Here is a 72,089-nt window from a genome sequence, read left to right as displayed (position 1 = left end):
AGGGCACTTTGAGGAGGAAGTTAAGGGTGGCGAAGAGACAACGAGGGTTAGAGCTGAGGGAATTAGTTAATTGGGTGTAATAGTCCTGTTTGGCAAGGAATAGGGAGCACTGGAAGGAGGATAGCATGAATTTGTAATGAATGAAATCAGTATGGGTGCGAGATTTTCTCCAGAGGCGTTCAGCCGATCGGGTGCAGGAGCGAATGTAACGGGTGCAAGGGGTCAGCCAGGGCTGGGGATTAGTGCACCTTGTGGGATGGGAGATGGATGGTGCAAGGGTGTCCAGAGCAGAGGAGAGAGTGGCATTGTAAGTGGAGACAGCCTTGTCGACAGACTCGGAGGACATGATGGAAGAGAGGAGATTAGAGATACTAGAGGATAAGGTGGGAGGGTCGACAGCCTGGAGATTCCTGGAAGTAGTGGTTAGTGTTGGGTGGGACTGAGGGGGAGGGTGATGAAGTGTGAAGGTGATCAGGTGATGGTCGGAGAGGGGAGGAGCTGAGGTGCAGAAATTGGAGGGTGAGCAGGTAGAGGAGAGGACGAGGTCGAGGCAGTGGCCAGATTGGTGAGTAGGGGTGGTGGAGCTCAGTTGGAGGTTGAAGGAAGAGGCTAAGGTGAGGAACTGGGAAGCGTATGAGTCAGATGGAAAAACGTATACATACAACTATCATCAGCACGATAAGAGGAGAAGGAGGAATTGCACTACCTGTTGCATCAACAGGAATTGCTGCAAATCTACTTTCAGGAGGACGAACTTATCAATCACAATTTAAATTACCAGTACATCTCCTGGAAATGTCAACATCAACTATGAGATTAACATCAAACGATGCTTCCATCATTAGAAATGCAAAAAATCATTATCTGCGATGAATCAACTATGGCACCCAGTATGGCTCTCGATGCTGTAGATAGACTACTCAAAGACATAATGAACAACCAAAGACCATTTGGTGGCAAAGTTCTACTGCTTGGTGGAGATTTTCAACAAACTTTACCAGTGGTACCTCATGGTCATCCAGCAGACATTATTGAAGCAAGCATTAAAGTTTCATAAACTTTGAAAAACATTTAAAATCCTGAAACTGGAAAAAAATGTCCGCTCTGTAGACTCCGAGTATAACGAATGGCTTATTACTTTAGCACAAGGAAATCTTCCATGTCCACAAGATTACAAAGATGTTATTGAAATACCAGAAAAACACATTTGTGAGGGCAATATAGTTAACGCCATTTATGGAGAGAAAATTACCCCAGATTCTGTGGCAAACTTTGCAAAAAAGGCTATTCTATGCCCAAACAATTCACAAGTTGACAACATAAATGAGTCTGTTTTAAATATTTTAGAAGGCAAAACAATTACTTATTTAAGTTCAGACTCTATTCAAGATTCAAATGATGAGGAGCATCACTTATATCCTGTAGAGTTCCTTCATGAACAAACACCAAGTGGCATGCCTACCCATAAACTGCATTTAAAAATTGGAGCCATAATTATCCTACTCAGGAACTTAAATACAAAGCAAGGTTTATGCAATGGGACTCGCTTAATAGTGAAAGAGTTGAAACAGAACCTCATTATTAGCCAAATAATCACTGGATCTACTGCAGGGACAATTTTCTTTATCCCACGCATAGAACTAGCACCATCTACCAGTGACCTGCCTTTTACATTACTTAGAAAACAATTTCCAGTAAAATTGGCTTTTGCGATGACTATAAACAAAGCACAAGGACAAACGTTTGGAAAAAGTCGGAATTTTTCTACCAGAACCTGTGTTTACACATGGACAACCACATGTAACATTTTCAAGAGTTAAAACCTCTGCAGATGCAATTGTAAAAGTCATAGATGGACCTGAACAAGGAAAGCTTTTCTCAAATTGTAACAAAGTTTACACTAAAAATATTGTACATGAAGAAATTTTGAAAATGTAAATAAACATTATATGTTATGTAATAATAATTTGAATATTTAAGAAATATAATTTAAAAATTATAAATAAAAAATATCTTAAATATAAACCCTTCTCAATTATTCATTATCAGGACAACACATTTATCAAAACAGTTTAGTTAACAACACATAACATTACATAATAACCTTGCTAGCGCCCGTTTCATTTCTTAAAGAAACAGACTTTTTATACTAGTTGAATTGATATTTTTACTTCAGATAATGTGGGATATAAATACCAGTAAATAAATAATGAATGTTAAACTGTCAGTGAAATCCCCAACTCAAGCTTGGGATTTAAATTTAGTTCTCAAACAACTCCTTTTTGCCTCCCTTTGAGCCTCTAGAAAGGGCATCTGATAAACACCTCTCCTGGAAAATGGTATTTTTAATCACTATTATTACAGTACGCTACATTAGCAAAATCCAAGCACTAGTGTTTTATCCACCTTACCACAGATACTGGACAATAAAGTTCTTTTAAGAACCCATCCCAAATTTCTCCTGAAGGTGGTTTCTCCTTTTTACTTAAGCCAACCGTTAGTTCTACCAGTTTACTTCCCACCTCCTCAGCAGTCATTAGAAGAGGAAAGGTTAAATGCTTTAGATGGTAAAAGAACTTTGGAAGTTTATTTACAAAGGACACAATGTGATGATTGTCCTTCTCAGTTTTTTCTTTCCTTAGACTCTAGATGTTCAAAGTTTCCAGTTTCAATAAGAACTCTGCCCTCATGGATTGCAGATTGCATTTCTTTTTGTTTTGAGCAAGCAGATGTGCATCCAGTTCCTCATGTTACTGCACATAACCTAAGAGCCGTGGCAGCAACTAGAACATATCTTAGAAGACCTTCAGCCAGGGCCGCCGAGAGACTATGCCGGGCCCGGGGCAAGGACGCCCCGATTCCACCCCCGTCACTCCCCCCGCTGCTGCCGCCCCCTGTCGCTCCCTTCGCTGCTGTAGTCCCCGATCTCACCTGCCTGCCTCCACGGCTCCGGGCCCCCTGCATTCAAAGCGGCAGTTGCAGATCACCTCTCTTCTGGCCTTCCCTCCCTGTGTCCCACCCTGGTGGAAACCAGAAGTTACATCAGACGAGGGCGGGACACAGGGAGGGAAGGCCAAAAGAGAGGCGATCTGCGACTGCCGCTTCGAATGCAGGGGGCCTGGAGCCGAGGAGCCAGGCAGTTGAGACTGGGGACTGCAGCACCGGCAGCCTGACCCTGGGCCCGGGCCTCCTCCCTGTGTCCCACCCTGGTGGAAACCAGAAGTTACATCAGACGAGGGCGGGACACAGGGAGGGAAGGCCAAAAGAGAGGCGATCTGCGACTGCCGCTTCGAATGCAGGGGGCCCGGAGCCGAGGAGCCAGGCAGTTGAGACCGGGAACTGCAGCACCGGCAGCCTGACCCTGGCACCGGGCCCCCCTTGGAGGCCCGGGCCCAGGGAATTTTGTCCCCCCCCTGCCCCCTCCTCTCGGCAGCCCTGCCTTCAGCTCAGGACATTTGTAAAGTGGCCAAAGGGTCCACAATACATACATTCAGATACTGTGGGGCCCTTTTACTAAGCAGCATAGGTGCCTATCCAGCTCATTTTCAAAAGAGAAGGGCGCCCATCTTCCGACACAAATCAGGAGATGGGCGTCCTTCTCTCAGGGGCGCCAGAATCGGTATAATCGAAAGCCGATTTTGGGCGTCCCCAACTGCTTTCTGTCACCGGGATGGCTGAAGTTCCCAGGGGCGTGTCGGGCGTGGTTAAGAGATTGGCGCCCTCGGCCGATAATGGAAAAAAGAAGGGCGTACGTGGAGAGAATTTGGTCCGCTTTATGTGGTCCCTTTTTTTTCAGGTCCAAGTCCCAAAAAAGTGCCCGCACTGACCAGATGACCACCGGAGGGAATCGGGAATCACCTCCTCTGACTCCCCCAGTGGTCATTAACCCCCCCTCAAAAAAAAACACTTTAAAAACTTTTTTGCCAGCCTCTATGCCAGCCTCAAATGTCATACTCAGATCCATCGCAGCAGTATGCAGGTCCCTGGAGCAGTATTTAGTGGGTGCAGTGGACTTCAGGCAGGCAGGCAGACCCAGGCCCATCCCCCCCACCTGTTATACTTGTTGTAGAAAATGTGAGCCCTTCAAAACCCACCCGAAACCCACTGTACCCACATGTAGGTGCCCCCCTTCATCCCTTAGGGTTATGGTAGTGGTGTACTGTTGTGGGGAGTGGGTTTTGGGGGGGCTTTGGGGGGCTCAGCACCCAAGGTAAGGGAGGTATGCACCTGGGATCAATTTCCAAAGTCCATTGTAGTGCCCCCTAGGGTGCCCGGTTGGTGTCCTGGCATGTGAGGGGAACCAGTGCACTACAAATCCTGGCCCCTTCCACGACCAAATGCCTTGGATTGGTTCGTTTTTAAGATGGGCGCCATCAGTTTCCTTTATGGCTGAAAACCGATGGGGCCCATCTCTAATGTTGACCCAAATGTTGAGATTTGGGCGCCCCGAACCGTATTATTGAAACAAAAGGTGGACGCCCATCTCGTTTTGAAAATACGGTTGGCCCTGCCCCTTCGCGGCGCCGTGCTCGGAGATGGGCGCCCTTAGAGATGGGCATCCCCGTTCGATTATGCCCCTCCACATGTGCCCAATGCATGCCAAATTGGAGTTAGCACCCGGTTACCACACGGCCCTTGCAGTAATTTCAATTTTGGTGTGTGTCCGCTACGTGCATCAAGTGGCATTTGACACACGTAGACCATTACTGCCAAGTTACTGCATGAGACCTTACTGCTAGGTCAAGGGCTTGTGGTAAGGTCTCAGACCCAAAATGGACGCACGGCAATTTTCATTTTGCCGCACGTCCATTTTCGGCAAAAATACAAAAAAAGGCATTTTTTTGTAGGTGCGCTGAAAAATAATTCTGCGTGCGCCCAAAACATGCGTCTACACTACCGCAGGCCATTTTTCAGCGCACCTTAGTAAAAGGACCCCTGTCTTTGTTTATTCTGTAGTAAATACTGTTATTTGATGCTTCGACTCGTCTCCTCCTCTTTTATTTACTAGGTTGTTCTATTTGTCGTGGTGACTTGATTTTTGTCCACATGCTTAACTTACACATATGTGCAAAGATCTATGTTCTCTCTATTTATCTTTTTGTTATGAAATAATCTAGAGATTGAGAGGCACCACTTGCGTAGCTGAAATATCCAACACTATCCATGGAGAAGTTGCATACCTGTAATGGTTGTTCTCCATGGATAGTTGGATATTTCAACCACACAATCCCACCCACCCAGACCTAAGTTGAAGCTAGCTCAGGTATGAACTAGAGAAAAGTGCTTTACAGTAATGTTATACATATTCATATAGTGTCGGGAACTCCTGTGAATGCGTTGTCTTTTCTACAGATGTGGCAGCAGCTCTGGGAGTCAGGAGGACCATCAGATCTGCAGGGAAGAGGGCAGGACAGCAGCAGGCATGAGCCTTAAAGAACTGGAGAGGTGGGTAGGATCTCCGGCTAAATGGGAGGAGCTAGCATTATGACATCAGCAAGGTGTCAGCAACCTTCAGGAGGGAGATGGGGCTGCTCTTATTGCATCCCTGGATGCAATAAAAAAATTGTTTTTAACAGCAAAGACAATGGGGATGACCAAAAAATTGTGTTTGCTGTGTTGTGGTGTATTGTGGTTTTTTTTTTTATGTTCTTCTTTTTTGCTGTTTATAGTATATTTTTTTTTTACTCAGGACTTTGGAAAAAAACAGACTGGAAATTGCTGCTTCACAGAAAAGGAAGAGGAGAGAAAGGAGGAGGGGCGGAGGAGGAATGCATCAGTTTTGGGAGTGAGGTGGACCATCAGAGTTATAATGAACATCTTCAGGAGAGGCCTGGAGGAACTGGAGGGGTGGAGATTCCTGCGGGTCTGGAAAGCGCCAGATGGTAAGAAAGAGAACCTGCTTCTTGAAGTTAAGGAAATAGACCCTATGAGATTCTTAGAATGTACCAATGTTCTCTTTTTTATCACATTGCATTTGTCTCTTCTCTTTATACAGAGCAGCCGCTTCCCGATCTAAGAGTAGTGAGAAAATATTTTACACCTTACCCACATTCTTATGCACCCCATTTGCAGACCATCTTGGAAGAAGATGAGGAGGAAGAGAAAATGATGAAAGGCCTGGAGATGATGGAATTTGGTGTTTGAAGGAGACACCTTTGAGCTTGTTCTCAGAGTCTTCTTCTTTGGTCTGCACCCTAGTACTACCATTGATCAGGGTCATTAATCATCAGGTGATTCCACTTCCATCTCCTCCTGGACCTCCCTATCCTTTTCTTTTCCTACAGGTCCACGTTGGAGGCAGCCTGAAGATCGGCTAAGCCTCCCATCCACAGCCATACCATCACTGGGGAGAGAACATCAAGAAACTGCCGTGATTGTCTCTGCCAGCCTTATCCTACATCTCCCCAAAACACCTGACATGTTGCAAGAAAATGTTTGTCTTTTCCAGTTCCCCCCCCCTCACCACTCCATATTGTTAATCCAACACAGCTTTCTGAAAAGATAAATGAAATACATATCTCCAGAAAAGGTGCAGGTGTCGAAATGTAGGACTGCATTAAGTCATTTTTTCATTGCTCTTCAAAGTTGATTGACTGTTGATAAACAACCCTGTGTTGGAACGTCATTGGTCTACCCCTATTTTTTGGATGTTTACATCAAGCAGCATAACATCAAGGAGTAGAACAATGATGTCATCACTGGCCGAGTGGGAGGGGCAAGCATTGTGACATCAGCAGAGTATTATCACCCTTAGAAGCAAGGAGGGGGCTGCTCTTAGTAGCTGCTGAGTGCCAGGAGGCAACAGCTGTTGTTTTCAGAATGGCTAATTGCATATGCTTAAAGACAACATAAATCGTTATGCTTGATGGAGGTGAACGATGGGAGAGAGGCCTGCACTTCCTCAGGAGAAGAAGAAAAATAAGGCCGAGAGACAGAACTGGAGCTCACCCTGATGCTTCTGCCACAGGAGTAGAGGGATGCGGCAGCTCTGGGAGTCAAAAAGACCTTTGGAGTTGCAGTGAAGAGGACAGGATAGCAGTAGGCATGGCTCTTGAGGAACAGGAGAGGTGGGTAGGATCTTTGGTCAAATGGGAGGAGCTAGCATTATGATAGCAAGGTGTCAATAACCTTCTGGAGGGGGAGCGGACTGCTCTTAGTTGTTAATCCAGGATGCAACATTATTATTATTATTTACAGAAAATACAATGGGGATGACAAAAATTGTATTTACTGTGCTTTGCCATATTGGGGGGGGGGGGGGGGATTGGTTCTTCTTTTTCACTATAGTATTTAGTATTTTTTTCCTTGGGACTTTAATTGCTGCTTTGCAGTGAAGGAAGAGAAGAGAAAGGAGAAGAGGTGGAGGAGGAATGTGGCAATTCTGGGAGTACGGAGAACCACCAGAGCTGCAGTGAACATCTTCAGGAGAGGACAGCAGCATGTGTAGGCCTAGATGAACTGGAGGGGTGGAGATTCCTGCAGGACAGGAAAGCGCCAGAAAGTAAGAAAGAAATCCTGTTTCTTGAAGTTGAGGAAATAGAACTTATGAGGCTCTTAGAATATACCAATGTTCTCTTTTTTTATCACATTGCATTTGTCTCTTCTGTTTATACAGAGCAGCCGCTTCTTAACCTGAGAGCACTGATAAAATATTTTAAACCTGACCGCAATCTTGTCCACCCTGGAAGCAGATAATCCTGGAAGAAGAGGAGAAGGAAGAGAAAACGATGAAGGGCCTGGAGGTGATGAAAATTGGTGTTTGAAGGAGACACCTTCAAGCTTGTTCTTAGAGTCTTCTTCTTTGACCTGCACCCTAGCACTACCATTGCTAGGGGTCATTAATCATCAGGCGATGCCACTTCCATCTCCTCCTGGCCCTCCCTGTCCATTTCTCTTCCTACAGGTCCATGCTGGAGTCAGTTCCCATCCCCAGCCATACCATCACTGGGGAGAAAACATCAAGAAGCTGCCGTGATTGTCTCTGCCAGCCTTATTCTACACCTCCCCCAAATACCTGATACATTGCATGAAAGTTTTTGTCTTTTCCAGGCCCCCCCACCACCCTCACCACTTTGTATTATGAATCCAATACAGCTTTCTTTAAAGATAAATGAAAAACATATCTCCAGAAATGGTTCAGGTGTAAAACGCAGGACTGCGTTGAGCCATTTTTTCACCAATTAGGAGCAAGGAGGGGGCTGCTCTTAGTAGCTGCTGTATACCAGAAGGCAACAGCTGTTATTTTTAGAATGGGTAATTGCATGTGCTTAAAGGCAACATAAACAGTTATGCCTGATGGAGGTGAACGACAGAGAGAGGCCTGCTCTTCTTCAGCAGAAGAAGAAAAATAAGGCCAAGGGACAGAACTGCAGCTCACCCTGATGCTCCTGCCAAAGGAGTGGAGGAGGGATAAGGAAACCCTGGGAGTCAGGAGGACATTGGAGTTCTAGTGAATATCTTTAGGGGAAGATGGCAGCAGATGTGGGCCTAGAAATTCCTGCAGATCTGGAAAGTGCCAGAAGGTAAGAAAGAGATTCTGTTTCTTGAAGTTTAGGGAATAGACCATATGACCACACATTTACACCTAGAAACATCCTACCTAGGAGGTGATGGAAGTTGGTGTTTGAAGGAGACACCTTTGAGCTTATTCTTAGAGTCTTCTTCTTTCCTGTTTCTGCAAGGGCGGAACCAGAGCTGAGAGAGAGAGAAGGGAAAACTGAACTAAGGGCCGAGCCTGCACGCTTTTTACCACTGCTGCCGGCCACCGTAACCCCGACGAGGTAAGTCAAGATGACTTAAAATTTGGAGGGAGGGGCCTGGAACTTGAAGGGAGGGAGGGAGAAAGGGAGAGACGATGACCCTGGAACTCGGAGGGAGGGAACGAACTTCCGGTGAGTGAAATATTGGGGGTGCTCAAGCACCCACAGAGTCGGCGCCTATGTCAGCAGAGTTTCATCACCCTTTAGGAACAAGGAGGGGACTGTTCTTAGTTGCTGACTTGAATGCCAGGAGGCAATACTTATTTTAAAAACGGGAAACTGTGTGCCTAAAGGCCATATGTAAAGTTACACCAGAGGGAGGATCTCCCCCAAAAGAAAACAGATAAGACTTAGGGACAGCACTGCAGCTCGCCCTGAAGCTCCTACTGCAGAGGTGGGGGAGGGATACGGCAGCTCCAGGACTCAGAAGCACTGTTGGAGCTACCGTAGGGTAGGTTGGGATACTGGCTGACTGTCAGAGGCTGCTCTTAGTTGCTGAGCAGAGTCTTGTGAAGTAAGAGGCTTGTTTTTATTTGATCAAAAATGAGGAATTGGTGTTGCCCTTTGAAAAAGGGGTGAGTAGTGCCCATTGAGGTTCAACGGAATGCCAAAACATCGCCTCTTCTTGAGGAAGCCTCAAATCAGGTCGAGGAAGAGCAGAGACGTCACTGCAACTCATCCTGAAGCTCTTGTCACAGGGATGTAAGAGGGACACGGCTGCAACTCAGGGAGCTAGGAGGACCATCAGACCTGCAGTGAAGAGGACATGAGGGCAGCAGACATGAGCAAATCCAAGAAGACAGGAGGAGCCTCCACGGAAAGTCAAAGCAAAACAGCAAAAGAGGCTGACAAATGCGCAAACCAATAGGGAGATAGTATCAAAAAACAGTTTATTCAGAATATTCATATCAATATCAATTATAATATAGTAACATTTTTTTACATAATTTATCATTATACATTTGCAAATGTGCAATACTATTATGAATGTCCGTATATGTTTGGCTACATATTTTATTAAGGCGGATATATTTTATTTGAAATCTCTTAATATTATGTTTTTAATTTGTCCTGTTTTTTTGTAGAAAGTTGATTGTGACCCCTGAGGCAGGTGCTTTGGCGCCGAAACACGGACCGTGTCGGGTCCTTGATATTGATATGAATATTCTGAATAAACTGTTTTTTGATACTATCTCCCTATTGGTTTGCGCATTTGTCGGCAGCAGACATGAGCCTAGAGGAGCTGGAGGGGTGGACATTTCTGTAGATCAGGAAAGCACCAGAAGGTAAGAAATAAATCCTTTTTCTTGTAGTTAGGAAATAGACCATTTGAGGCTCTTACAATATACTAATATTCTATTCTTTCTATTACATTGCATTTGTCTCTTCTTTATACAGATCATGCACTTTGTGGCCCATGAGCAATGTGGGTATCTGTTTCATCACACCCCTGCTCCTGCCCACCCTGACTAGAGACTATCCTGGAAGAACAGGAAGAGGAAACGATTAAGGGCCCAGAGGTGATGGAAGCCAGCATTTGAAGGAGACACCTTTGGGCCTACTCTTAGGGTCTCCTTTTATGGTCTGCCCCCTAGCATTACAATCACTAGGGGACATTTTTTATCAGGCAATATCATTTCCATCTTCTCTTGGCCCTCCCCAGCCATTTCACTGTTCTGTATTGTTTTTTACTTTCTCTTTCTGTTGCAATGTAGAGGGATGTGGTAGCCGGGTTAGTCCACTCTTAAAGGTTATCAATAGAAATCAAACAAAATAAAACATGGAAAAGAAAATAAGATGATACCTTTTTTATTGGACATACCTTAATACATTTCTTGATTAGCTTTCGAAGGTTGCCCTTCTTCGTCAGATCGGAAATAAGCAAATGTGGTAGCAGATAGTATATATAAGAGAAACATCAAAGCATTACTTTGACAGTCTGACAGAGTGGGAGGGTGGAGGTATGCATGGGGACATCAAAGCATTTCATTGATATTCTAACAGGATGGGTGTTGGTAGGTGAGAGGAGGGTAATAAACAGAGAAATAAACAGAGAAATACAACTTTATGGTTTATAATGGGTTAGAAAACCCAGATCCTTGTTAAGTCCTGTCAGTTGGGTGTTAAAATATTAAATCATTCTTATTTCAAAGGTCTTACGTTCCTGTATTGTTTTAAAATTACCTTTCAGTATTCTTACTGTGAAATCACTGGTGCAGTGTTCTTGTCTTGTAAAGTGTTGGCCCACAGGGGTGGGGGCTTGCTAGCACCGGCTATTTTCATGTGATGTCTGTGCAGATTGAAACAGGCCAATATGTCCAGTAAAAAAGGTATCATCTTATTTTCTTTTCCATGTTTTATTTTGTTTGATTTCTATTGATAACCGATTGCAATGTACTATGTATTATAGTCTAGTAGTATGTTCACTTTGTGTTCTGAATGATGTGATTTCACTGTATTGTTAGCCACATTGAACTCAGGTTGCTGGGATAATGTGGGATATAAATGTCACAAATAAAAAAATGTCAGCTGGAGTGGAGAGAGAGAGAGAGAGAGAGAGAGAGAGGCTCTCCTTAAGAAGGAAGGGCAGAGGCATCACTGCAGCTAATCCTGATGCTCCCATTGCAGAGGTAGAAGGGGGATGTGGCAGCCCTGGGAGTCAGGAGGACCATCAGAGCTGCAGTGAACTTCTTCAACACAGGTTGGCAGGAGGCATAGCTCTTCCTGGAGGGGTGGGCCTTCCTGCAGCTCTGGAAAGCATTAGAAGGTAGGAAAGAGATTCTATTTCTGAAGAATGGCTAATAAACCATGTGAAGCTTTTACAATGTGATAGAAAAACTAAGGTTCTATTTTCATTTGCAGATCAGATTCTTTCAGCATGGTGGGCGGTGTGGACAACCATTCCACCGCATCCCTGCTCCTGCCCACTCCAATTGGAGACCATCTTAGAAGAAGAGGAGGAGGAAGAGAAAACAATGAAGGGCCTGGAGGTAATGGAAGCTGGCGTTTGATGGAGATACCTTTGAGATTATTCTCAGGGTCTCCTTCTTTGTCCTGCCCCCTAGCACGTCCATCGCTAGGGGACAGTTTTCATCAGGTGATGACACTTCCACCTCCTCCTGGCCCTCCCCATCCTTTTCTCTTCCTACAGGCCCATGTTGGAGGTAGCCTGGACATCAGCCAAACATCCCATCCCCAGCCATACCATCATTCCCTAAACATATGAGATGTTGTAAGAAAATTAAAGCAGCTTAATGGAAAGAAGCCAGAGTGCCAGTACCTTGGACTATAAAGCCTCAAGATGTGACAGCAGAAGAATCTACAGCAGTATTTCCCAACTTCTTCAAGCCAAGTACCACCTAAGCTGAACACATTTTAACCGAGTACTCCCAAGCTCTGATCAGCTGTGGCAGATGTACATTCCAAAAACTGACATATTCTAATCACAAAATAGAAAATAAAATTACTTTTTTCTACCTTTGTGTGGTCATTTTATTTTTCTAATCATGTTTCCGCTTTCCTCTCTCTTCTCTTAGCCCTCTTGCCTGGTCTCCTGTGGAGGAGTGGCCTAGTGGTTAGGGTGGTGGACTCTGGTCCTGAGGAACTGAGTTCAATTCCCACTTCAGGCACAGCTCCTTGTGACTCTGGGCAAGTCACTTAACCCTCCATTGCCCCAGGTATAAATAAGTACCTGTATATGTAAACTGCATTGAGCCTGCCATGAGTGGGAAAAACGTGGGGTACAAATGTAACTAATAAAAAATTTGACATTTCTTCTCTCCCCTTGGCATGCAGCCATATCCTCTCTGACCTTCTTTCTCCCTCCTGAGTAGCATCCAACTTACTCTGTTCTCCCTCCCCCACCCTGTCTCCCATCCTATATAATAATTCTCACCTCCAACGTTCTATGCTTGGGACCGTGGCTCCCTGGCTGCAAGTGGTCTGCGAGGCAGACACGCATGGACGTCACTGACGTCAACACAGCTGATTCCAAGGCAAGGGGAGGAGTAGGGAAACACGCTGCGTGTTTCCCTACTCCTCCTACTGCCTCGGAATCAGCTGTCACCCCCCCCCCCCCCGCGCCTGGGACCGTGCCGCATTGAAAAGTGGACCGGTAGGCTGTGTAGATAACCTGACGTCAACGGCTGCTAAAAAGAACAAGTGCCATGGCCCACGCTCGAATAAACAAACAAAAAAAAAAGAGGCTCGAGACTGGCTGCCATGCACAAAGGCTCCACAGTGCCTGCAGCCCGCCCAAACGTGCCGCGCTCGGTAATCGACAGTACAAAACTGATCAGCTGGGAACACTGCCAACATCGCGAACCGCACTCTCGAAACTGACAGCTCAGCTGACAACACTGCCGGACTACAGAAGCCCTGTACAGAAAGTGCCACCCAACACGTAGCCTGCAAGCCACCGGCCGACCCAACAACACTGCTGGCCTCCCGAAGCACCGTCACTAAAGTGCTGCCCACCCTCACAAAACCACAAAGATTGCGAGCCAGCGGGCGTCCCGACACTAACGCGCTCACAGAACTCCCTGCAGAAACAACAGTAATAAAACAGGGAACTCCTACTGACATGACAGAGGCAACTGACAGGCAGCACAGAAATGAAAATGAAACTACTCTGAGTAAGTGTGCTATGTACGGACGAAAAGAAGGAGGGGAGGGGAAGGGAAATAGGGCCAAATTCACAGGTCTACAATGGAAAAACAATACTTCAAAGGGAACCAGCCCTTCTACAGGGTATTAAGTGCAGCTAAAAAACGGCAGGAGGGGGGGGGGGGGGGAAGGAAAAACTGCACCAAACACACAGACACTCGCTCTCTCTCTCTCTCACACAGACAGTCTTTCACTCTCTGTCACTGTCACACACACACTAGAAAACACACACACTCTATGTCTCTGTCACACACACACACATACACTCTGAGACAGTGCCTACCCCTGTGCTCCTGCAAGGGCATGCTGCAAGGAGGAGGATATGGAGAGAGACACACACACATACTCTGTGACACACTATCTCTGTGTCAGACACACACACACACATGCTCTCTCTCACACACAACCAGTCTTGCACTCTCTGTGTCTCACTGCGGAAGGAGGGGAGGGGAGGGTAAGTAGGGGCGAATTCACACAGGTAAACAATGGAAAAACACACACACACTACCAGCAAAAACTTAATGGTGTTCATTTCAAGAATGAAGTTACACACACAGGAATGCATCCAACAATTTGAACATGCAAAAAAAAAAAAAAAAACAGCACCACAACACATGAGTTCATGCACAAGCACAAAGACAAACATGTTGGCAGAATTACAAATTTAGGGAAAGAAAAAAGATAAAAAAAACAAGGACACACAGATATTCCTTCGGATTATAACACTTTTATAACAATTGTTAGGTTACAAAAAAAAACATTCATATAAAACCTTGCTAGCGCCCGTTTCCTTTAAAACAGAAACGGGCCTTTTCTACTAGTTACTAATAACCAGCTGAGCTGTGAAGGCTTTGTGGGTGGACTACCTTTTCTTGGACCCACTGGCACAATGGCAAAGCCAGACATGACATTATGAGCCTTGCTGAAGTGGAAAGATAGGCCCTTCTTACTAGACCCAAGAAAAGCTAAATGAAAAACATATCTTCAGAAAAGGTGCAGGCAGGAAAGCGTAAACTAGGCAGTATGACATCAGAGACCAGCATTATGACATCACTGGCTGAGTGAGAAGGGCTAGCATTGTGACATCAGGGTGTCAGCACCCTTCAGAAGTAAGGAATGGACCTACTCTTAGGGGCCCTTTTACTAAGCTGCGTAGGCGCCTAAGCGCGCCCAACGCATGCCAAATTGGAGATACCATGTGGCCCTTGCGGTAATTTCAATTTTGGTGCGTGTCCGCTACATGCGTCCGAAAAATATTTTTTATTTTCTGACACGTGGCAGCTACATGCATCAAGTGGCATTTGATGTGTGTAGACTATTACCGCGTGAGACCTTACCGCTAGGTCAATGGCTTGCGTTAAGGTCTCAGACCCAAAATTAATGTACGGCAATTTTCATATTGCCGCATGTCCATTTTCGCCAAAAATTTTTAAAAAGGCATTTATGTAGGTGCGCTGAAAAATAATTCTGCGCGCACCCAAAACACACGTCTACACTACCGCAGGCCATTTTTCAGCACACCTTAGTAAAAGGACCCCTTAGTTGCTAACCGGATCCATGGATGCAGTAAGATTTTTTTCCCTCAGAGGTTAGAAAAGAGTTGGATAAAACACAGTCCATCGCAGTATGGTAAAAGCCATTTGAATAAAAGTGATTTTTACTATACTGCACTGGACTGTGTGTTTTTTTGTTTGGATCATGCCTCTATTTTTTGTATGTTTTTTCCTCAGGACTTCGGAAAAACAAAACAATGGGTTTGTCTCATCAGGGTGGAGGTGGAGAAATGGCATCTCATGGCTTGAGAGCCAGCAGAGAAGGAGCACTGATTTCAATGGATAGAACCAGGGACTACAAATCCCACACTGGCCTATAATGTCCCCACTGGAACTGGTAACGGCTATGTATACACCTGCTCTGTCCTAAATTCTTGCCAACCATCAAGAATGACCCCACCAAGAAACGCTAGATTAAACTGTGGTCATTTTTTAAACTAGATTTAAAAAATCAAGATGTGTGTTGACCTAAATGTCTTTTGGAATTATGGGAGTGTCACATCTGTGCTTATTAACCCCTGACATATACTCACCTTGACAGGGAGACTCCCTGATAGTTGTCATTAGGAGCTTATCAGAACGGAAGTAACAGGTGAAGCAGGAATGCAGGGAGCATGTTCCTACTGCCTATCAAAAATCTGCCCTGCCATGTCCAGGACTCATTCCGTCAGCCTCATTTATTTAAAGAGAGTGTTACACACCAGCTATCTCACTGTAAGATAGTGCTATACAACTATTGCAATGTGATCTATGCAAGATTGAAAACCTCGTTAATAAGGAAATTACAAACTGACCAGAACATGGCGGCTCGCCTAGTACTAAGAGCTACTCGATACTCCAAAGCAACCCCACTTCTTCTTAATTTGCATTGGCTCCCAATACATGCTTACATCACATTCAAATTGTGTATACTCATTTATTAAATAATACATGGTCAAGCTCTATCCTATATGCAGAACCTCATAGAGTTGCTGATACGTAACAATAAGAAAACTTCCAGAGACCTTCTCATCTTATTCTTTCCTCAATACAACAAAATTAAATATAAAGCAATTCATATTGCTGGATTCTCCTATCGATGCACTAAGAGATGGAACTCCCTACCCAAAAAACCTTGCATTTCTCAAACAACCCAACTGATAGGATCAATCACTAGCAAAAGAGGCAACCACTCCAATATCTAATCTTTAGGTTGCTACATCCATGAACACTTACACTATATCCTGATCAACACAATACTTTCCATTTATCTTGACGGTATAATTGATGTTATTCAAGTTTGTCATAAATGTTCTATGTAACTTCAGTTAGTTTGTGTTACAACGTGAGCCACATTGAGCTTGTCTCAAGAAAATGTGGGATACAAATGTCATAAATAAATAAAAACTAGTCGAAAATAATGTTATTTCACCAGTCAATAGCAGTATTATCTTGTCATTTTCTAAAAATATTGTATGATTGTTGTCTAAATATTATCTCCCCATTTAAAAACATAGTTATCTCAGCATTCCATAAGGGTTATCCCGACGAGCAATAATAATGATGATTATTCTAATAGTGCTACTTCGCTATTCTAGAAAGGATCCATGTCCTTTATAGAATACCGCTGTGCATAAATGACATCTAACTTTAGGCACCGATTGAGTCTAACAATGTGCGTAAATTCTGGCAATGCTTCCCCAAATGCCCCCGTCTGTGCCCGTCCCTTGAAATTACACGCTGTAGGAATTCTGCACACAGCATTAAAGAATATGATGTGTACGTAACTCCCAATGAACACCAATGTCACGTTCTCAAAGCAGAACTGGGTTGTGAGCCCTTGGGCCACCGCCAAGGAACGGCAGTAGCAGGCAAAACCACCCCACACCAGGGGCAAGGCAGAACTCTGACAACAGTTAGGCTTCACCTGTACCTGGCCACTTTCCACCAGGAGTTAAGCTCCTGGACTTTGTAGGGCAGGGCAGGAGCTGGATAACAGCTAGGCAGCACAGGGACTGAGTGTCAGAGGGGAAAGGAAGGAACATGGGCAGCAAGGCAGAAAACTGGGCTAGACAATACAACACAAGGCAGGGACAGGACAAGCTAGGGGATAGAAACTGGAAGCTGCAAGCAGCCACTGAAACAGGGAACAAAACACTGACTAACAAGACACAGAACTAAAAGCTGCAAAGCAGCCAGCAGGATACAAACAGACAAGGACTAAACATAAAACTAAAACCCAGAGACAAGACTAGCAAACTAACAACAACCTAATCTAACTACACACTGACTGGCTAGAACAGACAAGAATCAAGGCAAGGATTCAAAACTAGGCAGCAGAGCAACAAGCACTAACATACCAGGGCCTTAGACGCAATGCAAAGGCAAAGGCAGAGAGGTTCCAAATGGCTAATAAGCCCAGCAGGCAGCTCAGACTCAGGTGCAACAATCACCAGGCAACTAAGGATCGGGCAGCCTGGAAGATCCGGACTGGACTGAGCTGAAATCTGGAACGGGTGACAGTACACCGACAATCTAATATACCCGGAATATACCCGGCAGACAGAACCTGGACCGAATTCGAATCACTATCAGAAGACCTCATCTCTGAAACACTCAAAAGATTTGCCAAATCCCACTGCAAACTAGATGTATGCCCAAACAACCTTATGAAATCAGCTCCTCAACAATTCATAATAGACCTATCGAACCATGTAAACTTCATGCTACAAAACGGACTTTTCCCAAAAGAAAAAGGAAAAATTCTACTCACCCCAATACCCAAAGACACAAAGAAAAGTGCAAACGAAATAACTAATTATAGACCAGTAGCATCCATACCACTAATAACCAAAATAACCAAAGGGATGGTAACAAAACAACTTACAAATTATCTAAATAAGTTCTCAATACTGCATGATGCCCAATCAGGATTCCGATAAAATCACAGCACAGAAACAGTACTAATTACCCTGATGACTAAATTTAAACAAATGATTGCAAATAGCAACAATATACTCCTCCTACAATTTGACATGTCAAGTGCCTTTGATATGGTTGACCACGAAATCCTACTACACATACTTGAATACTTTGGCATCGGAGGCAATGTGCTAAACTGGTTCAAGGGGTTCCTAACCTTGCGCTCATACCAGGTCACATCAAATTCAACTACGTCTGCAGCATGGACACCGGAATGTGGAGTACCGCAAGGATCACCCCTCTCACCAACTATCTTCAACCTAATGATGACACCCTTGGCCAAACATCTATCAAACCATAACCTTAACCCATACATATACGCTGACGATGTGACTATATACATACCTTTCAAACAAGACATCAAAGAAATCTCCAATGAAATCAACCAAAGCCTACACATCATGAACACCTGGGCAGATGCATTTCGATTGAAACTGAATGCAGAAAAAACTCAATGCCTGATACTTACCTCCCAATACAACACGAATAAATTCACCGCTATAAACACACCAAAACTAAATCTTCCAATCTCAGAAACTTTAAAGATCCTTGGAGTTACTATTGACCACCACCTAACACTTGAAACCAAACAACACAACCAAAAAGATGTTCTACTGCATGTGGAAACTGAAAAGAATAAGACCATTCTTCCCAAGATCCGTCTTCCGAAGCCTAGTGCAATCACTCGTGCTCAGCCATCTGGACTACTGCAACTCACTATACGCAGGTTGTAAGGAACAATTACTGAAGAAGCTCCAAACAGCCCAGAACACAGCAGCCAGACTCATCTTCGGGAAACCAAAATACGAAAGTGCGAAACCCTTACGAGAGAAGCTACACTGGCTCCCACTCAAGGAACGCATCACTTTTAAAGTATGCACACTAGTCCACAAAATTATTCATGGTGAAGCCTCAGCCTACATGTCTGACTTAATAGACCTACCACCCAGAAACGCTAAAAGATCATCCCGAACCTTCCTAAACCTCCACTTCCCTAACTGCAAAGGCATAAAATACAAAGTGCTGCACGCGTCAACCTTTTCTTATATGAGCACACAATTCTGGAACAAACTACCACGAAATCTGAAAACGATCCACGAACTAACCGAATTCCGCAAACTACTAAAGACCCATCTTTTTGAAAAAATATATCGAAAGGATCAAAACACATGAAGTCCACACACACTGTTAGCAATGCATCAATACATCCTCTTCCGTACTTCTATCCCCCGCAATCTTACACGCTTAAACCTAATCTACAGGTAAAAAACAGAAAATATTATACCCGAACGATCTCTTGCTATTGCTCTGCTGCCCAATCAGGATCCGGTGTTCTTCTATTGTTTTGTTGTTCTTTGCCATTGTTTTATTCTCTTTAACGATACATGGACTTGTTTTAATTTAACGCCTCATAATGTAACCATAATTATGTTGTAACAGATTGTACTTCCATCAATACAATGTATTGTAAGCCACAATGAACCCGCAAATAGGTGGGAAAATGTGGGATACAAATGCAATAAAATAAATAAATAAATAAATAAATAAATAAATAAATAAATAAATAATACAGCCAGCACACAGAGACAGAGACAGAACTAATTCACAAAGAACAGACAGAAGCCAGCTCAGAAGCTGACCACAGGAAATAAGGTGAGTCTGAGAGGGGTCACAGCCACAGACGTGACAACCAACAATTCTTTTTTTAGCAGCCAGTTATTGGCACTGATTGGCTCATTAATCAATTCAGTTGCACGTGAAAATCGGCTATGCACATTGATTTGCATGAGTAAATGTAGTCGCCGTATGATTTTGATGATGGGCACTTGTAGCCTACTATTCTCCCTAAATTTAGGTTCAGAGCAGGTTGATAGAACAACGAATATCACATAACGTACAATAACACTATCTATATAGAGAATCCGGGATAGGTTCAAAAATTAAGCTCCTAAATGTAGGCAAATGAATGGCAGGCCTACGTTTATAAGCAGAACTTTTACGCTCCTAACTGAAGATGAATTTTCAGCTGAGAACTTACGCTCCTAAGTTTGGCTGAAAATAGGGCACACATTTTTGTTTTCTTTTTTTCTTTTGGGTTTTGGTTTTTCATTTCATTTCCCCTTGATTTTGGAATATTTTTTTTATTTCAGATAATATCTCTGTGTTTCTTTTTTTTTTTTTTATTTATAAAAGTTTTTATTAACACATCAAAAGAACAACATCTGGAGTCAAATACTCCTTAAAAATTTTCAAAAATAGCAACATTCAAGCAATTTCACAATCAAGTTTTTTTTTTTCCCCCCCTTCCCCCCTCCCACCCCCCCTGAGCTCCCAATCCCCCTCCCTCCCGCTTCCCAACTCTCCCTCCCCCCCTCCCTTCCCCGTCCTCATCTTGTACCCCTAGTTTATTGCTCCTTTAATCATCTTTCCATATTTCAGCTAAGTGAAGCCACTCTTCTGCATTCGGGTTATAGTGTCCCCTACGTCTATCCGTTAATTTTTCCAACCCCATCATTAACTGAAGTTTACCCTTCCAATCTTGCCCTGTAGGGCCCAGCTTCTGCTTCCATTTCAATGCAATGGTTGTTTTTGCTGCCGCCAGGCCCATTCGTGTAATTCTATTTTGCCATTTCTTCCTTCCCTTTTTTCCCACTCCTAGTAAACACCATTGGGGTTCGCAAGAATATTGAAATCCTACCGCTAGTGATATATAACCAGTAACTACCTCCCAGTATATCTGTATCTTCGGGCATTCCCACCAGATATGAAAATATGTTCCTTTCCCCTCCTCACACCTCCAACAGGTATCCGAGGCATTAGGATACATAGCTTTTATTCGGTCTGGAGTAAAATACCAGCGACTCAAGACCTTATAGGCATTTTCTTTAATTAGGACACACACTGATGCCTTTTTCATCTCTTTGCAAATATTCCTCCATTGCCCCTCATTAATTTCCATTTTAAGATCTTGTTCCCAAGCCTTCATATAAGGAAGCTTTACCATCTCAGAGCCCCTTATATGTTCATATAGCTTTGTGATTCCTTTCCCACCCTCTCCTATTCTTCCCCATAAATTTTCAAACTTCTCGCCCTCCAACCCTTTATCTTTAAACCACTTTTCCTTGCTCATGTAATTCTTTACTTGTAAGTATGCATATAGGTCAGTCTGTGGAAGATTGTATTCTTGTTGTAACTGTTCAAAGCTCTTAAGATTCCCCTCCTCCATGAGTTCTCGAAATCTTATCAGCCCCTTATCAAACCACCTTGCAAATGTATTATTCTCCCGCCCACCAGGGAACCCTGGTTCTTGAGTTATCCAGGCATAAGTGGAGCGGGTCTGAGTACCCCTCATGTTCTTTTTAAGTTTCCCCCATATTGTAAGTAAGTGGGAAATAAATGGATTTAGGGTCAAAGATCTATACATGTTATCCGGGGCCGAACCCCACAGCAATGCATCCAAATTTCCCTCCTGGACAAAGATCTGCTCAAATCTCGTTACGGGCGACAAGTCCACACTACTCCAAGCCCCAATTTGCCTGAGTTGTGCCTCCCAATAATACCAGCTAATATTTGGCATGCCTCTTCCTCCCTGTTCTACCGTCTTCCACATTATTTTCTTTGATAGTCGAGCTGGGTGTCCTCCCCATACGAACTCCCCCACCTCTGCTTGTATTTTCTGTAACTCTCTCCTAGGGACAGCAATTGGTAGAGTCTGAAAGAGGAAGAGCAACCTTGGTAATATATTCATTTTTACCGCCGCTATGCGGCCCCACCACGACAACCATCCTTTTTTCCAGTGGATTAAATCTCTCCTGATTGCCGCTATTAGTGGTACATAATTTAACTGATACAGTGTATTAAGATCACTTGGAATATGTATACCTAGGTACCGAAAACTTCTGTCGGTCCAACGGAACCCGAATCTTTTCATTTGTTCCACCTCCTGCTCTGTTGCTATTATCCCCATGAGTTCCGATTTGTCAAAGTTTACTTTAAACCCGGACATTCTTCCAAACATGTTTAATTCTCTAATAAGCACTGGTAGGGTATTCCCTGGGGAACCTATATAGAATAATAGATCATCTGCAAATAGGGCTAACTTGTGTTCTTGCCCTCCCATCCGAACTCCTTTCACGTCTTTAAGCTCCCGAATTTGTTGAGCTAAAGGCTCAATAGAAATAGCAAACAATAAAGGGGAGAGGGGGCACCCCTGTCTAGTTCCTCTTTGTATACTAAATATGTCTGACCATCCCCCGTTGACCTTAATTCTTGCTACTGGCTGCTCATATAGCCCTTTCACCCACCCCACAAAAGGTCTTCCCAGCCCCATTTCTAACATTACTTCCCATAGGTAATCCCATTCCACTCTATCGAATGCCTTTTCCGCGTCTATTGTGAGAAGTGTCATGGAATCCCCCCTTGTCTGCGCTCCCCAAATCAAATTAAGAGTTCGTCTAATGTTATTTGCCACTTGTCTTTGACGTATAAAGCCAGATTGATCTTCATGAATAAGAGAAGGCAAAATCTCACTCAATCGATCTGCCATAAGCTTGGCCAAAATTTTTACGTCTACATTCAGCAAGGATATCGGGCGGTAGGAGCCACATAATGTTGGATCTCTCCCAGGTTTTAGGAGCACCGATATTCCGGCTTCATGCATGCTTGGCGGTAAACCCTTTTCTACAAAACAAGCATTGCCCAATCTTACCAGTAGTGGCCCTAGCTCTTGATGAAAGAGCTTATAATATTTGGCCGTGAACCCATCCGTCCCAGGGGATTTCCCCCCTTTCAGCCCTTTGATAACTTTTACTACTTCCTCTAAGGTCACCGTAGCTTCAATTTTCTCCCTCTGTTGGGCCGTTACCCTCCGCAGTCCCAGATTCTGTAGATATTCTCTAATTTCCCCTTTGGAGGCTTTAGATTCCTTGCTATATAATGTCTTATAGAATTTTACAAATTGCTCTCTAATTTCCCCATCCTGGTGAAGCATTGAGTCTTTTGGCCCTTTTATTTTAGTAACCGTGTTTCTAACCCTTCTATCCCTTAGCCCTCTGGCTAGCATTGCACCCGCTTTATTGCTAAATTCAAAGAATTTCTGTTGTAATATCTGTCTCTGGAACTCCATTGCTCTCAGCTGAATTTTTTGCAGCTCTCCCCTCCACTTTTTAAGCTCCAGAAGCTGCTGGGGTTTACCCTCCCTCTGGTGTAGTGCTTCTAGTCTTGCCAAGTTATGCCTTACTTCCATCTCATGAGCTGCCCTCTTCTTTTTCAGGTATGTTCCTTTACGTATAAGCACCCCCCTCACCACCGCTTTAAGTGCATCCCAGAGTATCCCCTCTGACACTTCCCCTGTATCGTTTAATTCTAGATATTCTTTAATAGTGGATCTTATTTCTTGACAGTCTTCGACCTTGTCCAAGAGGGATTCATTTAATCTCCAAATTTGACTTCCCTTCTGCTCCCCTAACCCATCTAGCTTCACCCATACCGGAGCATGATCAGAGGCATGAATGTTTTCAATTTCTGCTTCTCGCACTTCCCCCCACTCATTCCTGCTCCCCCAAATAGCATCAATTCTCGCATATGTTCCCTGTACATGTGCATAGTGCGTGAATTGTCGTCTGCCCGGATGTTTCAGTCTCCATATATCAATCAAATCCAATTCTCTCATCAATCTGTGGAATTGTCGCCCGTTATATCCGCCCCCTCCTCTCTGCCGTGTGGAGTGGTCCAGTGTTCCCACTGAATGATTAAAGTCCCCCCCCATCAGCACTCCCCCCCTCACAAAAGGGAGCAAATCTTCCTGAAGCGCTTCAAAGTATTTTCCCTGCCCCACATTAGGAGCATATACATTAATAAGTGTAACATTTCGACCATTCAAATTCCCTTTAATTGCTAAGCATCTTCCCTCTCTATCTTTATAGACTGCTTCTTTGTTAAACTTCAAGTGGTCTTTCACATAAATCACCAACCCTCCCGTCTTATTTCCCCTGGAGTCTGCTAGGGCGTACCCCTTTCCCAAACCTTTGTTCATGATTAGGGATTCATCACATTGTTTAATGTGTGTCTCTTGCAACATTACTATATCCCAATTCAGTTTCCGCAGTTCCCTAAATATAATACTTCTCTTACCCGGGTTATTTAATCCATTAACATTCCATGATCCGATTCGTACTCCCCCCTTCCCCAACCCCAACCCCCCTCCCCCCTCCCCCCCCCTAGTACCCCCTTGTAACTGGCAAACTGTGTCTCGTGCCAGTCTTACCCTTTAGGAAGCTAGCCTTCCCCAGAGCCTGACCATTACAATGTTTATCCATAGAATCTTAACCCCCTGCGTTTCCAACCTAATCATTAACATTTGTTCTCTTCCACTTTAACATCTACATATAACATTCCTTTCCCCATGTCTCTCACCAACTTCAATCAAAACATGAATAATTCAAATCCAGAAGTTGTATAGCTCTCATTCAGGTAACTGCTACTGACTGATCTTCCTCTCTGTCCTCCCTTGGGGGTGTACGCTTTTTCTTTTCCCCAGCCTTCTGCCAGCCATTCTGCTCCATCCTCCTCGAATTGTTAGTAGATGGCCTGTTCACCTCTTCATCTCTGGGTACATCTGTACATCCCATCTCTCTCAATAGTTTCCACGCTCCTTGATGTGCGTGTAGACGCTTGGTATTATTTCCCACTGTAATCTGTAATCCAAATGGAAATAACCAACGGTATCGCAGTCCTGCCTTTTGCAGATAAGCAGTAATGTCTTTAAAGTCTCTTCTTTTCTGCAACGTTTTCCTTGCTAGATCTTGGAAGATTTTAACTTTAACTGACCGCCAGTTTACTTCCCCCATTTCTCTTGCTTTTCTCCATATTCTCTCTTTAACAGTATATTTATGGAAGCATGCCACTATGTCTCTGGGCATTCCCCCTCTTGGTGGCCCTAAGCTTCTGTGGGCTCTTTCCAATTCTATGGGCTCCATTTCTTGCTGCCCGTTAGAGTCTTGCTGTAGTAAAAAGAAGCAAATTTCCTTCACTACCTTTTCTGGATCTTTATACTGGTCTTCCTCGGGGATACCCCTAAATCTCAAATTGCACCGTCTTGTGCGATTTTCCAGATCCTCCAGCGCTATTTCCAAGTCTGCTCTTACTTGTTTTTCAGCTCTAAGAGCTCCCCGAAGTTCTTTCACTTCCGCCATTGCTGCCTCCGTTTTTTCCTCATTCTCCGCCACTCGATTACCAATCTCTTTTATTTCTTCGTGCAACTCCGTTACAGCGGTTTGAATACTTCGCCGAGTCGCCACCAATTCAGTTTTAAGATCTTTGAACCAACGTACGAAGTCCCGTTTGCTCAGCTCCGTTTCGCTGTCCATTTGCTCTTCGGGATCTGGGTCGGATTCGCTCTCCTCGGCGGCCATCTTTGCACCGCGTGTCCGGAGGTTCGATCCTTTACTCGTATTGGGCGTATCAGCCCCGAATTTATACTTCGCCAACTTTTTCCTCGCTGCCATTGTTCCGATGATTTCTCCGCCGTTTGGGTGAGTGAATTTCTTAATTAAACGCAGGGGAAGCTCCTATTTTGCTCCGGAGACAGCAGAGCTCTGAAATCAAGCTGCCATCTCTAGGGCTGACGTCACTTCCTCCATTTCCCCTTGATTTTGGTTCTTGTTTTTCCCATTTTAGCATGTGCTTTAGAACCTGCTAAAACTATCTTAACACCGGTTAGCATACACTAAAATGCACAGTGTTTCAGACAGGAAACAAAAGAAGACAATATAGAAAGAGAAAGCTGAGGAGCGTTTGCACATTCCTTTGTTTATGTGATTTATTGGTATCTTAAGGATCCTTAGGCCGTTGAGCTAAGAATTTTCCCCATAGATAAAAGAGGGAAGGTAAGCCTTCAGTACCTTAGGTAAGCCACTGAGTAGCAGCAAAGATCTGCTTGGCCTGGAAATGGATCTCACTGAGATATGTAGGCTCTGTTTTCTCATGACAAAATGTGTTATAGGGACACTCAGCCCTTTTAAACGATCTCTGATGATGTCCTCCACCTGGTCCTCAACTCTGCTTCAGCTGAGCAGGAGCAGAAACAGGTGGAGCAGCAGGAGGAGGGCGGATCTTGCAATATTTAGCACTTTCTTGGCTCTATCACAGGGCCTGTATGTTATGCAGGTGGGGGATATGAACAGAGGTGGGTCACTTGTTTGTTTTCATCCTCAGCCCAGGGGGTGGAGGGGGCACTGTATTCTGTATATATGCGAGACAGTGTGAGCATAAATGTGAGCAGAGAGAGGACAGGATGTGGGAAGGTGTTTGATAGACCTGCATAATGTGCTGATAGTGTGGGTGTCTTGGTAGCTCACTGTATACATGTGTGTGCCTAGATATGTCCCTCACAGAAAACACACATGTAGTACCGGGAGGTGCCACGAGAGATCACAACAGCCATTTTCCTGCAGCGGCCGCAAGGGGCAGGAACGAGGAGCCTGCGCTCCTGCCACCAGTGACCACCAGGAAAACAGGTAGGCCGGGGAGGGGGGGGGGGGTGTCAGTCTACCTGGAGGGCCTTCCTGGGGTGGGGTGGTTTCTTGTCAGAGGCTGGGGGGGGGGGGGGGGGGGGGGGGAGGAAAGAGGGCCATAGGGAGAAAAAAAGGGCTCCAGGCTCTTTCTTTTTCTACATATACACACAACTATGGAACACATTGCCAAAAGACCTGAAAACCACTAACAATTACCTGAACTTCTGAAAAAACCTAAAGACTCACCATTTCACAAAGGCATACTCCACAGAACCAACATAAACGCCTGAATACTAAAAGGGAAAGGGAAATGAGAATTGATATACTGCCTTTCTGTGGTTTTTGCAACTACATTCAAAGTGGTTTACATAGTATATTCAGGTACTTATTTTGTACCGGGGCAATGGAAGATTAAGTGACTTACCCAGAGTCACAAGGAGCTGCAGTGGGAATAGAACTCAGTTCCCCAGGATCAAAGTCCACTGCACTAACCACTAGGCCACTCCTCCACTCCGTAAAACACAACATAATTATACTAGGAAATGGACAATACACAAAACTTTCACCTCTCCAGAACTATGTAAGCCACATTGAGCCTACAAATAGCTGGGAAAATGTGGGGTACAAATGTAACAAATAAATATTCAGTCTTCTCTGTATTACAATCAGAACAGTGCATAAATTCTGTTGTAGGCATTGATGATGGACAAATAGAACAATGACCTAAATTCTCATCTGTATAGGTAACTGTTCTTGGAAGCACAGATGGTGCAATAGTTTCCTTGATTTCTCCCATGAGAATATGCAATAGAAATCTTCTGTTCCTTAAACTACCAAATAGCCTTCTAGAATATGTCAGGGCGTCCCGATGATTTTTTGGACATCCCCTGAAAGTCGAGAAAATCTTAAATTGTAAACATTGTCTGGCCTTGGTTTATCTGTTCAGGGAGTTAGATGTGCATCTCTGTTGCCCTCTTTCTAAGCCCTTATTGATGTTTCTCTTTCAAGGAACCCTTTGGTCATGGATGCTACCTGATTGATTGTCAAATTCTGAGAAGTTTTTAGCTTGTGCGAGTTCTCTGGTCCCCCATCAACTGACCTGTAGTCGGTTGACTTTTCTGCACACTTCTCTGGGGAAATGATTACCGCATGGGTCCAAAAGGTCCTCTGCTGATCCCTTGGCTTCACTTGCCCTTGACTTCTGAGCAACTTGTACAGATGCATGCACTCCCTGCTCCTGAGTAGGACTCTGGCTGGCCATCTCCCAGTCACTTGCAAGCACCAACCTCAATATCCTGGGCTCCCTTCTCACTCAGGGTGACTGCTCGGCCATGCCTTCCTCCTACTGGAAATCCTTTCCAGTTATGTCCACCGGGCCCTGGTCACTCCTCTGGTTCACGGACAGTGACCCACTGCATTTCCCTGGGACTATAACTCGGATTCTCCAGCCTTCACCAATATGCAAATTAGGCAGTCATCAAATGCAAATTCAGTTTATTAGTACTTGGCTTCAGTCTTGTGGGAACAACTTCTTTACAAGTATTACTCTCTTACAAGTTTCCTCTTTACTGAGCCCACTCCCTCGGGGAGACCTGGGTCTCAGTTAAACAGCCTCCACCCCTGGACAGGCCTTTCTTCATTTACCACAACTTTACCGTCCTGTCCTCCACCCCACGGCTGTTAGTTCATTTTAAACAATTCACAAGTCCATCAACAACATGACCTGGTAAGTACCTTCACTTTTAGGGTCTCCTTCTCGTTCTCTCTTCCCTCTTCCAGGTACGCCTCCTCCAGCTCCTCAGGTTCCCCTCTCTTTTCCTTAGCTCCTCAGGAGGTACTGTTTATATAGGGCTGCGACTAGCCCACCACACCCCCTCTGGGCCCTTCCTCCCCCTTCTGGAAGAGTCCAGAGCCCTCTGGGTGCCCTTCTCTTAACAGGGAATCTTTGCTTCAGATACTCCCTGGTCCCCATGCTCAGGGCTTAGTTGGAGCTCCCTCTGCTGGCCCTTCAGGTCATTACCCTGATGTCCCAATTGGAACTCCCCCTAGGGACCATACCATGTCATTTTCCCTATTTCTTGTAGGAGAGCGCCCCCTAGCGGCCTCCTCAGGGTAGGGCAGGCCTGTGTTTATTACTTTGTGTCTTAATCTTAAAAATTGTGAGAGCGGTAGGCTTCTGGTATAGAAACTGTCGAAATGCAAAAAAATGATTCTTGTCTCTAGGTTTTTTGTATACTGTAGTGTCAAAACCATAACCTCCCTTGGGAATGAGAATGTCTAAAAAAGATATTTACTCGTGATCAAAATGCATCGTACATAAGTACATAAGTAATGCCACACTGGGAAAAGACCAAGGGTCCATCGAGCCCAGCATCCTGTCCACAACAGCGGCCAATCCAGGCCAAGGGCACCTGGCAAGCTTCCCAAATGTACAAACATTTTATACATGTTATTCCTGGAATTGTGGATTTTTCCCAAGCCCATTTAGTAGTGGTTTATGGACTTGTCCTTTAGAAAACAATCTAACCCCTTTTTAAACTCTGCCAAGCTAACCGCCTTCACCACGTTCTCCGGCAACGAATTCCAGAGTTTAATTATGCGTTGGGTGAAGAAAGATTTTCTCCGATTTGTTTTAAATTTACTACACTGTAGTTTCATTGCATGCCCCTTAGTCCTAGTATTTTTGGAAAGCGTGAACAGACGCTTCACATCCACCTGTTCCACTCCACTCATTATTTTATATACCTCTATCATGTCTCCCCTCAGCCGTCTGTTCTCTAAGCTGAAAAGCCCTAGCCTCCTTAGTCTTTCTTCATAGGGAAGTCGTCCCATCCCCACTATCACTTTAGTCGCCCTTCACTGCACATTTGTGTTTAGAGGTCTTTTCACCAAGCTGTGGTAAAAAGGGGCCTACAGTAGTGTCAGTGTGTGTTTTTGCAGCGTGCCAAGGCCCCCTTTTTACCGCAGCGGTAAAAGGCTGCATTAAAAAAAAAAAAAAGAAATGGCCAATCAGTAAGTGAACCACTTGCCGTGTGGCCATTTCCAGAGGAAGCCCTTACCGCCACCTAGAGAATGACAAGGGGACCAGTGGTAATTGCGGGGATAGAGCTTGAGGGGACGGGGACAGATCCAGTGGGGATGAGGCGGAAATGGGGACAGAGTCCATGGGGACGGGGACAAAGTTTGTCCCCGTGTCTTTTTCTACTTTGGCAATCAATAGAATAAAATAAAACATAGAAAATAAAATAAAATGATACCTTTTTTATTGGACTAATACATTTTTTGATTAGCTTTCGAAGGTAGCCCTTCTTCGTCAGATCAGAAATAAGCAAATTTTGATAAGTAACAGCATATATAAGTGAAACATCAAAGTATTTCAGTGGCAGTCTGAAAGGATGAGGGAGGGGTGGGCTAGGTGAGAAACAGAGAGGGTTGTGAGGATGGGGGACAGGGAGATATGCCTGGTGATCAGAGGGTGACAAAGCAGTGAAATTTCATGGTTTATAATGGGCTAGAAAACTCAGATCTTTGTTAAGTCCTGTCTGGTGGGTGTCAAAATATTTAATCATTTTGACTTCAAAGGTCTTGCGTTCCTGTACTGTTTTAAAGTTTCCGTTAAGTATTCTCACCATAAAATCATTAGTACAGTGTTCTGGTTTTGTAAAGTGTTGTCCCATAGAGGTAACATCCTGATTGGCACTGGCATTTTTCATATGATGTCTAGGTAAATTAAATCTCTTCTTTAGCATTTGGCTTGTTTCTCCATTATAGCACCCTTTGTCACATTTTTTACACTGGATGACATAAACCTACATTGGAAAATGAGCACGTGAATGATTCCTTTATGTGAATATTTTTCCTTTGCAAGGATTTTTTATTTTTATTACATTTGTACCCCACGCTTTCCCACTCATGGCAGGCTCAATGTGGCAGGCAATGGAGGGTTAAGTGACTTGCGCAGAGTCACAAGGAGCTGCCTGTGCCAGGAATTGAACTCAGTTTCCCAGGACCAAAGGCCCCCACCCTAACCACTAAGCCACTCCTCCACATGCCATTCTCTTCTTTATGGGTCTCTGTTGAGAGCTTGCTTCTCAATAGCTTGTGTTTTAAATTGGGTGGCTGTCGGAAGGCCAGCACTGGTGGGGATGGGAATATCTCTTTCAGTAATTCATCGTTCTGGAGTAGTGGCTATTTTTATTGATTGCCTTTAGAAGTGGACTAACACGGCTACCACATCTCTCATTTTCTACTTTGAAACTTGTTATTGAACTGGACTGCTATTTATGTCTGAGTGATGCAAATGACAATATTTTGATTTTTTGTTAAAACAAGCAAACATGCTGGCCACAACTAGCAAAAGTTGCATAGGGGTTCCTGTATATTCCTTCTACCTACACATCTTCTGAGAATACATCTTCTTTGCAGAAAGGACTGTGGAAGACAGGAGAGCTAGACTGAATCCTGAAATTGTTGATGACTTATTCATCCACAGATTAAAAAATCATAACAGTGCTTCATAGGGCATATTTCTCCCCACTAGGGCATACAGAGTGGGTTGTATTTTCTACCCCTGGGCATTTTAACAGGGTGGATTAGGATTCCTTGGGATAGTAGAAGTCAGCTATTGTTGGGGTTGGAAGGGTAGAGGGTGGTGGTGGGGGGTTATTATAGTTGCTCATTATTATTATTGTTTTCTATTTGTGATTTATAAACAACAGTTACACAGCATATTGTTCCTTTTAAAACTTTAATAAAAATATTTAAATATAAAATCATAGGTGTTTGAGGCTTCTGCAGATGAGGACAGAGCCCACGGGGATGGGGCAGGGACAGAACCTGAGGGGACAGGGCGAGGACGGAGACAGGGCCCACGGGGATGGGATGGGATGGGGAAGGAGATAGAAACTGCAGGGATGGGGTACGGATGGAGACAGAACCCATGGGGACAGGGCGGGGACAAACTTTGTCCCTGTGCCATTTTCTACTGCCACCTATTTAGGTAAAAGGGCTCCTAAACCAGGTATGAAATTTGTCTTGACCCTTTGTGCGCATAGGTTAAATCGTATATGCAAGACTTGGGGCACATTATAAATTTGCTGGCAGAATTTGATGTAGATATTAGCGATCTTCTATAAGTAACTTTTAACATTGAGGCACTTTATACTAATATTCCTCAAAACCAGGTCCTAGAAATCATTCCAGCCATTCTAAACAACAGAACAGAGAATCTGCGAGTACCCACTGCTTATATCATTCAGCTATTTCTGCCTAGCTTTGAAGGAAAACGTTTTAAACATATATTTGGCATGTTTAATCACAAAATGCATATATTATACACACGATGAGAGGTTTATATTTTATGTTGCTTATTCATTTTGTATTATTTTACAGAGCCATAACACAGGCGTTTATGCCAAAAGACGGCCCATGTCAAGTCATTTAGTAAAGCTTTACTATCTCTATCCAGGAGGCCCTTGGTGCTTTTTTTGGATTACACTTGCTTTAAAAATCACATTTTCTCTTATTGGAAAGTTACTTTTGTTTTAGCTTTCATAAGCCCCTAATTTATTTCACGTGCTTGTGTAACCCAAGGGTTAATAAAGTTCATTTTAAAAACTGAATGGGGGGGAGGGCTTAATGGGACTCCAGAGCGCATGGGGGTGCCCCAAAATTGATGGTCTGGCTATGCGCCTGGAGTACAGTAGGCACAGACACTGTTCACACATGCATGCTACAAAAATTGAACTTTTGAGTGCATGAAGCTGATTGGCTGATTTGCTCCTTGGAGAAATCTCGAGCTATTTGTGTGCTCAGATGAAACCCCTGGGAGAGGGAGCGGGAGAGAGACAGTTGAGACCTGTGTCTGTGAGAGCTGGCTGTTAGAGACCCTTATGCTCAAAACCTAACACTGATGTTAGGGCCAATTAGTGCTGGCCTAGTGCCGGGGTTAAGCTGCGCAGAATGGTCATTGGTTTTAGCGCAGGAAACAATGTGCATGCCAAGGATAGCCACAATTTGTTTTTAAATGGATGCTAATAAGGTCATTTGCTATTCCTTCCCAATGCTCAGAGAATAGTGCACAAACAAACCCTGCTCTTAACGCTGGAAACCTACTGTCAGCTCGGAGCTGGCATTGGGGGATTTGAAGAGAGGATTTCTTACGATTTTCTGTTTAAGATCTGCTGGTTTTGATTTGTTTTGGAAGCAGAAGTCTGTAAAAGCTTCTAAGCATTGGTACTGAGAAACAAATGCATGTGAGTCCGATCAAACCCGAAAGTGAAAGCATACATCAGCACCTGCTTTCTGCACTAAGACTTTCAAATGAAAAAAACAAATTTGAATAGCTTATATTTAAAAAGAATGGCGCTGACCTGTGTTTCATTTCCAGGTTTGCCTGGCGCATGCACACAAGAGCTGTGCTTATCGCGAAACTCTTCTGTGCATGCGCCAGGCACGTTCTTGAGACACAGTTAAGGAGCAGTGGCCCCTAGTGGGCTCTTTAAGTAGCTGTGGCATTGGAATTCATATAATTTAGTCCTGCCCTTTGACCCTATCCTGGCACGTGTAATTTTTTGCTATCTGTTTTGAAGAGAATTACCGGAGCTGAACAGTCTAAGTCTCTCTGTATCTTTACATACCTCAGTCCTTTCTCCCCTGCCTTCACTCCCTCCCCTCGCATTGCAACAACCCCCACACTTCTGATTTCCTATCATTTTGTCATCCGGGGAAGAAACAGGACATGGCCTTCATATTGTTCATCATTTATTTTTTGCTACACATTCAGAAAAAACATTCACAGTATAATATTACAGACTTCTGGAGACAGAGAAAGACATTTCAGATAAGTGGCATCAGGACAAATTTTAGACTGATTCAGAACTTTCTTACATCTTCTGTTTTGGTGTTCATTGAGTGGGCTCTATATTCCCGAAATGTGTTCAGTGATGCCCAGAGATAAAGAGAAATGGAATCGTTGTGAGGCTGAGTAGGCCTCAATTCCACTAGCAGCAGTGAGGCCTCTACAATGGTCGCCCAAATGGGCCCTCACTAGAAATAAGGAGCATTTCTGTCTTCAGGTAGGGAGAAACTAGCTTTTCCAATGCACAAGACAGGTCTTAATAGCAGGCTTTAGAAAAGTGTTACTAGTGTATTCTTGTGTTGGAAGAACCCTCCTCCAGTTGTCGTAGTTCTAGATGTCTTTTTGAGAGCACTAAGGGGTCCTTTTACTAAGGTGCACTGAAAAATGGCCTACGGTAGTGTAGGCACGGGTTTTGGGCGCATGCAGAATCATTTTTCAGTGCACCTGTAAAAAAGGCGTAAACAATTTTGCCGAAAATGGATGTGCGGCAAAATCTAAATTGCTGTGCATCCATTTTGGGTCTGACACCTTACCGCCAGCTATTGACCTAGCGGTAAAGTCTACCTACGCGTCCCAAATGCCACTTGGCGCGTGTCTGATATACGCAGCAGGGAATAAAAATTATTTTTCAGCCACGAGTATCGGACGCGCGCCAAACATGAAATTAGCACAAGAGCCACGCGGTAGCTCCATTTTGGGGCACGTTGGATGCGCATAGACGCTTACAAGGCTTAGTAAAAGGGCCTCTAAGGATCCCATTTTTTCAGAATTATCACAAGGAAAGTACACCCAACCTTCTCAGCAAAGCAAGGGCTGACGTAAACACATTAATAATGGGATACAATTCCTCTCACCCCCACATTGGTATTGACTGTCCTACTGTATCTCTCCCAACCCAGCCAGGCCTCATTTCTAGAAAGATTATGTTCACCACTGAGTTCATTAGTACATTATTGCCATACTGGGACAGACTAAAGGTCCATCAAGCCCAGCATCCTGTTTCCAACAGTGGCCAATCCAGGTCACAAATACCTGGCAAGATCCCAGAAAAGCACTAAACATTTTATACTGCTTATCCTAGAAATAGTGGATTTTCCCCAAGTCCAATTTAATAATGGTGTATGGACTTTTCCTTTAGGAAGCCGTCCAAACCTTTTTAAATCTCTGCTAAGCTAACTGCCTTTACTACATTCTCTGGCAACGAATTTCAGAGTTTAATTACACGTTGAGTGAAGAAACATTTTCTTCAATTAGTTTTAAATTTACTACTTTGTAGCTTCATCGCATGCCCCCTAGTCCTAGTATTTTTGTAAAACGTAAACAGATGCGTCACATCTACCTGTTCAACTCCACTGAGGACTGTGACATGATCGCTAGTTTCCATCTTTAGAACAAGCTCAGAACATTGGGGAATTCACAGTACAGAAAGGCAAAGAGGAAAATCTAACTGAAAAAAAAAAGAAAGCACAGTACAACTTAATAAAAAACAACTCCTCCATGATATGTTTTCAGGTGCTTCAGAAATTCTCATGCCAAGTAACGCTAAACTCAGCAAAATGAAAATGTTTGCTTTTTAAAGGTTTTCTCTTTTTGAAGCCCCTTTAAGAAGCAAGCAGACAATCATTTTAAGATGATCCGAGCCGTACAGGGAGGTCCAGATAGGTAATGCAGTCACAAAAGAGACAAGCTGTACTGATCAAGAGGTGTCTGGATGCCACTGGTGATGGAATAGGCATGACGGGCTGCTCCAAGGAAGCTGAAGATTTACAGAGAAGCTGCTTAACAATACTGAAACTGATTCAGTTCTTTAAATAAATAGATTACATGCTGTTAATTAGGCGACAAGAGATCTAGCAAGGAGGATGAGGTCTTCTTGTTCTCTGGAACCCATTGCGGTGAAAATTGAGGCAGCGTCTCTATGGTTTTCTGGGATCTCAGCAGTCTTGTCTACTAAAGCCCAAGTGTGGAAAATAGGAGGACACACCAGACTGGGAGGACTCACAGGAGTCCTTTCTTCTGCAGATCATCTGTTTGGGGAGGCACAAGGGATATACCATTAAAACTCCAATGATCTTGATATTATTCTTTCTGAACTGCAATATTATCTGAACACTTTCTTACCCAGTCCTGGGAAACATTTGCATTCCTAATACAGAGTGGCGTTGGCAGCCTAAGCTCACGTTGTGTTCTGGTGTAAAAAATGGTGCAAGTTGCCAAAAGACAAACATGCATCATTTAAGGGATCATTATGTAGAGGGATACCAACTCCAGAATAAACACATCCTGATCTTTGCGCTCCTGAGTCACTCTACAGTTTAACCAGGTGTGAGCTGACAGTCTCAGCAGCAGCCATACAAACATAGGTAATACCAAGAAAGATTATTTTTAAAATAGGGATATTAGTTCCAGAGATAAAACACATCCTGAGCTTTGTGCTGCAATGCCACTCTGCATTAACTAAGTTCAAGTTTATTATTAACTTAATATACCACTCAGGAGTGCAAACTACTGCAAGATCAGAGCTGGGAACCCCAGGGACAGCCAAACATGCACCCAGGCAGCAGCTTACAGAATCTTTCATCTGGTTCTTGTTGTGGCACGGCCTTTTGTAGGGGTGTGTAGTAATACAGATTTGGCAACAGAGCTTGGTATCCTAAGATATAGGGTGTGGCTGCTAAGTGCACTATAATATTTCCATTAAAGAGGGATACAAGTATGTGACAGTCCCAAATGTAGAATAACAGGTTAGTGAAGGAGAGAGGTATAGGAAAGGCAATGTATCTAAATGGCCAGTAGATGGCAGCAGATGACAGTATACAAGGGCTAGGAAGTGTTTTATTTGATCTGATAATAATGGAAGAGGAAAAGGAGTGAGAAGTTAAAAGGTTGGTAAGATTACCAACCAACTGGATCCAAATTCATCCGACAGGGTTAATCCAGTCCTAGGTTTACCCCATTGCATGCAGGAACGTGTAGGTTTGATTTCCCAAGACTACAAGTCCCTGCATGCAATGGGGTTAAACCCAGGACTGGATTAACGCTATTGGGCGAATCTGGAACCTGTTGGCAACTTTAAACAGTAGAGAAATTCATTAGATTATTTGCCTTTCTTGGTATGTCAGAAAAGTTGGAAGAGAGAGAGGTAAGAAGCATGAAGAAAGGTAAGACCTTGAAATGGTGGAAGGATAAGAAAACACAGCCCATGCCCCCTTTTTGAGGTTATAAGTAACAATTTGGCTAGATCCCCCTGGGAGGAGAGACACCTTGGGAGGGTGCTGAACCTTGGTGCTCATTCCTCTCATAATTATAAGAACATTTGGACTGGGTAGTTTTCTAAGGGGGAACCCTCATTTAAGAGGGCACACAGGTGCTTATGTATCTTTATAAAATACTAGTGTAACTGCAGGTATGGACATTTACAGATTTGTTTGTTCCTAGATTACTTAAGATGGACTACATAAGGTGGTCTCTGCCCACACCACCAAATAAGGGGAAAATTCCATTATATGGCAGACGTGACCTGCTCTGTGCATCCCAGGATGCATCACACAGGGTCAGGTGCCCTGCCCCAATTTTTCAAAATGGTAATTTTTCAAGTGAGTGTAAGCTCTTTGAGCAGGGACTGTCTTATTTGTGTATGGTGTGCAGTGCTGCATATGCCTTGTAGCGCTATAGAAATGATAAATAGTAGTAAATAGTAGTAGTAGTATTGCTCCTGCCTCTTTAAAGGTATGCCTTGCGGGTGAGGGAAGTGCTTGGAAGGGCCATGATGGGGGAAGTAGGATGGTAACCGTGAAACCAGGGATACATTTTTTTTAAGTCAGGGGAAAAGGAGTTGGGGGAAAGGGGAGTAGGGCTGGTGGAGGGGGCCACTAGACTACCAGGGATTTTTATTTTGGGGGCCAGACGGTCAGGTCAGGGAAACCACACCAGGGATCGATGTAGAAAGCTACTGGGGACACTACCAATTATAATGTTCTAGTACAAATTGAGATGTCATTGCAAGTAGTATACCATGCCATATTTTGTATTGTTTGAATATTTTTACTGCTCTCATTGCCTACTGCTCATGTTTGATCTATTCTTACTATACATCGCCTTGAGTGAATTCCTTCAAAAAGGCGGTAAATAAATCCTAATAAATAAATAAGGTGTAGCAGTGGGATTCAAACCAGGCTTCTCTGCACTATCCACTAGCCTGCTCCTCCACTCCATATCCCACCCTACTTTTACCCCTGTGTACATCTACTAGTAAAGTACATAGAACAGGGGTGGGCAACCTCAGTCCTCGAGGGCCGCAACCCAGACAGGTTTTCAGGATTTCTGTAATGAATATGCACGAGATCTATTTGCATACAATGGAGGCAGTGTATCCAAATGGATCTCCAATGCATTTTCATTGGGGAAAGCCTGAAAACCCGACTGGGTTGCAGCCCTCAAGGACTGAGGTTGCCCGCCCCTGACGTAGAATCATGTAAGCACATGTACACCGGTTCAAATTTTGTAACAGGCCATATATGTTTGTACGTGTCTACACATGAACAAAATGACTTTATAACATGACCTCTTTTTTAAGCTAGGAAACATTTCTTAATATGTGGAAAAAGGATGCATGTTACGTACATGTGGAATATGTGGAAGATGGCATGTTGTGTGCCTCCTGGAATGTAGTGGTTGTCCTATTTTCTTTTGGAAAGTAAATATTTTGTTTGGGAACCAGAAAACATTCATACAGCATCTGTTCCCTTTTAATGGGAGGCCCAATAGGTAACTCTGTCCCATCAAGGAAGAGCCTTGCGTGCACGTGCAAGCGTTCAAGTGGCCTGAATAGCCGACAGGGCTACATTAATGATAAATATGTCCAGTGTGAGGTTATACCATGATGATTGGTTGCGGCTCTCAGTTTGGCACTTACCATGCTGCAGCAGAGCATCAGCAGTAGGAGCAGGATTACGGCTACCAGAACTAAAAGGGCAATACCCCAGCCTGGGACTGTAGTTGCAGTGACATGGAAAAAAAAATAGACTCAGTTATTAAACTTGAAAAGACAGAGCCACAGACATACCTCAGCACTTCACTAACACCCTTTTAAGGCAGTGGGCTCAGAACCAGAGAAACCCAGTTCAAAGCTCCTTGTGACCTGAGGCAAGTTGCCTAATCTTCCATTGCCTCAGGCACAAACTTAGGGGCCCTTTTACTAAAGTTTAGCGCATGCTAACGGAATCAGCGTGCGCTAAATGCAAAGAAGCGCATATAAAGATTAGAAAAACGGCCCCTCAAGGCTGCATCTGAATGTAACTCACTCTGAGCTACAACTGAAAAAAGTGTGAGCTAAAGATCCAAAATCCCTTCTCCCCCTTTAGAATTCAAAGCTCTGTACAGGCAGGAACAGTCACCCAAGTGGCAATTGGGGATGAAAAGCTGAGAGAGAGGGAGAGAAAGAAAGAGAGAGACGGCACAGAGAGGGGATGACAACCTTTAATTACAGCTCTGCCATGGCTGCCCTATTGTAGGAGTCTCACCAGGTCCAGAAAGAAGACCTCAGATTTGACAGCTTCTGTGCTGGGGACTCTGATGTAAGAACATATAGAAACCTTCCACCTAGAGAACTCCTGTTCCCTCTGCAGAATTCTACTGGCCACATTCACCTATAGAACCTCTATTATAATGGCCTTCCACCTGTAGAACTCAGGAAGATCCCCTCTGCAGAATTCTACTGGCCACATTTGCCTATAGAACCTCAATTATGCATCTGGTAGCGCTATACAAATGTTAATAATAATAATAATAATAATAATTATTATTATAATAGCCTTCCACCTATAGAACTCATGTCTTAGGAAGATCCTCTCTGCGAAATTCTAATGGCCACATTCACTTATAGAATCTCCATTAAAACAGCCTTCCACCTTTAGAACTCCTGTCACATGAAAATCCCCTCTACAGAATTCCAATGATCACATTCACCTATAGAACCTCAATTGTAACAGCCTTCCACCTACAGAATTCTTGCTAGAAGAGCATTCTTCTTCTAGAACACTTCCAAATAATGTGCCCTTTATAGATCCAATCTATAGAAAGTTTCAGCTATTAAACTCCTGCTTTAAGGCCCTTCTGCATAGGGGGAAGCAAGAGTCAACTTGGTAGGGGGAAAGAAAAAGTTTGCCTAGGGGTTATGAAAATGGGGTTGGGGTGGGTGGGAGTTCAGAAGCACTCAGCAGAGGTAGAGAAGGGCAGGTGAGGGAAGGGTTGGGTTTCACTCTGACTCTTACCTGCAGACTGTGCCTCTGTAAGAGAAAGAAAAGAGACCACCAGTTAGTTCCAGTGCGGGATGAGGAAGTTCATTCAATACCACAGAAGGTTCAAAAACTAATTGTTTTTTGGGCCCTGACCTGCAGTGTCCTCTGGCCCTGGGTGAAGGGTAGGAGAAGCTTCAGGCATCTGACCCACCACCATGGTTTTCTCTAATTAACCAGCTCCCTCCTCTTCTCCCCCCTCCACCCTCTTTGGCTGTTGTTCATGCTGTTCCCAGAGGATGCTAGAAATATTGCAATTAATTCTTACACTCTGGAGATGGCAGCAGCTGAGTTTCTGTCATAGTAAGCGGTAGGACGGGAGACAAGACGTAAGTGGTAGGACGGGAGACAAAACTTGGTCGGAAATCACTTTGTAGCGCTGGGGGTGTGTTTGGGGGCAGAGAGTAGGCATGCCCAGCGCTAATCAGTTAGCACAACTACTTATCTCTTGCTTAACTATACAAAGAAGTTATCTTTAGTTTAGCCACCCATCTTTTCATCCCAAATAACTGTGTACCACCCATCTTGAACCCGTCTATATATCTGCACTTGGCCCCTCAACCTGAAAACACATCTTTTCAAGAAGTCTTTCCCCCCTGGATATGCCTAATCCCACACCACCATACATCACGAAAAGTTCAGAAATGGAAAACAATAATATTAACCTCTCTCACAATATGCTAATTTATCAACCTAAGCGTTTATTGTACTTCTATATTATGTACTAGACTTCTACAAATCTAAATTTTGTGACCACCTTTTTAGCAATATGTAAGCCACATTGAACCTGCCATATGGTGGGAAAATGTGGGCTACAAATGGAGTGGAGGAGGGGCCTAGTGGTTAGAGCACTGGTCTTGCAAGCCAGAGGTGGCAGGTTCAAATCCCACTGCTGCTCCTTGTGATCTTGGGCAAGTCACCTAACCCTCCATTGCCTCAGGTACAAACTTAGATTGTGAGCCCTCCTGGGACAGAGAAATATCCAGAGTACCTGAATGTAACTCACCTTGAGCTACTACTGAAAAAAGTGTGAGCAAAATCAATAAATGCAATAAATAAACTATATGGTAATCTATACAGTAGGCATTAGTATCATAGCAATGTGATATGAATGTTCTAATTGTGTGCTTATTATATATTCCATCTCTATTATGCTTATATTATATCTCTGTTATTTGAATTTCAATGCTGTTAAATGTGTCTACTTTTGATCCTGTTTCAAGGTAGTCCTATTATTAGGTCTCAATTTGCTGCTTTCAAGTATTCCTCTTTCATTCTGTCTCTGTCTGTACTTGTTCCTTTGACTATTGTTATGCTGTTAACAAAATTATAAGTTTGATGTTAAACTGTACCTGCTGTACACCACCTTGGGTGAATCTCTTCACAAAGGCGGTTAAGAAATCCAAATAAATAAATAAATAAATACATTGCGGTGCACCTACCAATTAGCGCATGGTTAGCGCGTAAGCCATTTCCGCCTGCTAAATAAGTGTCGGTAAGAGCTCACGAGATAATGGCCATGCGCTAATTGGGAAATTAACGTGTGGCCATTAATTGAGGAAATGAAATCTTGCCACTTTTAAAGCTGTGCTAAAGGTGACCTCAGCACATGGGAAACCCATACTGTAGTCATAGCGCAGGCCCGCTCTGCTTAGTAAAATGGCCCCTTAAATTGTAAGTCCTCTGGGGACAAAGAAACACCTATTGTAACTGAATGTAAGAAATTCCCACAAAATGTGCCTAAATATTCTATCAGACAAGAACAGTAAAATTCATAAAATGCTACTTCTAAGACAGGATTCTGGACCCAGCTTGGCAGTTCTCATATTCTTATTTATAAAAGCAAAGAAAATTGAACAAAATCTCATAATGAATGAAGACAATAAAGAAAGTTGGTGAAATGTTGAAATAAAAATCTGAGTCTGCAGAATGGACGTGAAGCTCTTACCTGCTGTTTGGAAAGAGAGAACGAGCAGCAGAGCCAGAATCTCACAGGCGGCTTTGGGCGTACAGAGGGCACGAGCCATATCTTAGAAGGAGTGGGGAGGATGAGAGGGTACTACTGCGAGTCCTGGCAAGTTCTGCTGTAGTTCCAGCTACGCTTCAGGGAAGTAGCAGGGATTATTTATACCTGAGCAGGGACAAGACACAAGATTCTAGGAGTGGCTACAGGCCCTCATCATTCATCCTGTAAGGCGATCATTATCAAAATATGTTATCTATAAACAGGAATCATGTGGAAAAACACAAGGTGTGACATCAAAAGCAACACAAAACCAATAATCAGATCCAGGTTTTACCCATGGCAGGGAGGGCCTGCACTCTTGACTTTTGCATTCTCATTCTCATTGTTCATGGCTAGAGTCACAATACTTGTACATGCTGGTGTGCCATTCTCATGACATTCATGGGGATCAGTCTTGCACTTCCGGTGGAAGGACAGATGTTTCTTAATGTCTAGAAGAAACACAGCAAAAATGCATGGAATGCCATTGAAGCAAGAAATTAATCACAGGGCACGAGCTGATCCACTATTCTATTTCGCAGCATAGATGCCATGAGAATGTGCTGATAGCAAACGGAAAGAGGTCTACATTTTCCTGTGAGTAATACGTGTATGAATGGATACCTAGGAAGTATGTATTTATGATCCTTTGACAGATTTTATGGACATTTTTACATATGGGTTACTCATAACATTTTCAATTTAGTCCTTGGATTGGATGTTGAAGTTAAAAGTTTCAAAGTTTACTAAAAATTTGATATACTGCCCATAGGAGTGACCTTCTGAGCGGTTTACAATTTAATTGTGTTCATGGATGCAATTTAAGCATTGACGTCTATGTACCATTACGTCTTCCTGCTTGCAGTTCTGAGTGAAGAGTTTGCAGGCCATAAGTCGTCATTATGCTTGGACGTCTGTTGTTTTAAAGATAAATTGTAGAAGATATTGGATATTACTTTAAAAATTTGGAGAAACTATCATCAAGATATACAGGACCTTAGTGATGTACACATTTTTAATTATTATAGCTCCTCCTAAAGAAGCCTTTCCAATCAGAAAAATGCTGGAGATTACTATCCTGTTTCCCTTTCTTAACAAAAAAAAGAACAAAAAAACAAAAACAGTCCTCCTGAAGAAGCCTTTATAGATGAAACTGGACCCAGTCAGAAAAATGCTGGAGAAGATTACTAATTTGGAAAGTGGAAATATTATGGAGAACAAGTTGGACCCAACTATCAAAACACCAGAAAACTATTCGGGTTAGTTAACTCTATGATATCCACCCACACCTCTACAACAGTAAATGAAAACACTCCGTCAGCAGAAATCCTGGCAAACTACTTCAAAAGCAAAATTAGAGAATTAAGAAAGGCACTCCTGAACAGAGACCACAATCTGGAAACCTTTACTGATGAATTGGAAAATCCACATGACAACATAATTGCCGACAGGACCTGGTCATCCTTCAACCCACTGAATCTGTGAAGCAGCTAATGCAAGCAAACCCAGCACAATTCTTAGACTAGCTGAGATCCTATCTGGCTTTAATACTGTCCAAAGGCTTGTTCATAACAACGATATGCTAAACCCGATAATAAAGTATGAGAAACGAACCCACAAATTATAGACCAGTGGCAATCATACCTCTCATGACGAAGTTTATGGAAGGACTAGTCTTTTTAGACAACTATAACATACTACACAAATCCCAATCACTGGGGGATTGTCACTCTTCTAGCAAATCTCAGCAACAAGATCAGTAAAGGCAAAAAAAGAAATCCTTCTTTTACAATTCAACATGTCAAGAGTATTTGACATGTTCGACCACTTGATTCTTCTGAGACTGCTGGACAAAATCGGAATAGGAAGAGAAGGTACTTCGGTGGTTTGACTGTTTTTTGACTTCCAGAACCTATCAAGTAAAGTTGGGTATAACCACATCACCCATATAGAAAGCAGACTGTGGAGCTCCCCAAGGATCATCCATCTCACCTACCCTATTCAACATTATGATGACACCTTTCATACGCACTTTAGCAAAAAACGGCTTCAATCCCTTCCTGTATGTTGGTGATGTATCGATTTACATCCCATTCGACAACAAATTAGAGGACACTATAAACAGAATCAGATCTGGACTTAATATCCTAGAATCATGGGCCACCTCATTTAAACTCAAATTTAACACAGAAAAAACCCAATTCCTCACTGCAATGACACCTTTACAAACATCAACATAAATCGAGTTATCTACCCAATAGCTGAAAATCTGAAACGACTGGGAATAACTCTGGAATAACTATCCTTTGAACAACAGATCTCGACCACCACATCAAAAATGTTTCAAACAACGTGGAAGCTCAGAAGAATAAGGAACTACTTTCCCAAAGAAATTTTCCACATGCAAATTCAAGCAATGGTCTTAGCAGAAGTCGATTGCTGCAATGGAGTGTACGCCGACTGTAAAGAACAACTACTGACAAAATTAAAGACAGCCCAAAACACTGCTGCAAGACTAATCTACAGACTGATCTATAGAAAATAATGTTATGAAAAAGCCAGCCCACTACTACAAAAACTTCATTGGCTCCCAATCAGAGCCAGAATTATTTTTCAAATTTGTATTCTTGTCAACAGAATCATTTCTGGCCTCGCTCCTGGGCACATAACCAACCTAATAAATCTTCCACTTTGCAACGCAGTCAGCGGAGCACTCAACTGTCTTGTCCTTCATTTCCCTACCTGCCTAGGATTGAGATATAAATCTGTATAATCATCCAGCTTCTCCTTTTTAGGCACAAAAAACTGGAACTCTCTACCAAAAGAATTAAGATCCTTAAACAACTACGTCCTTTTTTAAAAAGGAAATTATACGTCGACAGCAAATAATACTGATGTCCAATTACTGCACTAGTCCGTAGTCAGCGATTAGACCTAGCGACCACTATGCGTTCCACTACCTTCCTTGTAGCTCTCACTTCGTACCTCTCTAATTACTGTGCTCTCCACTGCTGTCTTTGTAACTCTTGCTTTGAATTTCCTTATTCACTGCCTTGACCAATATTTGATCTCTCATGTTCTAAGCTTTCTACCTTAATTGTCACAATTTTATGTAAGCCACCCTGAAACCAAACATGATGGGAAAAAGTGAGATGTAAATGTCAAATAAATAAAATAATTCTTCTTAAAAAACAAATAAAACAAAAAGAAGCCTGTATAGGTGAAACTAGATTCCAGTCAGAAAAATGCTGGAGATTACTAATTCTTCTTTAATAAAACACCTCCTCCTAAAGAAGCCTTTGTAGGCAAAACTAAACTCCAGCTGAGGAAAAGTTTGCTGCATAAAGAAAAATGTTTGCTATATGATTTTTGATATTAGGGGCCCTGTTTACTAAGGTGCGCTGGCATTTGTAGTGCGTGCTAGCCATGTAGACACCCACGGTTAGTGTGTGCTAAAAATGTTAACGTGCCTCTAGTGTGGCTTAGTAAACAGGGCCCTAAATTGTTTTTTCAATGCTTGAACCCCAGACTGACATCTGTCAGAGATAGGATGCTGGGCTCGATGGACCTTGATTTGACTCAGTACAGTTTTCTTATACTAATATGTGAGAAGGATGCTGAACTACACCTTCAACGGAATAACCCACAATTCCTGTTTGGACAGGGTGTGCATGGCAGTTCCCTATCCTATATAATAATTTGCACCTCCAACGTTCCATCGCTGTCTGGCTGCCTCCAATGTTCCATTCCCCCTCACTGCTCCGCCCTCGCGTCAAAATGCATTGATGTTCAAAGGGCAGAACAGTGAGAGGAAAGGGAACACTGGAGGCGAGCTGACGTCAGGATGTTTCCAACGGAAGGGAAGCCAGCCAGAAAAGGATGAGGTACAAAGGAAGAGAGAATTGCGGCACATCGAGGGGAGGGCAGGGCAGAATCGATAGACATGGATGGGATGGGAGGACAGGAGAGAAGAGAATCGTGGGACACGGATGGGAAGGCAGGGAAGAGGAGAATTGCTGGACATGGACGGGAGGGGATGGGATGGGAGGAAAGAATCACTGGACATGGAGGGGAGGGCAGGGGAGAGACAAAAAAATCGCTTACATGACAGCCTTTCTAGAGCCTGTTTCATTGTTGAGGAAACGGGCTGGGTTCCACTTTGGCTTAGATCCTGCAGCATCAGCCTTCCTTTGCACCTATGCAGAAATGTCCCTATTTCCTATCCCCTCAGAACTCATCCAAACCAGTCATCAAAACCGAAGCAGCAATTGTGGACCCTAAATCCAGCCAATTGGTGTGGCTATGTTGTGAGGACTGGTACTGTCCTCTACCAGGGATTGTGAATGCTGGTTCTACAGCATCCATAGTCATGGCTAGCGCAAGATATGGAACATCAGACATAGCAATCCAACCGAGTTCTAATCACTGTTACTAGAAAGTGGCATGGGGACAGAAATTTCACCCATCCCCCATGGAATCTAACTCATACCCACCTGTACCTGCAAAGATCCATTCCATCCCCACAATTAATCTCCTCCATCCCCACCTGAACCTGAAGGAGTGATGCTATTATGTACTTGCTCAAAGCCCTCGTTACCTCCAAACCCCAACAGCCTCCCATGGTTTTTTGGATGGTATTCACTATTCAACCAATGAGTGTTCCAAGCCTCAGTCTGGTGTTCCGGCTGCCTCGCTGGGCATTCCAAGCCTCATTCTGGTGCTCCAACTGCTTCTCTTTCAGTGCATTCGAAGCCTCATTCTGGATTCACCAGAGATTTTGACTACACTCCCGCGGGAATCCCATGGTAACTTCTTCCATCCCTATGGGAATCCTATGGTAACTTCTTCCATTCCTGTGGGAATCCTGTGGCAACTTCTTCCAGACCTGTGGGAAATGGAATTCCCATAATCCCCATTCATGTGCAGCTATGTAATTGCTAATAAACCAGTAGTAATCTGAGTAATCTGCTAATTTATTCTACAGCACAGCCACTATGTGTTAAAAATACATCTGCCACCTTATGACGTTTTTTTGGACATTTTTTTGTTTTGAAAATGAACCCTTTAATTGCTTTAGTCATAGAAGATTGAGATACAAAAACAAAAATCAATTTGAGAATAGGAGTACGAGCAGGTTAATAAAAGGAGTATGCTCATTCTCCTCTATGAAATTGATGCCATACATTGAAAAGGCCATGATCTTAACATTTTAAATGTAATAGTAGTTCTGCTGAGTTTTGTGATATGGTGTGATCTGTCAATTGAGGATAATTCACAATTAAAGTCTCAGTTTTTATTTTTAAAAAGCATCTTCCAGTGGAATATAATTAGTAAAGGGTGTTACGGGACAAGGATACAGAAAGTGACATCAACCAGCTAGGTTGCACAAGGAGAAGGGGCTGTGACACAGCAGAAAAAAAGCTTTTAGCAGAGTGAAATGTGCAGCAGAGATACTACAGCTATTGCAATCTCTACAACTGCTGCATACCGTGGAATTTGTAGCTTGGTTAAATAATTGGTTGAATTAAGATTTTTCTCAGGGGAATTTTCCGTATTATTTACTAAGCAGCACTAAAAAGTGGCCTGCGGTATCCCCAGTGCAGGTCTTTCCCACGCGCTAAGTCCACTTTTAACGCAGCTGGAAAATGGCCGATTTTCCTATTTCTGCAATAATGGCCACGCACTAATTTTCCCATTAGTGCCTGACCACTTACCGACACCTGTTCTGCAGGCGGTAAGGGCTCATGCGCTAATCCTGCACTAACCAGTTAGCGAGCGGCAATGCCCACGTGCCAACCGATTAGCATAGCCCCACCCACACTCACCCCCCAAACACGCTCCCAGAGCTAGAAAATTTTTTTTAGCGCATGGGTAGCACACACACAGTAGTGCATTTTAACCTGCGGTAAACACGCATTAGTACTTACCACAGCTTAGTAAAAGGCCCCAAAGTTCTTACTCCTATACCAAAGAGTGCAAATGAGAAATTGTTGCGTTGATCTACAAGGGGCCCTTTTACTAAGCCGTGTAAGCATCTACGCGCACCCAACGCGTGCCAAAATGGAGTTACCGCGTGGCTTTTGCGGTAATTTCATTTTTGGCGCACATCCGATACGTGCATCCAAAACCTTTTTTTTATTTTCAGACGCACGTATCGGACACGTGCCAAGTGCCATTTGAAGCGCGTAGGTCATTACCGCCCAGTTACCGTGTGAGACTTTACTGTTAGGTCAATGGCTGGCAGTAAGGTCTCAGACCCAAAACGGACGGGTGCCAATTTTGATTTTACCGTGCGTCCATTTTCAGCAAAAATAAAAAAAGGCATTTTTTATAGGAACGTTGAAAAATGAATCTGCACATGCCCAAAACATGTGCCTACACTACCACAGGCCATTTTTCAGCGCACCTTAGTGAAAGGACCCCTAAACTTGTAGCTTCCATCCTGTTTTTTGTAAAGATCATGGAGGGTATAGTCTCTAATTAACTAGCAGTTTATTTAAATCTACAAATCATTTTACATACAACAAATTCTGGTTTTAGGAAGAACTTTAGCCCTGAGACAGTTTTAGGGACACTGGTTTCGGAAATAAGACAATGGCTAGGATTTAGCATCAGCATTTGATGTTGTGGATCATAGATTATTATTATATTGATTAGAGGAAATAGGGATCACAGGAGAGATACTGAAATGGTTTGAAGGCTTCTTGACTACCAGATCTTATAGAGTGAAGATGAAGAGATCATTCTCTGATTCTTGGACTCATATGTGGAGTCTTGCAGGATTCTCCATTGTCACCTATTTTATTTAACATGTTACTCTCTGCCCTAGGAGTAAAAACGTGTATTTATGCTGATGACATAAACTTGGTGATTCCTATTACTAATCCTATAGAAGATTTACATTTGAAAGTTAAGCAATATGTAAAGATGGTTGAAAACTGAATTACTTACATAAGTATATAAGCATTGCCATACTGGGAAAGACCGAAGGTCCTTCAAGCCCAGCATCCTGTTTCTAACAGTGGCTAATCTAGGTCGCATGTACCTGACAAGATCCAAACTAAGTAAAATACATTTTATGCTGCTTATCCTAGAAATAAGCAGCATTTTAATAATGGTCTATGGACTTTTCCTTTAGGAAGTCATCCAAACCTTTTTTAAACCCTGCTAAGCTAACTGCATTTACTACATTCTGTGGCAATGAATTCCAGAGTTTAATTACACATCAAGTGAAGAAACATTTTCTCCTATTTGTTTTAAATGTACTACTTTGTAGCTTCATCGAATGCCCCCTAGTTTAAGTATTTTTGCAAAGAGTAAACAAGTGATTCAAGTCTACACATTCCACTCCACTGATTATTTTATAGACCTCTATCATATCTCCCCTCTGACTTAAGTTGAATATAGAGAAAACAAAGTTTTTCCTGGCATATGCCCTGCAGCAAAGAGGCCTTATATAAAAAATTGACTATAAATACAACCAATTTTCCTTTCGTAATTTCAATGAAAGTTTTAGGCATTATATTCGATTGTACTATGTCATATGTCACTGCCTCATTGAAAAAGATCTTTCTGTCTATAAGACATCTTAGACGAATAAGGCTGGAAATTGATCAGTTTAAAATAATTATGCAGGCTTTAATTATTAGTCAGATTATTGCAATGTGTTATACGCAGGATGTTCAGATACATTATTGAAGAAACGCATGCAGACTATGAAAAAAGGGAAGACCTTAGAAAATTATTAGACTGGATATCCATATAGCAGATGAAATTTGATGTAGACAAATGGAAAATGAAGCACATTGGGAAAAATAATCCAAATCATAGCTACCGGATGCTAGGTTCCACCTTAGGAGTCAGCACACAAGAAAAAGGTGTTATCATGGCTAATACACTGAAATCTTCTGCTTAGTTTGCAGCGGCAGCCAAAAAAAGCAAACAAAATGCTAGGAATTATTAGGAAAGGAATATAAAATAAGACAAAGAATATTATAATGCCTCTGTATCACTCTATCATGTGACTCCACTTGAGTACAGTGTGCAATTCTGGTCGCCATATCTCAAAAAAGATATATCGAATTAGAAAATGTTCAAAGAAGGACAACCAAAATGATTAAGGGGCTGGAACTCCTCTCATATAAAGAAAGGCTAAAGAGGTTAGGACTCCTCAGCTTGGACAAGAGACGGCTGAAGGGAGATATGATTGAGGTCTACAAACTCCTGAGTGGTGTAGAATGAGTAGAAGTGAATCGATTTTTACTCTTTCAAAAAGTACAAAAACTAGGGGACACTCAAGGAAGTTACATGGAAATACTTTTAAAACGAAAAGGAGGAAATATTTTTTCACTCAACAAAATGTTAAGCTTTGGAACTCATTACCAGAAGATGTGGTAACAGCAGGGTTTGGACAAGTTCCTGGAGGAAAAGTCCTTATCCTGCTATTGAGAAAAACATGGGGGAAGCCACTGCTGCCTCTGGGATTGGTAGCATGGAATCTTGCTTCTTTGGGATTCTGTCAGATACTTGTGACCTGGATTGGCCACTGCTGGAAGCAGGATACTGGGCTAGACAGACCATTGGTCTGACCCGGTATGGCTATTCTTATGTTCTAAACTACAGACTCTACAAGGCACAGCAGTGAGATTGCTATACTCTACTAGGAAATTTGATAGGGTATCACCATTGATTATCAAAGCTCATTGGCTCCCAATGCAAGTGCACATAATTTTTAAAGTATGCACTGTGCTGTTTAAGATCTTTATGGCCAAGCTCAGTAATACATGATGGTGCTTGTTTCTTTTCTGCTTTCTAAAGGAATCCTATGTTCAAGAAATTGGCTGCTATTCCATTTTCCAACTGAAAAAGGTGTTAAATACAAATGGAGTTTTATGTCCATCTTTTCTTATCAAGTCATAAAGATGTGGAATGATCTCCCTGTTGATATTAGAACATCTACTCACCATTTACTATTTAGAAAATATCTTAAAACTTGGTTATTCCCAAAATTTGGTATTACAGTAAGTAGTTTGAGTTACGTTTGATTTTTATAGCCCGTGTCTTCCCTGGGTATGCCTAGGCTGTCTTAGGGGTTCTTTTACTAAGGTGCGCTGAAAAAATGGCTTATGGTAGTGTAGGCACGGGTTTTGGGCGCACGCCAATCCATTTTAGAGCGTGCCTGTAAAAAAGGCCTTTTTAAAATTTTTGCTGAAAATGGATGCGCGGCAAAATGAAAATTGCCGCACGTCCATTTTGGGTCTGAGACCTTACCATCAGCCATTGACCTAGCGGTAAAGTCTCACACGGTAACCAGGCGGTAATGACCTACTCGTGCCAAATACCACTCGGCACATGTAGCTGACATACGCCAGAAAATAAAAAATATTTTTTTGGGCGTGCATAGTGGATGTGCGCCAAAAATGAAATTGCCGCAAGGGCCACGCGGTAGTCACATGGTAACTCCATTTTGGCACATGTTGGCGCTTACGCAGCTTAGTAAAAGGGCCCCTTAGATTGTTAACCGCATTGAGCTAATTAAGGTATATGCATGATATAAGTATTTTATTAGTATTGTCTGGAAAGATAGTTGCTACCATTCCACAGAAACAAGGGTGTAGCATAGGTGAGAGAGAAATGAAATTAATTTATCTGTTTTTCAATTGCTTGCATTGCTATTGTGCTGCGTTCTTCTGTACATCTGCGTCACCAAAGTAAGAACTAGTGCACCAAACCTGCAATTTTACAATGACTAGCATAAATAAAATAACTAACACTGAAACCCTCATATTTTAGCCTTCAGTCCCATTCTTCCTGGTCCTTCAGGGTAAAAAGTCAAATCTGTGTGCTTCCAAATATCTCCAGTTTAGCGGCTCAAGATAGCTGCAACTCTAGGTATTGTGTGGGGCACAATAAGGATCAGAGACCCCTAGTGGGCTCTTTAGCTAACTGCAGTGTGGAATACATCGAATTCTGTGTGCCTTTTGATTCTATCCTTTTTGTGTGTGTCATTGCCTGTTTCCTGTGTTAAAGAGAATTCTAGAGGCTGAATGAACTAAGACTTCTCTCTAAGTATATTTTCAGCATAATCTGCAACAGTTTTCACACACCCTTTCCCCTATGTCACAACAACAAACCCACACTTCCAATTTTTCGACCACTTTATCACACAGAGAGGAAATGGAACATGTCCTTCATGTTGTTAACCATTTATTTATTTTTGCTACACATTCAGAAACACATATTATACTCTCACAGAATACAATATTACAGGCATCTGGCTAAAGAGAGAGAGAGAGAGAGGGACAAGTTCTAAAAAGATTCAGAACTTTGCTACATCTTCTGTTCTTGTTACTGGATTTACTTTGGAAATCAAACACATAGAAGGGGATCATTAGACAAACAAGATGGTTGAGTAGGCCTCGGTTTCATTGCAGGCAGCTTCAAAAATAGATGCCCAAACAAGGCCTCGTTAAAATGAAGAAGCACCTTTGCCATCAGGTAGCAAGAGACCAAACCTTTCCCAAAACAAAACAGAGCGCTCTTAACAAGAGTCTTGGAAAAATGTGTTTTATTCTTGGTGTTATACCTCTTTGCACTCCTAGAGGATCCAAAGCAGCTTATACAATACAGTAATCGTGAAATTACAAAAAGTCATACTGTCAATACATCCTGTTGAAAGAGTTGTCATTTTTCAAGCTGACTTAGTTCTAGAGATCATTTTAAGGGTACAACCATGTTCTATGGATCTTGTCTTCACAGCATACAACGAAAGTGGGCCCAGCCTTCCTAGTGAAGCGAGGCCGGAGGTAAGAATGTTAACAATGAGGTAAAAGAATAAAATGCCCCAGTAATGCTTTCATTAACTCTGGTATATCTCCCAACCCAGACAACTCAGCGCATTTCTAACAAAGGTTCTGTGACATCGGAACCACTGAGGACTGTGACATTGTCACTAGTACAAGTCCCAGGATGTATCAAGGGATTTACAGTACAGAAAAACAAAGAGGAAAAATATATTTAAATAATAATAACGTACAATGAAATTTAATAAGGAACAATTCCTCCATGGTACATTTTACAGTGCTGTTGAAGTTCACATGACAAGGAATGCTATAATCAGTGGAAGTGAAAAACTGATAGAAATTGTTAGAAATTTTGAAGCTCTTTAAGTTAAGTAGCCATTTGCAAAGGTCCAAGCACCATCAAGATGAGGCTTGACACAGTTAACCAATGGCAAAGAGCGGTGAGCGTGATGTCACTTGGGATGGAATAGGCAAGATGGCCGCTGCCAAGGAAGTTCAGGATATAAGGAGGAGCTACTTAACAATACTGAAGTCAACTTTACTAAGAATGAGTCATGTGCTTCTTCAGCCTGTTGCAATTAAAATTCTTTAAATAAATAGGTTACAGACAATTAATTAAATCATAGGGCTAGTTGACAAGGGATTTAGCAGAGAGGGTGAGGTCTTCTTTTCTGGAATCCAGAAGGGTGAAACATCTGATAGGATCCCTATGGTTTTCTGGAGGCTCAGCAATCTTGTCCACCGAATTTGAACTGGGAAAAGAAGCCGCCTTGGGAGCTTGAGCTCCCTCTTCCGCAGAACATCTGTGTTTGGGGTAGGGGAGGAAATAGTCAGTATATATATATATACAATGATAGTGCTCTTTCTGTGCTATGATGCTGTCCTAAATGACTTGTTTCCAATCCATGGGTACTTTCTTAGAAAAGATTACTGCAGAGCAACACTGGCAACCTAAGCTTAAGCTGTGTTCTGATGCAGAAAGATGTCCGCAAATTGTCAAATGACACACAGGCATAATTGAAACAGGATTATTTCTACATAGGGACATAAGCTCCAGAGTAAACATATTTTCTCCAGTGTCACTTTGCAGTAACTGACTATAAATTAAGGGCTAGATTCTATATATCATGCCTAAACAATTGGCGCCAAAAAAAATACAGCTAGGCATAGTCTATAAAGTGCACCTAAATTTAGGTGCACTTTATAGAATATGCCTAAATTTTATTGCGGATTATAGAATACGCCAGCGCCTGTCCAGGCGACTTAAATTTAGTTGCGGGCAGTTACACCAAGTAAAACTTGGTGTAAATGCCGACACCTAAATTAGGCGCAGGCCGGGTGTATTCTATAATAACATGCACAGATTTTAGAAATGCCCACAACCTGCCCGTTCTACACCCCTTTTCTGCCATGCGCCTTAGAATTTAGGCGCACCACTTTAACAAGCTAATTAAGTTGCGCACACTAATTAGAATATGACCTGATTAGCGTGCTCAACTTCTCCCCAGTAAAAGTCTAATCTCAGCGTCTAAGAGGCAGTCACACATACACAGGTAGTACCAATCATTTAGACCAGGAGTTCTCAACCCAGTCCTCAGGACACATCTAGCTAGTCTGGTTTCCAAGATATCCACAATGAATATGCATGAGATAAATTTGCATGCACTGCCTCCATAGCAGATCTATTTCATGCATATTCATTGTGGGTACCCTGAAAACCCAAGTGGCTGGACGTGTCCTGAGGACTGCATTGAGAACCCCTGATTTAGACATAAGGATATCAGCTACGGGAAAAAAAAATACACATCCTGAGCTTTTTGTTCCAGTGTCACTTTGTGGTAAATGAGAGTAAACTGTAACAAATACTGAGTTAGGGGTTCCAGAAGCAGCTTCCCAAAGGGATCATTTATACACAGTATTATGAGCTATAGAAAGCACATTTTGAGCTTTCGACTTTAGTGTCACCTGCAGTAACTGAGTATAAACTATATAGCCAGCTCTGGGCCGGGATTCCTGGGTAACTGTGCACCCCGAGCAAGAACCTAAGGGGATCATTTATGCATAGGGACTCTCATCAGGCTTTTGCAATGGCTTAGACACAAGGTTTCCCCTGCTGATTGGCCACAGCTCTCAATTTGGCACTTACCATGCAGCAGCAGACCATCATTAGTATGACCAGGATCACGGATACCAAAACTAAAAGGGCTACAGCGTAACCTGGGACTGGAAAAAAGGACAAGGGAGACTCAATTATTAAACAGGCAAAGAGCGACAGGAAGAAAAGCAGAGACAGGGCATATTACCTCATCCTGCCTGCCTGTCCTGGATCTGTGCCAGCTCTCCCTAGGAAATGAGTCCCTTCCAATGCAACAACTTCTGTGCTGAGTAGTGTGTGTGGAGGGAAGGAATTACAGCAGCAGGTTGGGACTCAGGAATGTCAGGGTTCAAATCCTGCTCTTACCACTTATGCTCATTGTAAACTTTGGCAAGCTCTTCACCCTCATTGGGCAGGGGAAATAACTTGTGTACCTGCTTGCAACTCAGTGGATTTGGAAAAGGTGAGTAATAACATTCCAGCAGAAAGAAGGAGTAGGGTGGGCTGGCTCTTTCAAGCTGTAATCTATTTATTTAAAGAATTGAATCAGTTTCAGTATTGTTAAGCAGCTTCTCTGTAAATCTTCAGCTTCCTTGGAGCAGCCCGTCATGCCTATTCCATCACCAGTGGCATCGACACCTCTTGATCAGTACAGCTTGTCTCTTTTGTGACTGCATCACCTATCTGGACCTCTCTGTACAACTCAGATCATCTTAAAATGATTGTCTGCTTGCTTCTTAAAGGGGCTTCAAAAAGAGAAAACCTTTAAAAAGCAAACATCTTCATTTTGCTGAGTTTAGCGTTACTTGGCATGTTTCCAGTATCTCTCTCTATAAAACGCACCTCCAAAGTTCTGAAGCCTCCACAAGTCCCAACGTTCTAAATGCATGGTGGTGAAACCAGGAATTCGCCCATGAGTGTTGGCCCCGCCCCCCACGTAAAAGTCATGATGTCGAGGGCGGACCAATGACAATCAACCAATCGCATCGCGAACCCGTTACTAAGCGACGGAATGTGACATAAGACACATAGATCTCTGCTCTCTACACAAACAACCAGTGTTGCCAGGTGGGCGGTTTTACCGCCCAATTGGGCGGTTTTCCGCGACCCGCCGCGGGAAATTTTTGCCCGCGGCGGGTTGCGGTTTTTTGGGCTGTTTTTGGCCTTCAGTGCGGTTTTTTCGGCCGCGGGGGGGCGGGGTTAGTGACGTTTTTGGGTGGGGTTAATGACGTTTTGGGCGGGGTTAGTGACGTGGGAGGCGGGGCCGATGACGTGAGAGGCGGGGCCGATGACGGGGAGGCGGGGCCGATGACGTGGGAGGCGGGGCCGATGACGGGAGGCGGGGCCGATGACGTGGGAGGCGGGGCCGATGACGGGGAGGCGGGGCCGGTGACGTGGGAGGCGGGGCCGGTGACAGCGGGGGCGGGGTTGATGACGGCGGGGGCGGGCGTGATGACGCGGGGGTGGGGGTGTCAGGGGCGGGGTTTGTGTTTGGGCGGGTTTTGGGCTGTTTTTTGGGCTCGATCGGGCTGGAAAAAAATTTTCCACCTGGCAACCCTGCAAACAACGGACACGGAGGGCATATGAGGGAAGGAAAGAAACCAGCACATACACACACACTCTCACTCTTAACTGGCTATAATGAGCAACTGACCTGCCACTATCACAGGGACTGCTAGCACCTCTCTCTCTCTCTCTCTCACACACACATACACATGGGACACAGAGGGGATGGAAGACAAGGAACGAATCGTTGGGTATGGCAGGGGCGGCAGGGGAGATAAGGCAAGAACTGCCTCAAATGTTTGTGCTGTGCTATGTACAATTATAATGCTGTCTCTTCATTTTGACCCTACCCTTTCACACTCTCTTTCACACAGACGCACACACACACACTTACACTGTCTCTTATCTCACACACCACGCACCCACACACATATACACACTCTCTCACACACACACACAAACAGGCCTCAAATGGTTCAGCTGTCCTATGTAAAATTTCACTGCTGTCTCTTCATTTCCACCCTACCTGTGCACACTCTCTTTCACACAGAGACACACACACACACACACACACATTTTCTCTGTGTCACACACACACAGACACACATACATATACACACTCTCACTCTCTCTATAGCCTTGCTAGCGCCCATTTCATTTGTTTACGAAACGGGCCTTTTTTACTAGTATAATATAAATAAAGAGCTGTCGTTTAGAGAACAGAACTCAAATCAAGGAACACAATCCGAATTTTCAAAGAAAATACTAAACAACAGCTCTTTATTTATATTATATACTGGAAGCATCACAAGACTCCTGAGGCAGGTGCATAAGCGCCGAAACACAGCAGCTGTGTTGAGTCATTTGATGTTCCTTTAATAAAGACTTATCACACACACGTCTCCCTTGGTTTCTTGGAAGAGCCAGCCCACCCTACTCCTTCTGCTGGATTGCTTTTAGGTAGGGATCAAGTGTTCCTCCACTTGTTGTGGTATCTTTTCCAGTAATAACATTCAACACCTGTCACAGGAACATACCCCTATAGAACTGTAATGTGGCTACTACATTCACTTGTAGAACCATAGATAAAACATCCTTCCACCTATAGAATGGCTACAGGGAGATTCCTCTTCAAGAGCTGTTGCTATAGTCATCGCAAATTACATGCCTTTCCCAGTTCCACTCTACCTACAAAATGTTCCATCTACAGAAGCCATTTCATAGGACCCTTTGGCATACATGACTGGGGGGTTGAGGCAGTGGATGGAAGGGAAAGGCTTTGGGGGGGGGGGAGGGGTTATGACAGTGAGATGATATATCTTGGATGTGTTCTGCAAAGGTAATAAGGTACCCTAAAGGATGGCAGTGAGGGAAGGGACGGATTGACTATGAACCTTACCTTCACTGGGTTGTGCATCTGTAAGAGATGAAAAGAGAGAGCACCAGTTAGTTTCAACATGGGATGTAATTCAGTTCCACAAGCTGTCCAAAAATTGTGTCTGTTATTGTGTCTGTTTTTCACACCCACACTATCCTGTGTTCTCTGACCCTGAAGGACAGAAGGGAGGAGACGCTTCCGGCAGTCTAACCTAGGGTCAGGCCTTTCCCTAATTAACTAACTCTGTCTGGGGATTCTCTGATTTCTATTTCTACAGCACTTCCTCAAATTCCCCCCCCCCCTTCCCTATACAGACCCCCTCATTCTGCTGTCCTCTAGGAGCTATCACACCATCCCCAAGGGCTGCCAGAAATGTTGCAGATACTCCATGCACCCCGGTAGAGGCTGCAACCTGGGCCTCTGGCATATTAATCAATAGGGGGTATACAAAGCTTTGACGGAAAGCATGTTTGATAACTCCAAACCCATTACCTAGTCTCAGTTTAAAAGTTAGCTATGGCCATAAATAAAAGATATATTAAATTATATATTTAGAGAGAGAACTAGATTCAGTAAATTACACTAAAAATCATTGAGGTGAAATTATGCATTGAGCGGTATTCTACAAAGGGCGTCTGCACTTTATAGAATTGCGCCTAATCCTTGACTAATTTAAGTCACCTACATTTTAAATGCCAGTGCCTAAGTTAGGCGTGGATCGGGTATATTCCATAAGAGTGGCACATAATTCATAGAAACGCTCACGAAATGCCCCTAAACACGTCCCCCCCAAAATACACATCTTATTGGCGCTCATTGGCTGATTAATCAATTAAGTTGCAAGTGCAAATCAGCAATGTACATTGATGTGTGTGAGCAATTTTAGTTGCCATATATAAAAAAAGCATAGAAAATTTAACAAAATCCCATAACAAAGAAAAAGGTACAAAAATGCAATAAAATGTCAAAATAAAATCAGAATGTGTAGAATGGACATGAAGGATGGGGAGAGAAGCTCTTACCTGCTGTTTGGAGGAGAGCGAAGAGTAGAACTAGAATCACAGCGGCTTTGGATGCAGAGAGGAGACGAGCCATGGCTTGTGAAAGGCGGCGAAGATGCGGGATTTAGCTAAACGTGAGAGGGTACTGCGTGCCCTGGCAAGTCCGGCTGGAGTTCCAGATTTTCTGCAGGAAGGTGCCGGAGATTATTTATACCTGAGTGGAGCCAAGCACATAAACCTGCCTCTGATTACTTTGACACTTTAGGAGTGCCTCCAGGCTTTTTGTCACACATTAGCATGCGAGAGGATATTTATGACGTGATATCAAAATATGCAGTGCAATATTTAGGAGTCATACTTAAGCCCAGGGTTTGCTGGCAGGAGAGTAGGTCTGCAGTTTTGGCTCTTGGCTTCTAATTAATTGCATATTTCATGGAGGGAGTCACAATACTCACACAAGCTGACTTTTCTTTGGAAGAGCCATTCACGTGGCATCCATGGGGGTCAGGAGTGCACTTCTGTATCAAAAATGAGGGACAGATTTTTCTTTGTCTTGAATAAACACGGGTTTAATGTATAGCATCACTTAAAAGCAAGAGCTGAACTTTTAAGACATGCGCTGAGTGGTGTCTGTGATAGAATAACCCACTATGCTGTGACTGAATAACCTGCTTTTCCATCCTTCTGCAACACACAGCACAGACACTCTGAGAAATGCTCTGATTGGTGCCTGTGAAACAGGGGCATAGCCAGATGACAGAGTTTTGGTGGGCCTGAGCCTAAGGAGGTTTGGGGTAAGGAATTCATCCCCCCCCCCCCCCCGGCTGTGCTCTCCGCCCCTTCCTGCCCGTCCGCCAATCCAAAATATTAAATACCTGAGCTGGTGGTGATTCCCAAATCCCACCAGCTGAAGATTTCCTTCTCCTCGAGCAGTCAGCACTCTTCCAAACGGCAGCCAGCCACACTTGTCTCGAGTGGACTCGTGGCCTAGTGGTTAGGGTGGTGGACTTTGGTCCTGAGGACCTGAGTTCAATTCCCACTTCAGGCACAGCTCTTTGTGACTCTGGGCAAGTTACTTAACCCTCCAAATAAGTACCTGTATATGTAAGCTGCATTGAGCCTGCCATGAGTGAGAAAGTGCAGGGTACAAATGTAACTTAAATAAATACATGTGCTCAGTGCTGCTTGAAAGAGTGCTGGCTACCTGAGGGGAACTAAATCTTCAGCTGGTGGGATTTAGGGATCTGTGCCAGCCACAGCAAGAATGCCACAATTTTGAGTGAGCCTGAGTCCAAAGCTAACACCACTGCTATGAAACAGTAACCTGCTATTCTTTTTTCTGAGGGAGAGGGCCCAACAGTTCCATGCTAGCTCAATTGGTATTTGGGCTGAAATCTAGAAAATAGGCCTACATTTGTAAATATCCTTTTTCCTGTTTTTAAATATCTCATTCGGGCTCATCATAGTAACAGTACTCAGGCAGAGGCTATGCACTGAGGCTCCATCAGGGACACTGAGCCCTCAATCTGACCAGTAGATATTACTATGGGCACCCCGTACTCCCAGGGGCTGCAAACACTGTTTCTGTAGCATCCCCCACCCTCTTTGGCCAAAGCAATGGAAGAATTAACAGAGGAATCGAAACCAGGTCATTTGTGTGGTTGTGTGTATAGCACTTATAAAGCCACCAGGCTGAACCTGAATGAGCCACTATTTTATTCTACAGCTTAGATACCACCAGGAACATGCTGACTGGTGCTCATGATAGAATAATCCGCCTTTAATTAACTGTGACATGTCTGTGACCATTGTGCTTGGGTACGAATGAAGCCATAGAAATAGTAAGACACTTAACCCTCCATTGCCCCAGGTACAAAACTTAAGGCCATGTTTACTATGGTGCTCTAGCATTTTTTAGCGTGTGCTAACCATGTAGATGTGCATAGGAATATTATGGGTTTGTACACGGTTAGCGCGTGCTAAAAATGCTAATGCACCTCTAGAGCAGCTTAGAAAATAGGGCACTTAAATTGCGAGTCCATCAGGGACAGAAAAAGTACCTGCATATAATATATGTAAACCGCTTTGGTTGTACCTACAGAGAGGCGGTATATTAAATCCATGACCCTTTACCCTTTAGTATTTATCAGGATTCACTACAATAAAGCATCATGGGAGATCTGAGTTCTAATCGATCAGATCTGTTGTGAAAACCAGTGAGAAAGTACAAATCTGTTTTCTCCAAACAAGCAATTTTGTTAATTGTTAAGGCTTTTTTTTTTCAGACCTAACTACCAGCAGTTGAAACCGAGACTACAGATTCTTGTGGTTAATTCATTTAATTTCTTCTAATACTTTATAATTGCTTGCAGTTGTCATACTTGGGAATGTCCTATCCATTGTAAATGACAAATTCCATTTTTGTATGTAAATGTTTGCACGAGCTCATAGTACTATCTATTCTGTTAAATAATAAAAAGAAATCACTTGAATTTCTCAGTCTTTCAAATTCCTATCCTGCTATCGTGCCAGTTTCTTTTGGGCAACCTGATCTGCCGATGTACAAACCAATTCAGCAAACATGCAATTTTGAAATGACCAGTGTGATTAAATTAATTGAGACTGATACCCCTATGACCAGATTTTATCCAAGAATTAAGTACTGCCCAACTGGCTTGGTTCAGTTTCTAAGTCAGATCTCCTGTCCCCTGGGGCTAGAGAGCAGCACAAAAAATGTGTGTGTGTGTTTTTTTTTAATCTAGCTCACACCCTTTCAGTAGCAGCTCAAAGCAAGTTACATTCAGGTGGTTGCAAATGAAGGTTCAGGGCATCAGGCCCCAATCCTGGAGGAAAAAAGAAACAGGAGGAAACTGCTGGGTCGAAATTTTAAAAAGAGCGATATCCTAAGGGCCAGATTTTAGCCACAATTCCAAACTACAGCTCCTGGTCCTGGATGGTAAAAGGTTAAAGTTGTGGCTTTTTCCAAATTTCTTTTGGGTCAGAGGATCAGGATACATGGCAGCTCTAGGCATGATGTGGGACACAGATAAGGAGCACCCTCTGGACTCTATCCTTTATGCGTGTGTTATTTTTACCATCTGTGTTGAACAGTAGGGAATTCCAGGAGTGTGACACCTTTTACTAAAGCTTGATTTAGAAGTTTTTACACCCTAGTCCTTTCACCCCCATGTCACAACAACCCTCCTACTTTCGATTATCCTATTATTGTGCCACCCAAGGAAAAAAGGGAATACAGCCTTCATGTGGTAACCATTTATTTTTGCTACATGTTTAGAAAAAGATATTATATATTCAGAGATTTACAGTATAACAGACATCTGGCAACAGGGAAAAACATTACAGATAAGTGGCAACAGGCAAGTTTTAGAGATTCAGATCTTTGCTACATCTCCTGTTTTGGTGAAAACTGACTGGGCTCTATATCCCTGAAGTGGGATCAGTGATATCGAGAGAGAGAGAGAGAGAATGAGAATGAGAAAAAGAATCATGGGGTTACTAATACTTATCATTTCTATAGCACTACTAGATGTACGCAGCACTGTATACTTGAACATGAAGAGACAGTCCCTGCTCGACAGAGCTTACAATCTAATCAGGACAAATAAGGGATAAGGGAATTACTAAGGTGGGAATGATAAAACGGACATGGGTACCGAACAAGTGACTAGGAGCTTGATGTACCGGCTCAGGAAGTCTATTCCAGGCATAAGGTGCAGCAAGATAAAAGGAACGGAGTCTGGAGTTAGCAGTGGAGGAGAAGGGTGCAGATTTGAGAGGTTTACTCGGTGAACGGAGTTCCCGGAGAGGAGTGTAGGGAGAAATAAGAGTGGAGAGGTATTGAGGAGCTGCAGAGTGAATGCACTTGAAAGTCAATAAGAGGAGTTTGAACTGGATGCAGAAACGGATAGGGAGCCAATGAAGTGATTTGAGGAGAGGGCTAATATGAGCATAGCGACACTGGCAGAATATAAGTCGTGCAGCAGAATTTTAAACAGATTGAAGGGGAGGGAAATGGCTTAGAGGGAGACCTGTGAGAAGCAAGTTGCAATAGTCTAAGCAAGAGGTAATAAGAGTGTGGATAAAGGAAAGGGAAATAGGACTTGATATACCGCCTTTCTGTGGTATTTTGCAACTACATTCAAAGCGGTTTACATATATACAGGTACTTATTTTGTACCTGGGACAATGGAGGGTTAAGTGACTTGCCCACAGTCACAAGGAGCTGCAGTGGGAATTGAACCCAGTTCCCCAGGATCAAAGTCCACTGCACTAACCACTTGGTAGTGTGCTCAGAAAAGAAAGGATGAATTTTGGTGATATTATACAGAAAGAAAAGACAGGTTTTAGCAGTCTGTTGAATATGTGCAGAGAAAGAGAGAGGTGATTGTCTTAGTGCTGTATCACCAGAACCACTAATGACATCATCGTTAGTTTCATTCTTTAGAACAAGCCCAAGATTAGCATCAACGGATTCACAATACAGAAAACCAAAGATAAAAATTATAATTAAATAAAAATAAAGCACAATACAACTTAATAAAGAACAATTCCTCCATGATATGTTTTTCAGTGTTGCAGAAGTTTACATGGCAAGTAACGTTAAATTCAGCAAACCCAAAATAATGTTTGCTTTTTAAAGGTTTTCTTTTTCTGAAACCCTTTAAGAAGCAAGCAACATGGGGAGGCTTTGAACAATCGGTCCAGGTAGGCCATACTGTCCCAAAGCATGCGCGCTAGGTATACTGGCCAATAGAATGAGCGGAAAATGCAGAGATGCCAAGTTACCCAGTTCCAGACTGGAGATTTTGGGACAGTCCTGGATTTCTTACCACCCCATCCTGGTGCATTGTGGGACTTGCAGCACTGATTTCAATGGGCAGGATCAGGCATTACAAATCCCACACTGCTCAAAACCAGGACTAGGTAACTTGGCATCTATGAAAGTGTGATGTCATCTGTGATACACAAGACAAGATGGCTACTACTGCCAAGGAAAATGAGGACTTAGAGAGAGGAGCCTCTGAACAATTCTGATGCAAACTTTACCAAGAGTGAATAGTGTGTTCCTTAATCATGTTGCAATTCAATTATTTAAATAAATAGGTTACATGCTATTATTTAAATCATATGGCTAGGTGACCAGGGATGAAGCAAGGGGGCTGAGGTCTTCTTGTTTCCTCGAATCCAGAGGGGTGAAAGGTCAGGCAGGATCCCCACGGTTTTCTGGGACCTCAGCAGTCCTGTCTACTGATGTTGGGAAAGTAGGAGGACCAACCAGTTTGGGTGCTTTGTGTGTTTCCTCGTCTACAGAATATCTGTGTTTGGGGAGCAAAAGAAACATACCATTACAAATCCAGATACCTTAATAGTGTTCTTTCTGTTCAATACCTTCATAGTATTCTCTAAGTGGCTTCTTCTTCAATTCATGGAAACCTTTTCTCACTAGACTGCTGCAGAGCAGCACTGGCAGCCTAAGCTCAGGCTGTGGTCTGATACAGAAAGTTATTAGTAAACTGCCAAATGACATATGAGCCAGACATCATTCAAAGGGATCATTTCAAGACTGGGATATCAACTCCAGAATAACCAAATCTTGAGCTTTGTGCTTCAGTTCGACTATGTCAAAACTGAGTACAAACTATAGCCAGCTTTGAGTCCCAGAAGCAGCTGCATACACTCAAAGAGATAATTTATACATGGAAATGTTCATCAGGCCTTTTTCATGATGCATGCTTACCAAGAGGGGCATAATCGAACGGGGCGCCCAAGTTTTCCTGGGGCCGTCCTCGCAGGACGGCTCCGTGAAGGGGCGGAGAAACCCGTATTATCGAAACAAGATGGGCATCCATCTTTCGTTTCGATAATACAGTCAGGGACGCCCAAATCTCAACATTTAGGTCGACCTTAGAGATGGTCGACCTAAATGTTGAGATGGTCGACCTTAGAGATGGTCGTCCCTGGTTTTCGGCCATAATGGAAACCGAAGACGCCCATCTCAAAAACGACCAAATGCAAGCCCTTTGGTCATGGGAGGAGCCAGAATTCATAGTGCACTGGTCCCCCTCACATGCCAGGACACCAATTGGGCACCCTAGAGGGCACTGCAGTGGACTTCACAAATTGCTCCCAGGTGCATAGCTCCCTAACCTTGGGTGCTGAGCCCCCAAAACCCACTCCCCACAACTGTACACCACTACCATAGCCCTAAGGAGTGAAGGGGGGCATCTACATGTGGGCACAGTGGGTTTGTGGTGGGTTTTGAAGGGCTCACATTTACCACCACAAGTGTAATAGGTGGGGGGGGGGGGGGGGATGGGCCTGGGTCTGCCTGCCTGAAGTGCACTGCACCCACTAAAATTGCTCCAGGGACCAGCATACTGCTGTCAGGGAGCTGGGTATGACATTTCAGGCTGGCATAGAGGCTGGCAAAAAAATGTTTTTTTTAGGGTGGGAGGGGGTTGGTGACCACTGGGGGAGTAAGGGGAGGTCATCCCCGATTTCCTCCAGTGGTCATCTGGTCAGTTCGGGCACCGTTTTTGAAGCTTGGTCGTAAGAAAAAATGGACCAAGTAAAGTCGGCCAAGTGCTCGTCAGGGAAGCCCTTCTTTTTTCCATTATCGGTCAAGGACGCCCATCTCTTAATCACGCCCCAGTCCCGCCTTTGCTACGGTGCCGACACGCCCCCCGGGAACTTTGGTTGTCCCCGCGATGGAAAGCAGTTGAGGACGCCCAAAATTGGCTTTCGATTATGCCAATTGGGCGACCCTGAGAGAAGAACACCCATCTTCCGATTTGTGTCGGAAGATGGGCGCCCTTCTCTTTCGAAAATAAGCCTGCAAGTCTCCTGCATTTAGTAGGAGACTCCTGCTTTCACAAGTCATCTCCCAACAGCCTCTCTCTCCATCAGCAGCAGGAGTCACATTAACAAAACTAAGAGCTGCAAAATCTCACAGCTCTTATGGCAAGGCTTGTCCTGTGGCAACAGGAAATTATGTTTTATTAAGCAGTCTTCTGCTGCTGACAGAGGATGAAGAGGCAGCTTGCTGGTGCCATGAAGAACTGGAGGCATAGCCATCAAGAGGGGGGATGGGGGGCAAAATTCCCCGAACCTCCAGGGGTGACCCGGAGCAGGGGTTTCTCTCTCCTGCTCCTGACGGGACCCGGGTGATCGCGTCACGACAGTAGCAAGAGAGAGAAAATTTTGGTGCTGGGCCCCCCTTGCTTTGCCTGCCTAGAAGCTGCTGGGCCCTCAGGCCGCGCATGCTCAGTTTTGAGACTGAGCATGTGTGACCTGAGGAAAGCAGCCGCAGGGGCAGCAGTGGCAATGACAATTTTGGGGCGGGGGTGCGGTGGCGATGATGATTCTGCCCCGGGCCCAGCTTATTCTCTCGGCAGCCCTGACTGGAGGAAGAGCAGGGTGTGCAGATGTGCCAGGGGGTGGGGCAGGGCTGGGCAGTGGGGTGGAGCTGGGGACATGTCCTAAAAGCCAACTCTCAACAATTGGGCCTCCTTGGCAGCTCTGTATGGTGTGGTCTTGTCATTGGAGAAACTGTGTCTGGCGCAGTGTTCCCCCTGTTAATGAGCCCTGGCTTTCATCTTGCATTTACCATGCTGCAGCAGAGCAGGAGCATGAAGAAGAGGGTCAAGGCTGTCAGGGTCAGGAGGCCGATACCCCATCCAGGAACGGGAGCTTCTGAAAAATGGAAAAGGGAGACCCAATTATTAAACAGGCAAAGAGAGACAGATTTGGCAAGAAATACACACACAGATCCACAAACATACAAGTCAGGGCAAGATGAAGGCACAGACAAACTAGACACATGCCTAAGGCCCAAATGATTGGGAGGAGCCCAGCAGATGTGCTCATGCAATGGCTCATAAGGCAGATTTTTACCCTGGTAAGAGTTACGAAAGGGGAAATTGAGCTATCACTGCCCACAGAGGTCAGTCTGTTTTCCCCATCCCCTGAGCATTGTCTCCAGTTGGAAGGAGTCAGCGACCAGCACTTCTTGCTTCCTCCTCTGCACTCAGAATCCCCCTATCTGGGGGATTTTTTTAAAATGAAATTTCAGGCACCATTCATCAACCTACACAAATGAATTCATGATAATTCCCAAAACAAGGGACCCACCACACTAACCACTGGGGGTCCAACAAAAGGGTTAATCCTGCCCTTCATTCCGTGCCTTAGGTTGCCTGTCTCTGTCTTAGTACCCTAAAGAGACCCCCTTTAAGCACTGCTTAGTATTAGAATTCCAAGTGAAACACAGGAGGGACTGTTACAGAAGTGACAACCAGAGGTCAAAACTGACTGCATGTTAAAAGAGAGAGAGGAGGCCCAAGGAAGGGACAGATGAGCTATGAATACTGAGACAACCTTTAATTACTAGAGCTACATATGCCCTGCTACAGGATTCACTACACCCTCCCTGACCTCTGATTGGATCTGTGACAGCTTTACCCAGGAAATAAGATTTTTTTCCAGATGTGACAGTGTACCTAGAGAACACCTATACTAACATACTGTCTATACAACACACTTGCCACTTATAGAACATCTGTCATCCAAATAGTCATAGTAACATAGTAGATGACGGCAGATAAAGACCTGATGGTCCATCCAGACTATATGTACACTTAGTCTTGAGCTGTCCTTGCCATTTCAAGGCACAGACCATTGAAGTCTGCCCCACACTGGCTTGGTATACATATAAAGTATCACAAATGATGAGTTTATCTTGTTGGGCAGACTAGATGGACTGTATAGGTCTTTATCTGCCGTCATCTACTATGTTACTGGTGTGCTGCCATTGAAGCCCACCTAATATACATTTCCTATATCCATACATTCAATAACAAATTGCACCATACATTCCAGTATGCTCAATATTCCTCCCTGAATCGAATCTGAAGGTATCATACTTTATACTCCTGTCTTTATTGAAGGATTACAATCATAGACAGTGGAATGGGATGGGTCACAGGAGCCATGACTCCACCAGTATTTTGCACAACACAGCACTAGCAAAGCTGGAGATTGGCCCTGTCAACCAAAAAAATGTTTCCCCTGCTCTGAATTATAGTGATGTATCTGCATATATGGTCAACTGCACTAAGTCGGAACTATTAGTGTTAGGAAGCAATACTTTGATCTGCAGGTATTTTCCTGAGTTTTGAGGAGCCTGAGATGGGTGCAGATATTGAGGTATTCATGTCATTCCAAAGCTGCAAGGTGTATTGAAAGACTAATGCCCTTTCAGGGACCTGGTCAATTGAAATGAGCTTCCTACCAAATAGGCTGGCAGAATCAATTTGGTTATCTGTATCTATAACTTTTCTATATTTTTGTCTGCATGTCTCTGACGATTTCCCACCAACCAAATTTACTATGGGGACCTTTTACTAAAGGGAGTTAGACACTTAACACACGGTTAACGTAAAAACAGGCTACCTTACAAATGTGTTAAAAGTGTTTCGTGATATTTTTCCTGTTTGTGTGTGTGCTAAACTGCACATTGTTGAATATTTTTTTAAATTAAAATTTCAAAAATGCATTTACAATACATATAAAGAAAAATATCTCAAGAAACTTCCAATCACAAACATAACCACATCATAACATTCTAGTCCACATCAAGGAAAGATCTTGCCAAGTTACCAAAGAAGAAGAAAAAAAGAAAATACAATTAACTCATTGTTAACAGACCTGGAAATACAATTCTAAACCCTAAGTACCTGCAGAAACATTAGATTTATCCTGAAGAAAATTTTCCAAGTACAAAGGCTTGAAAAAAACATAAGAATTTCTCTTATATGTCACCAGATATTTACAAGGAAACTTAAGGGAAAAAAAGTGGCACCTACAGCTAACTGGGGCCCTGTTTACTAACTTGCGCTAGCATTTTTAGTGTGACGCTAGGACACCCATATATTCCTATGGGTGTATCAAGCGTTAGCACGCGTTAATTTTTAGCGTGTGCTTAAAATGCTAGCGCAGCTTAGTAAACAGGGCCCTAGATTTAAATTGCAGGAAAACCTTCCGCTTCATTTTTGTGGGTCTGGAGACATTGGGAAACATTATTATTGCCTGACCACAAAACAATATATATATTTTTAAGGAAAATGTGCCTTCAAAACTAACATCTTATGGATTTCAGATTGAAAGGTAACCAGCAAAGTTGCCCTCTTTGTAATAACATCATGAGAAGATTCCTATGGAATGTTCTACTTCTAGAACACTTATTTTAAGGCCTTTCTGTCTAGGGAATGTTCTACCTATAGATCCTTCTGCCTATGGAATGTTCTACTTGTAGAACAGTTCCTATAGGCCCTTCTGCCTGTTCAGCAATATACCTCTACATCACTGGATATAAGATCCTTTTGCCTATTAAACATTCCACTTCTAGATCATTTTCTATAGGGTCCTTCCGCCTATGGAATGTTCTATTTCTAGAATGCTTCTTATAAGGTCTTTCTGCCTAGTAAATGTTGTAATAGGGTCCTTCTGTCTATTGAATATTCTACCTATAGATCATTTGCTATAGAGCCCTTCTGCCTATGAAATGCTCTACTTCTAGAATGCTTATTATAAGGCACTTCTGCCTGTTGAACAACATAGCTCCAGATCATTGGCTATAGGGCTTTTTTGCGTATAGAATGTTCTACTTCTAGAATGCTTGTTATAGGGTCCTTCTACCTTCTGAATAGTGTTCCTCTAGGACACTTGCTATACAGTGCTTCTATAATCAAGCTGGTAGAGGAAGTGAAGGAAAGAAGGGGAAAAATGTCCTTGGGGGCCATTATGAAGGCAGAGGGTTTCTGGGAGCACTAGGCAAAAGTAGTGAGGTGTCCTACAGAAAGGTTGGTAAAGGGGTGGATTTGATCTTCATTCTTACCTGTAGTCTGTGCCTCTGTAAGAGAAAGAAGAAAGAGCACCAGTTAGTTCCAGCATGGGACAACTAAGATCATTCAGTTTCAAGGACAGTTCAGTAATGGTGTTACTACTTTTCAACCTCTACTTACCGTGCCCTCTGACCCCAGAGACTGGAGGGAGCTATGGCTGGTAACCATGGCTTACCATAATTAATCAGCTCTCGCTGTTCTGTTTTTTTGCTTCCCCCGCCTTCCTCATAACTTTCACTCTCTCGCCCCAGTACAGATCCTCCACCCTGTCTATTTTGACCCCATAAGGGCTGCCAGAATCATTAGAGATGCTTCATGCATCCTTGAGTTGGCAGCAGCCAGGCCTGTTGACGCATTAAGCAGTATGTGGAAGTGCACAACTTTGATGGAAACATCACTATGAATCCTGTTCAGTTATTTATTCCCAATAAACAATAAACCTTGATAATCTCTAACTGTTTCACTAGAAGTTGGAAAAGAGATGGCTGAGGGGAGATATATTTGAGGTCTATAAAATCCTGAGTGGTGTAGAATGGGTAGAAGTGAATCAATTTTTTACTCTTTCAAAAAGTACAAAGACTAGGAGACACGAGGAAGTTACATGGAAATACTTTTAAAACAAACAGGAGGAAATATTTTTTTCACTCAATGAATAGTTAAGCTCTGAAACTCATTGCCGAAGGATGTAGTAACAGTGGTTAGTGCATCTGGGTTTAAAAAAGGTTTGGACAAGTCCTTGGAGGAAAAGTCCATAGTCTGCTAATGAGATAGACATGGGGGAAGCCACTGCTTGTCCAGGGATTGGTAGCATGGAATGTTGCTACTCTTTGAGATTCTGCCTGGAATCGTCACTCTTTAGGATTCCAGAATCTTGATATTCTTTGGGGTTCTACATGGAATGTTGCTACTAATTGGGTTTCTGCCAGGTACTTGTGACCTGGATTGGCCACAGTTGGAAACAGGATACTGGGCTAGATGGACCTTCAGTCTGACCCAGTGTGGCTACTCTTATGTTCTAATGAAGTTATAATTCATAAAATACATACTGGGAAATTATTGTTATTTATTATTTATTGCATTTGTACCCCACATTATCCCACCTTTTTGCAGGCTCAATGTGGCTTACAGAGTGTTGTTATGATGTAGTCATTACATGATCTTAGATACTTAAGCTGAAAGTAAATGAATAAGATGCAAGGTCATTACTTGATTTTAAATACATAAGCTGAAATTAGATGAATTAGATGCAAGGTACTAGAAAGGTGTTGTGAGAATTTAAGGAATGGTTTATTAAGGAAGCCTTTTGTAGGCTTTGTTGAAGAGGTGTGTCTTCAAAGATTTGCGAAAGTTGGTTAGATTGTCCATATTTTTCAGGGCCGTGGGTAGTGCGTTCCAGATCTGTGTGCTTTTATACGCAAAAGTAGTAGCGTATGACTGTTTGTATTTAATTCCTTTGCAGCTGGGGAAGTTTAGATTGAGGAATTTGCGGGCTGATCTTTTGGCGTTTCTAGGTGGTAAGTCCACTAGGTTTAACATATATAACTATATACTAACACAGGCTGAATTATACCCGAATATTCAGTGCCTGACTTTGTCTGGGTACCAGGACTGAATATCCGGGAATTCATCAGCTTCTTCAAGCTATCTGGTTACCAGCTTCCAGATAATGTAAAGACCTGTATCTAATTTGCCCCCAGCCTGCCCTGGCAGTATGTCAATAGTGCTATCAGGGTCTATCCAGATATTCAGCGGCACTATTCCCTCTAAGCTGAGTGACAGTCCTCCATCTACAGTCCTGCCATTAGGGGGTGCTGTTTTGCTATCACATTTTCTATAGTGAGGGACAGGCAAGTTCTGCAGACTCCAGGGAACCTGCCTGTCCCTAGAGGTTGAAAATTGAAGCAACACCTCCCACTGGTACCAATGCAACTGAAGCCCCCCCCCCCCCCCCCCCCCCGGTTCAACTTAGAGGAACAGTGGTCTTCATGACAGGAGCCTTTTCTGCTTGGGTAAGTACCACCGAATACTGACCCCACAGAAAACTCCCACAAAGTACCTAGTGCCATAAATAATAGAAATAAGGTACTATAGATATTCACGTAGAAACAGACGTGCTTTTCTTCATACAAATACAGATAAAAGAAGGTTGTAGATATTAGGAAAGTAATAATTCATACGCTAGTGGAATAGAAAAAGGTAAGGAAAATTTTAACCAATCTCCTAATGAATGGAAAGGACAGAAATGCTCAAATAAAAATCAGAATGTGTAGAATGGATGTGAAGCTCTTACCTGCTGTTTGGAGGGACAGAGCGAGGACCAGAGCCAGAATCCCACAGGCGGCTTTGGGAGTAGAGAGGGTACAAGCCATTTCTTGGAAGGAGTGATGAGTGCTTTGGCTAAACCTCAGAGGGTACTGCGTGCCTTGGCAAGTCCAGCTGGAGTTCCAGATATCCTGCTGGAAGGCAGCAGCTATTATTTATACCTGAGTGGTACCAAGCACTAAATTCTTATCCTTGCGTGCATAAGGAGTGGCCACAGGTCCTCATCCCTCATCCTCCTGTGAGGAGATCATTGCCAAAATATGCTATCCAAAAACAAAGAGTCACACACAAAAACATAAATTGTGACACCAAAAACAACACAGGACCAGTAATCAGGTCTGGATTTTTGCTAATGGCAGGGAGGGCCTGCAATCTTGACTCTTGCATTCTTATTACATGTATTGTTCTCGGATGGAGTCACAATGTGGATATACAGGCTGCTGTGCCATTCT

At 43.3% G+C, this 72,089-nt stretch overlaps 1 protein-coding gene across 1 annotated transcript; it reads right to left on the bottom strand.

The window, feature by feature from the left end:
- Positions 1-34,589: 34,589 nt before the first annotated feature.
- LOC115466259 (mucin-1-like) lies at positions 34,590-41,694 on the bottom strand. Its single transcript, XM_030197403.1, has 4 exons — positions 41,555-41,694; positions 39,583-39,597; positions 38,226-38,302; positions 34,590-35,337 (listed from the first exon to the last, which is right to left on the bottom strand). The coding sequence occupies exons 1-4, from the start codon at positions 41,631-41,633 to the stop codon at positions 35,245-35,247; spliced, it is 264 nt and encodes an 87-aa protein (XP_030053263.1). The 5' UTR covers positions 41,634-41,694; the 3' UTR covers positions 34,590-35,244.
- Between the last annotated feature and the right edge of the window lie 30,395 nt (positions 41,695-72,089).

The sequence above is a fragment of the Microcaecilia unicolor genome, chromosome 3 (assembly GCF_901765095.1).
Source record: "Microcaecilia unicolor chromosome 3, aMicUni1.1, whole genome shotgun sequence".
Classification (NCBI taxonomy): Eukaryota; Metazoa; Chordata; class Amphibia; order Gymnophiona; family Siphonopidae; genus Microcaecilia; species Microcaecilia unicolor.
This window is presented reverse-complemented; position numbering and strand designations above follow the sequence as displayed.

What these genes read in the sequence shown, in the direction of transcription:
- LOC115466259 (XM_030197403.1), bottom strand. Translation starts at nt 41,633, where the DNA reads ATGGCTCGTGCCCTCTGTACGCCCAAAGCCGCCTGTGAGATTCTGGCT. An exon ending in TGATGCTCTGCTGCAGCATG is followed by an intron (nt 35,338 to 38,225) that starts GTAAGTGCCAAA and finishes CTCCCCAAACAG; the next exon opens with ATGATCTGCAGAAGAAAGGA.